At 42.3% G+C, this 72,089-nt stretch overlaps 1 protein-coding gene across 5 annotated transcripts; it reads left to right on the forward strand.

Annotated features, from left to right (window-relative positions):
- Nucleotides 1-408: 408 nt before the first annotated feature.
- TMEM63A (transmembrane protein 63A) lies at nucleotides 409-56,933 on the forward strand. Of its 5 annotated transcripts, none has more exons than XM_054979593.1 (24): nucleotides 409-583; nucleotides 1,001-1,245; nucleotides 3,747-3,945; nucleotides 4,350-4,429; nucleotides 5,448-5,511; nucleotides 6,750-6,787; nucleotides 7,909-8,051; nucleotides 10,136-10,187; nucleotides 20,049-20,157; nucleotides 21,022-21,092; nucleotides 22,654-22,734; nucleotides 23,915-24,038; nucleotides 24,238-24,371; nucleotides 28,116-28,253; nucleotides 29,748-29,901; nucleotides 31,057-31,163; nucleotides 31,848-31,934; nucleotides 37,387-37,449; nucleotides 38,783-38,945; nucleotides 43,378-43,483; nucleotides 52,354-52,521; nucleotides 52,894-53,009; nucleotides 53,814-53,873; nucleotides 55,866-56,933. In XM_054979593.1, the coding sequence occupies exons 3-24, from the start codon at nucleotides 3,757-3,759 to the stop codon at nucleotides 56,079-56,081; spliced, it is 2,463 nt and encodes an 820-aa protein (XP_054835568.1). In that variant the 5' UTR covers nucleotides 409-583; nucleotides 1,001-1,245; nucleotides 3,747-3,756; the 3' UTR covers nucleotides 56,082-56,933. The 5 variants fall into 5 exon arrangements, with proteins under 5 accessions (XP_054835568.1, XP_054835559.1, XP_054835585.1 ...); XM_054979584.1 differs by having other exon boundaries at nucleotides 1,001-1,143; XM_054979610.1 differs by lacking the exon at nucleotides 52,354-52,521 and having other exon boundaries at nucleotides 1,001-1,143.
- Nucleotides 56,934-72,089: the final 15,156 nt, after the last annotated feature.

The raw sequence follows: 72,089 nt of genomic DNA on the forward strand, positions 1-72,089 counted from the left end.
AAAATGCCACAGAAGATATTTTCCCCTCATCTATGAGGAATGTATAGTATAATCCTAAATATGTTCTCGGAAGTAACTCTTTAAGATTAATAGGATTTACAACGTAGTCTGTTTAGATCTCTATTTTTATATCACAAATGTTTGTGGAGGGGGGGGATTGCTATTACTACATTCTGCCCCATCTTTCCTCCAAGAAGTTCAGGATGGCAAAACATGGGGGTTCTTCTCTCCTATTTTCGCCTCACAACTCTGGGAAGACCATCCTGTAAATTTCATACTGAGCGGCCCCTTGAACCCCAAACGGGCTTTCAATAGGCCAACGTCACGTGGGTTCCACGGTCACGGGGACACTCTCGGAGGCACCGGCCATCCTCATCCGCCCAGACACTGGTCATCGAGAGGAAGTACTGAGGACTGCTTTTACTTTGGGCGAGGGCCGCACAACTTGGACGCATGCGCGGCTCCAGGACCCACCTGTCCCGTGGACTGTAGGGATACGACTCAACCGGCGCCCTTTCTCCCCCGGTTTTTCGATACGACCCCGTGGGTCGGGGCCTTGAGCGAGCAGCTGCTGCTGTCTCAGGTAACGGAGCATTCCTGCCTAAAAGTGTGTGGCAGACAACAAAAGTCTGTCCGAAACCTCAGACCTTCCCTGCTGTTTTGCTTCTGGAGCACCTGGGTTCTCAGAAGTTTCTCCCAGAGCTGAGCGACGGAGAGTCAGGCAGAGTCTCCTTCCGTTTAGCCGGCCACGGTTTTTCTCTGGGTGGGAGGGGGGAAGGAAAGAGCTCCTCCCTGCCGGCCACCTTGTTGTGACGCCCGGTACGGTCCCAGCCGCGTCCTGTTCTCTTGTTTAGTGGGAGGCGTGGGCGGGAGTCTTGCTAGGAGCCTTTGGACTACGACCCCCTCCCTTTTTTTTAACCTCACGAGCTTTGTGGTTTCAGGCAAGTCCCCTTCCTCGTCTCTGAGTAGTTTCTAATGTTTTCTTTTGTATTGAGAAAAGGTCGGTTTCCTGGCAAGGACGTGGCATGGTCGTTCTCTGTGTTCACTTGTTGAGGGAAGAGTTGGCTCGCCTGTTTCACAACTTTTCCAGGGCTGCTGGTGTTTTTCCCAGATGCGTTAAGAGGTTCCCGACATAACTATCCGGTAACGAAGAAGGCTGCGCGTGTCAAAGCACAGAGTCTCTGTAAAGCACCCCCTCGACCCCAGATCTCGGAGACGGGCGGATTTAATAGTTTAATGTTTGCTGTAGGTTAGACGCCATATGTCTGCGTGTCATTGAATTTATTTCCTGCTTACACAAATTCTAGTGGGATCTAGTCCTTAACTCTTAAAGCAACAATAGTATAATATCTCTTTATTACGACCACTTAAAATTGCTCACAATAGTGAACCAGCTTTTGAGTTTTGTAGAACTCTTCACTGTACCAGATATTTACTGCACGGGGTTGGGTAGGGACTTTAGTTTTATTTTGTGCTGTGAATTTTAGCTTCTGATCCTCTTATAAGGCAGACATAAACATGAAAAATTTTAGTGATATATGTCATTTGTAAGTATATTTCATAAGTTCCTCATGATGCTTTTGTTTGAAGAAAGCTTGGGTAATGTTGGTAAAATACTTGTGATCTCGGCAAATAGCAGCAAGACTAAGGACAAATCTGACTCCCTTCTGCCCTCTGCAGGGGTTTAAAATTCTTTTAGATGACTTCTGGTGGCAAATCAGAATCCAGAAATGAAAGCCCCTTGCCATCCTCCTCTTATGTTGACTCCTTTGTGGAGCCAAGATGTAATGGTAGAAATAAACTGCACTTTATAGATTGTAGGCTTCCCCCCATTTCCTTGAAATAATTGACAACTTTTTAAAACAAAATCTCTGCTGTGGGAAAAAGTGGTTATAGAATAACCTTTGACATCAGTGGGATGGGTCTGTTAATGTAAAGAAATGGGAAAATTTTTCACTTAAACTGTAAAGAGTCCACTAGCACCTTTAAGACTAACCAATTTTACTGTAGCATAAGCTTTCGAGAACCACAGTTCTCTTCATCCAGGCATCTGACAAACAGAATTGTGGTTCTTGAAAGCTTATGCTACAGTAAAGTTATTTAATTTTTAAATTTTATTTACGTCATTTATAGTCTGCCTTTCTCACTGAGACTCGAGGTGGATTACACAGAATGAATACAATCAGTATCAAGTACATTTCAATACAATACCATAAGGTAAACAGATAAAAGTTTAAAAGACATAGCATTAGCAAGGATCCAAGACAGAGTAGAAAAAATACTGGAGCAAAACATAATCAATTCTAGGACTAACATTAGACAACATGGAGCGCTGGTTGTACATTGGAATACATATTTAAAGCAGCAGATAATATATAAGGCAAAAATATTGATGAAGTCTATGATCCCCAACTTATTAGTGAAGCATCTGAGACCCCATCCCTACAATACAGCCCTCCCATTTGAGTAAAAAGCCTTTTTGAATAGTTCAATTTTGCGTCATTTACGGAAATCCAGGAGAGTGGGGACTCTTCTGACTTCCTCAGGCAGGTCATTCCATAGGAAAGGGGCCACCACAGAGAGAGCCCTAGTACAGGCTACTGCTGACTTCACCTGTGTGCAGCCTGGCACCTGCAGGAGACCCTGTTCAGATGAGCGAAGCTGCCGTGGAGGAACATAGGGAGGGAGGTGGTTCCATAGGTATGCTGGACCAAAGCCATGAAGAACTTTGTATGTAATAACTAATACCTTGAACTGAGCATGGTAAATGATGGGTAGCCAGTGGAGCGACTGTAGGATGGGAGTGATGTTCATGCTCCTGCTACTACTATTTTGCTTCTACAGACAAACACGGCTAACTCCTCTGGATTTGTCACTTAAACAGATAACTCATCAATTTGTGGGCAAATGCTTGCCATGAAAACTGTCCCTTATTAAGAATAGTTTTTGGTGGGTAGCTGTGTGGTCTGCAGTAGAGCAGCAGGGTTTGAGTCCGATGGCACCTTAGAGACCAACAAGATTTTGGGGGTGTAAGCTTTTGAGAGTCAGAGCTCCCATAGAATCTTGTTGGTCTCTAAGGTGTCATTGGATTCAAGTGCTGCTTTCCCATACTAGGAACCCAGCCTAATCCTATAGCATCTCATTATTGTTGTATTTGAATGATGTATATTACAACTGGAATCTATAGCAGGCAGAAATTGCTGCAGAAGCTGAGGCAAAGTACTGAGTTGAAATTACTGCTGTGAAAACTCTTTATTGTACTAAGAATACTTGAATAATGCCTTTAGACAATTTCAAATGGTTATGTTGGACAGTCACTTTAGATTAACTTTTTTGTTTAACACTTTCCATTTGCAAGCATTTTAGGTGATTGAACCTGTACATGATTGATTTCACCCTGATTTTTTTTACAGACTGTTTTTATGGGGCTGGAAATAAAAATCACTGACTTCAAAATGTTATATATACCACCTGGCTTGTTAGCATGTTGATATTAGGGGGAAATTACACTATTATATTTACATTAGATGCTATTAAAATCAGGGTGAAATCAATCATGTACAGGTCCAATCACACAGAATGCTTGAAATGGAGACTGTTAATTTAAAAATGCTCAGATAAAGTCTGACTAACATAATCATTTGAAATTGTCGGAAAGTTCTCACTCTCCTGGCTTTCTGAATAAAATGCTTCTCTTCCTGATCCTTTTGCAAAGTATTGTAACTTTCCTATCCTATTCCTTTTAGGAGAGACAGCATGATTCCGTTCCTGTTTCTGGATGTCGGACATTCGCGTCTAGTTTATTTCTTAAATAGGAATAACGGCACCATTGGCTCACCAAATGAGACATACTGTTACGGCACTGCACGTGAAAGTACTGTACTTCAAGGTGTAACTTTTGGTGGTGTGCCTACTGTCCTGCTGCTTGATGTAACTTGCTTTTTGGTATGTTTATGCAAATGCTCACTGATACTAGATTTCTCTGTTACTCAGAATCTATTAGTTGCTCGGTGAAGAACAGTTGAGTCAGCATGCACTTTTCTGTACTGAAACACCGAACTGGAAAAATGGGCACCAACATCAGTAATTCTATTCCTAGTAGATTGGTAATGCTACAATGTCTAGTATAGAATCATAGAAATATAGAGCTGTATGGTACCCCAAGGGTCATCTAGTCCAACCCCATGCAGAGTGCAGAAAATTCATAGATCAAGTAGAAGTTTGTTCCTGGATCCTTTATTTGCTACTGTCAAGACTGAAGAACTAGAAACCAGTTTAACTTGAAACCAATATTTGTGATGTAATGTCATTGTGGAATTGATTGTTCTTTTTAAAAATTTCTTTTCTAGATTTTAATCTTGGTGTTCTCTATTGTAAGGAAAAGATTCTGGGATTATGGTCGTATTGCACTTGTGTCGGAAAAAGAGAGGTAAAGATGTACAAAAGAGGAGTTAAATTTCAATGTTCAAAGCCATAAGAGGCTCCTTACAACAGAGACAGGTACAAAGGTGATAATGCCATGCTGTGTAGTAGCCATGCAATATTTTGATATGATTGGATATTGCCTCAGGCCACTAATATCAATATGTCTGTAAACCCCAAGGGAAAAGAGATAAGAAGATGAAACAGAAAGCGCATCAGAGAAAGAATTTGTACAGCAAATATGTCAGTTAAGATGGGAGGCCTTCTAGCTCTAATTGCTTTATGTAGGATGTCACTACTTGGTTGTACCACAGCAACTCTGTTCAAGCATCCACAGTATAATTGCTCATGTAATTTATTTAGGGATATGTTTTTAGGTTACCCAAAGTCAGGGAAATATGATATAAATTATGCGATTATTTTTAAAGAAATAAAAAACTCAATAAAATTTGACAGTAGAAGGTAGGGCATGTTTACCAGAACTGCTCCAGTAAAATTTATTTCTATATATGCATAATTGTGGTAGGCTAGGAATTTGGGAACCTACAAAAATCATCCAGATATATTGAGGAAAAAGTGATAGGAAATTTTACACAAAATCACCATTTTTAACTGGTAAAATTTCCTTAAGTTATGCTGGTTTTGGAGAGGAAAAAGAGAATACTGTCATTAGTGCTGATTACAGCAACCCCTTATAATATTTGGAAGTTAAAACTTGTATCTTTGAAATCATGAGCAGGCTTTAAAATTAAGAGATCTAGGTAAATAACACTTTGAGACTTTCTAGTCAGTTCCGAACCTAATTTTTATCTGTGTAAAATTTCACTTTTTTAATACTCTAGCATGCTTAAATGCTAATTAGCTGCTTTCCCTCCCTTCTGAACTGTAAAACAAGCTCTTATTACATTGTTTATTATGTGTGTTACTTTATGGGAAATCACTGTCTTCCAAGACTTCTAGTCATTTTTGTAGCACCTATTGTTTGTAGAGAAATGCTGATTCTGAATCCTGCTTTTGTATTCTAGTGAAACAAGATTTCACAAATTATCTTCTTCCTCATCACTGTCTGATGACTTGGACCCTGACACGGTCAGTATTTTTGGATAGGTTATGATGTATTTTAATGCTTATATGTAAAATGTGCCATGAATGCTTAGCTATAGGAGAGCAGCTCCAATGTTTGAAGGATTAGGATGTTGTCATAAGGGCCCTCATATGGAATCCTTTTGCTTAAACACATTTCTTTAAGGAACTGTTTCATTTGAAACAGCTTCAGTATTGATTATCCAATCTTTGAAATGTTTTTTAGATTATCTGATTCTTACATAATATTACTGAGAATTCTAAAAGCAAACTATGATGACAAAGTAGACTTCTTCTATACATATTGGTTATTCAGGTTCATAGTTGCCTATGGCTCTCATCACTTTTGTCTGTTTTTTAAATAGTGTCTTTGTTAATCCTATTAACCTTTGTTAATTCAAGGTTCTAGTCTCATCTAACAGTTGCTTCCTTAAAGAGGTCAACCCTATTTTGAGAATTAGGTATTTACAGATACATGGAATTAACCATAATGTCATTTAGTTTTTACCTTGCTGCATAATCAGTCTGTTTCAGCTGTGGTGATTAGAATTAGGATAATTTTTTTTACCTCCTTCCACTCCCCCACCCCAATTCTAGGGAACTGAAATGCTGGTGGAGTTTCAGTTTCACATATTTCTGAGTGGAAATCTATACATTTTTAAAACTCACTCTTCCTTGAGAGAGCTCAAGATAACTTCCCTCCCCATTTTGTGTTCATAACCCTGTGAGGTATCGAGAGGAGAGCACCTGGTCTGACAATGTAATCACGACTTCACATTGGCTGTCTCCATAAGTTAGTGGGAGGTCTGATAGATCCTGGAATATCATAGGCTTGTGCACTTGGGTGACTGCAGAGGACTGAAACTGTTCACAAGGCTTACCCTCAATAACTCTTCATCACTCATGTTTCGATTCAGTTTGTCAGTTTACCTGAAGACTGTGGGATTGAAATGAGCCATCTGCCATCAGAACAAGTCGTAAATGTGACTCAGTCTCATTTAATGTTTCTTGTAACATTTAAAACTGGCAAGTTTCCTTTATCCGCCTCTTTAAAAAAAACTTTAACCTACATTAAATATTCTCTGCGGTTGTCTGAAACATGATGTCCTGATAGCATTAAAAACTTAAATAAAAGCCTTGTTTCTTGAATAATCCTCTTTTAAAATATTAATTGAAATTATTATATTATTCTGTTCAAGGGAGGGCTACTGTTTAGATAACAGGGTTTTCCCCCTATTTTTTAGGGGTTTTGTTCTTGGATGACAGCTGCCTTTCGAATGCAGTGAGTATACAGATAAATAATGATTAAAGTGCTATCTACCCCAGATATTTCCTGCAACATTTTGTTTCATAGCAGTTTTGAAAATGGAAAACAGTAAATGAAATGTAACACCATTAGTTGTTCTTTTTAATGGGCTTTACTGCATTTTAATGGGCTTTACCGCATATGTGCATAGGTATACATGTCCCAGTTTTTTGGTTTAAACCCTCCAATTTTAAATGTATAATTGTAGAATGCATTTTTAGTTAGCCTCTTACATTGCAATCCTCAACAGAGTTACTCTAGTCTAAGTGTGTTGATTTCAGTGAGTTTAGAATGGAGTAACTCTGCTTAGGATTGCACTCTTAATTCTGTTATTTGCAAGTTACTTAGTTCTGTGGTTACTATTTGTTGGATGAATAGACTTGCTGTGGTGAGACCAGCACCCCAAATAAAGACGCATTGTGGCAGGATCATTAGAAATAAGATTTTGGTTCATTATGAGTTTGTGAGAGAAAATGGTTCTAAAAAAGAGTTTGTAGATGTTGTCAAAATAGGAGCATTGCAGGGACTGTGCTCTTTCTCTTCCACATCTCCTCAGTTATTCTCACATCAAGAATTGTTTTCTGGATATATAATAAGAAGGATGCCTTAATGGCAGATAGCACATCATTTCTGTGCAGGTTTTTTGTCTCATATTCTGAAGCACTGAAAGACAAGCACCTCATTGCCTGTTTTTCAAAACAGTCTCCCTTTTTTCTTTTGGGAACACAACAATTTTGATGAGCTCGTTTTTGCACATTGATGGCAGAGGGTGCCTCTAGTATAACAATTTTGTTTATTTTTATTTTCATTTCCTACAGAATCATCAGATTTTAGAAATGAGTGTGCAGCCAAATGGTGGATTCAAGAGAAGGGAAAACTGTAATTCCACCTTTCAAAGTGGCTGCCCTTTTTTTCTTCTACTTATGGTTTTCCTACTATGCCTTATATCCAACTGGTATTTTATGAAAACTCTTAGATAATATTCCATCTAGCATAATACATTCTAACTGCTACTGTGCAACAAAACCCATACTGAACAAAATGCCTTCTGATGAACCTGAGTTACTGATTTGTTACCATTCTTGTTTGTGGTGCAGTGATGAAGAGATTCATGAAAAATGTGGGGATGATGCCATTCATTATCTCACCTTTCAGCGCCACCTCATCTGCCTGTTGATTGTTGTCACCATATTGTCTTTGTGCATCATACTTCCTGTTAATCTGTCAGGTGACTTACTTGGTAAGCAAAGTAGTGAGGATCAAGACTTAACTGACATTGCATGTGCACTGTTATTCAAAACTACTTTGCGGTGTGATTTTTAGATTCTTATTATTGCTAGCTTCAATACAGACTTTCCCTCACACACAGGCCTTGGGTCTTGCTGCCAATTCTCCTGCAGGGCTACATTTCCTAGGTGCCATCTAAGTCTCAGAACTGGTCCAGGGAAAATGGAGGGAAAAACAGGAGCCTATTGCTATGAGGAGGCAGAACTTTCAGGGAGAGTGCATTAGACCATGTATAGAAAGGGGGAGGGTGTTCACTTCCTAAAGCCATGCTGCAGTGAGGCTGCTGTTGGAATGAGCTGATCCCTCACTCAGAAGTGGGAGTGAGTCTAACCTGAAGGGGATCAGGTACTGAAATAGTGGTAGGAATCCAGTCACTTGCATTAGGGAACCTTGATGTTTTCTAGCTGCCTTTTTTCCCTGGAAATTTTGCCCTTTATTAATGAGTTCTATCTGCACAAGTGCTTTTTTATTTTATTTATATTTACAGTATTTGTTTAATAAATAAAATATTTTCTATTCACTCTGCCTGGGTCCTTCATGCCTCATAGTCAGCCATATAGCTGAAGAGGGTGCTCCTGAGGAGCAGGAAGGGTACTCCAGGTACTCCCTATTCAAGCCTAGAACAAGAGTGGTGACAGCCTGTTAAGGCTGTTGCCTGCTCCGGAGGCTGAAGGAGGCAAGGAGAAGGTGTGTGAGGCTAGAGGACTTCTAAGGTAATCTGTATCCGCAGGAAAAACCCCACAGGCCATACCACTTTCCATGGCAGCTGCAAAGATTGTTATTTCTAAAACAGTTCAAAAAGCAAGTCATGGACCTCATATTATTTAAAGTCTCATCTTTCACTGAAATCCTATTAACCTGTGTTCAGACCTATGATCATAAAATAAGATTGGATAGTTAAAGTTAAGGGAATGTTAAATTTAGTAAATGTGATAATCTTGTATCAAAAGATAGCTTACATACTTAACATATCCTAAAAAAATAATGTCTCTTTCCCTTGCACTGCTTGAGATGCTGGAACTGTTAGGTAAGAGTTAAAAATATTAAAAGGCAATCTTGTTAAATAATATGCCGTTATCCAAAGGATTTTTTTGAAGAACCTAAAAGGTCTTGCTTCTGTGATTGTGTTTTCATTTAGTAGGATAACAAAATCGTAGCTGGCAGGATATATCATCTTTTATAAGCACAGTACTTAAGTAGTGTTAAATGCTTTACAGAATATTAATGTAATAGTATCCAGGAGAAAGGCCTATGGTAATTCACAATGAGTGAAGGACACTCCCCCACCCCCCAACACCTTTATCCTTGATCATTTCAAAGGGTAGTAAAGGGAATAATAGAAAATAACTTCTCCTGCTCCTTCCCCACTATATTTCTCAGAATGTGGCTAGAGAAAGGGAAGAAGAATCCTCCCCCGTCCATGTTTCCTCTACATCTCCTAAATGGCTGTATATCTGTTGCTAGCCAATTCAGTTTAAGAACTCATGATAGGTTCCTCTGCCAGTTGAAGTCATTTGACTGAGGAACCAAGCTGGTGGAAACTCTATTTTCTGGAGTAGGAAGAAAAGTACTAGGAATAGTAGCATTTTCATGTGTTTGCCTCTTCCAGAAAGGAGTGTGCACAGAGACAGACAGATGAAAGTATTAACATTGTTCAGGTGGTTGGTGGTGATGGGAAGCACTAGACTAAGGAGAGAAAAAGCAGGCAGCATAATTCATCCACACACACCCTTACTCACTGTATCCAATATGTGTACTTGAGCCTCCTTATCAGCCTGGCTTTTCCTACAGAGCTGTTGAGGTGGAATGAATGCGGCTCTTTGCTACAAGAAGGACCTGAGCCTGCCTTTTTTGCCCCGGCTGCAAAGAGTTTTGTTTCTAAGCCTGGATAGCTGTGTTCATTAATAAGCAATAATTAGTTTAAGACAAAGCAATGGTAGTAAAAGGGTATAGATCACTTCCTTTGTAGAAGTGTTTTATTCTGTTCAAATTAACAAGTTCAAAGTACAAATGCTGAGCTGTGTTCCTATTCTTCAGAGAAAGATCCTTATAGCTTTGGGAGGACTACTATAGCCAACTTAAAAACTGAGTAAGTAATCATTTAAAGTTGTTTTTATTATATATAGTATTCCTGTGTTCCTCAATGAATTTTACAATTGTGAATTGGGTTTTTTTGGCCTTGATAAAGTAAATTAAAACATACCATGGTAGGCAGACATAGGAAAATAAGAGGGGCTACACAGCAATGTTAGGGGACCCCCCCATCAGCTAAATTTGGAATGGGTTCAAGTAAAATGAGCCAGCCCCATTGTTTGGCCTTGTTGGACTTCAGATTATGATGGTGGAAGTATGACAGGACCCGATTCTAACCCTCTTCCCTTTTCTCAAAACTTAATTAGCAGTGGCAACCAAAAGACCTCACAATGACTACCACTATGCCCTAGAGCAATGTTGTAGCAGTGTCCCTGGAAACTTGAGGATAATTTCAGGTGGGTGGTCTTCAGTAGAAGAGCAAGATTCGAGTCCAGTGGCAACTTTAAAGGCCAAAAAGATTTCCCAGGGTATTAGCTTTTGAGAGTCAAAGCTCTCTTTGTCAGATACAAGTAGGAAACTTGAGAAATTTAGTTCATTGTCATGTCTTCTTGCAGTCCCACATGAGAACTACGCATGTGCAGGCCAGCCACGGACATTTCAAAGCTCCTAAAGGTGTTGGACACTCACCTGGCCTTTATGCGCGCTTTTTTGCCTGGCCTTTTTGCGCGCTCCTCGAATCTGAGCAAGAAGAAAGTGAGAAGATGACTTGGAAGGCACTCTTCAAGAAGTGCCTAGGGTACAATTCCAGGATGGTGCAATCCAATGGGCACAACAAATGCCCGGCAGAAGTGGGTGTTGCACCCAAAAGCGGCTCTTCAGGAGTCAACCTTCAAGGGTGTCTCCGATTCTGAAGTGCTTAAAGCCACTAAGAAAGGACTGCATCGCCCAGAATAGGCCTCTTCGGTACCTCTTACTTTGGCTACAGGTGCCAATAATATGAACCAGTTGGTTCCCTACTTCAGTTCCAAGTGCCGGTAATATGAACCGTTGGTTCCTCCTGCTTCAGCTACAAGTGCTGATAGTACGAACCAGTCGGTTCCTCCTATTTCAGCTCCAAGTGCCAATAATACAAACCATCAGTTCCTCCTACTTTGGCCCTAAGTGCCAATAATACTAACCAGTCAGTTCCTACTACTTTGGTTCCAAGTGCTGTTAATACGAACCACTTGGTTCCTACTACTTCAGCTTCAAGTGCTGATAACATGAGCCAGTCGGTTCCTATTAAAGATTCTGGGCCACCTTGGTCGTCTTCTGAGCCGCCGTGGGAAAAAGCCAAGTTGAGGAATGCTGATAAATGCCCAGTTCCAAGACCACAAAAGAAGAAACGATCCTCACCTTCAACTCCATCCGCCTCGGTGATGCTTAGAGAGCCTAAGGGCTGTTCCTCAGTTCCATCTGAGAATGACAATCGCTTGGAACTGGCTCCTCGCCCTAGACACCATCAGTTCCATTATTCTCTATATGGCTCCCCATACCATTACTATGTTTATGTGTTTGAAGGTTCGCCAGGCATGTACTCGCCCCCTAATTACTTCTGTCATGACGAAGACCCTTTATGTTTCAGTTCACTCGGAACCAAGAGATAAAACTAAACCTTAATCAGTTCTGGCCACGGTTCCAGAAGACAATGCTGTTCTATCCCTAACTGATGCACACATTGCCTAGAGGCTCTTCCTCTGCCTCTGTTCAACCTTGGAGGAGATACTTCTGACTCAAATTGAAGAACTGTTCCTGTTCCCCTGTCAGGTGCTCAGAAGCACCTGTAATATTCAATGTCCCCCTGTGGCTGAAGCTGATGCTGTTGGGGTGTTTCTGTTATTTGAACCCGGGGTGAGAAACTGAGAATGGAAGGTGTTTTTTCCTGTTGTAATCTCTCTCAAGCCTGGGAGCCTGCTTGACCTTGAGTAGTCCATGAATCTCACAGCCTGTTTTCCTGAAAGCAAAGTTAGAGAACCATTAGGAGGAAGGGGGGAGGAATTAGGAGTAGCCTTGGGGGACCTATATTTGCGTGATACTTGTCTGTAGTCACCAGTCCTAGCAAAGATGGTGTAACTGTATGATAGTGGCATCTTATCAATAAAGAACTTTTACTCATGAAGTCTCCTGAGAGTTGCCTGGCATCGAGATCAGCAGGGCTTCCCCAACGTGGTGGCTTACTGAGTGACTCATTTTTATGAGCTTTCATGCTAGTTTCTGCTTTAAGGGCTATCATAGCCAGGGAGGACTAGAGAAATCAGTCTGAAAGCTGTCTCTTACTGAGAAGCACCCAGCATGCGATACCAGATTGATCAGGGAACTGTTTGGCTCTCTTTAATTAGATAGTTAGATACTCCCCGACTCCTGAAGACACAAGACCGTCCGCAAAGCAGAACTGAGGCAACCAAAAGCCAGATAAGCCAGCCTGGGATTTCTGTAAATATAACTTAACTATCTAACTTTGCTAGGACCTCCTCTCTTTTTTCTCCTATTTCAAGAGGAAGGAAATTGTCAACTGTGCTTTATATTTCGTGCCTTATTTCTGATCTCTGGACACAAGATGAAAGATGTGCAAGCCCAGCACTGATTCAACCAAGTAAGAGGTAATTAATCTTGTTGAGTTTTTGAGATGTAAAAATAACCGGGACATTGTTTCATCTTGTCATGTTTACAGACAATTATGGAACTTTCTTAATTGCATCTGAGAATTCAGCTAGTTTGGGACGTAATCTTTGCTTTCATTTTCCTTGGCTGCTTTATTTTACTCTTTTCTTAAGAAGAAATAAAATAACTGATTCCAAATAGATCTGAATATTGGGTCAGTTTTTGATTATAAACTACCTAAAAGGCAGGATCTAAAGGATTTAAAGTTAGATGCTTTATAACTTTATTTTGAGATGGAAAAAACATGGCTGAACACTAACTGTTTTCCAATTGCATAGTCTGGACTTGGGTGTTACAGTCTGATTTTTTTAAAAAAATTATGCTACACTATCACTACCTACTGACCTGAAGAAGGAAGAACTAAACTGAAGAAAAATGGTTGTAGTTATGAAAAAAGTCAAAGCTGAACTGGTTACAGAGGATTTTACAGTTACAATATCTCAAAAAATTGCTTCTCAAGTAAAATTGGGCGTTTGTTCAGAGAATTAAAGCAAGACTGGAAATACTTTAACCCATATGCGCCAAGTGGATCAAGAGACCCAAGAACCAGACCTGGAAGATAAGGAATCATCGTATTTTCTACATAGCGACCAGACCATGAATAGATTTTCCAGTTCAGGAGTCCAGATCTGAACCATGTTTTGGACTGCAAAAAACAAATCAGGGGAACTCAAGGAACCAATCAAGTTATTCAAGAACATAAAGAACTTAAGAAACAGCTGAAGAAATCTAGGGAGCCTCAAAGGGAAACTGAATCATCACAAGCATTACAAGCAGACCCTATATCAAGAGCAGATGGGGAAAAACGAATCTTGGAAATGGAACTTAGAAGCAACAGTTTGGACTTCCATGAAGACTACATGAAGGTTCAAGGAGACTTTGATCCAGGAGGCCCTCTTTATTAAGATTTTAAGGATTATTGAAGCAAATATATACTTTGAGTGTATATGCTCTGTTACCCACAATTATGCCCAATTCTGTTAACTATACTATGAATTTCTTTCATGATTAGGTCCTGTCTAAAACAGAAACAGGATGCTAAAATTCAGACCAAAGAAAGAGAATTCTCTCTTTTAATTTTTTCTTTTTCCTTTTTAAAAAAATTTACATAATCAGCCTACAGAAATTATCAACTATCTTTTCTATGTACTATTTTTCTTATATGCCTTATTATGCTTTTATTATTCCTTTGTTCCATTTGTATGATTAGCCTATGTATAGTAGGCTAATCTCACAAATTTAGAATATGTAATATTAAAATAGATCACAAAATATTTAAAGTTCCATGCATGTATTCTCTTGAGTTTACATACCCTCTTACTTATAATTGTTGTTGTTCTAAATGATTATGTTATAGAATTCTCAACGTCATTCTTACTTTTGTGGATTGCTTGTTTAATTCTTTTTTCTTTTTCTATGTTGGAAGAACTATTTAAGTAGATAGTAGGTAACTCATAAGATTTGGTATATACAACTAATATTAAAATAGACTAAAAGGTAAAAAAAATAATTTAACAATTTAAGATACTAAATTTTATCAGGCTGAGTAAAATCTTGAAAGCAAAATGTTTGGAGTTTTACCTTCAGAAACTTCAGAGATATTTTTCAATAGTTTATTTAGATGTAACTCAACGATGATGGAGGGGGAAATTCTTTTTGAAGCCCATATATTCTCTTATTTATAATTAACGTGATTTATATATCAAGGTTATAGAAATTGTCAAATGTTTTTTCCTAAATATTATTTTTCATATTATGTTCCTATTATCTCTCTATCTCTGTGCTTTCTCTCTCTGATTGAATTAATTCAGTATACATACAATAGGTTAGCCTATCAAATTTAGAATAGACAACTAACACTAAAACAGACTAACAGTTAAGCTAAATAGTGAAACTAATAACTAAATATACTAAATATTGGGTGATAGAATATAATGTAGAATGCAAAAATGTTTAAAGTTTTACCTATGTTGAATTCCCCTAAAAATAGGTTGTCAAATATATTTAGAAACATTATAGCTCATTCCTTTTCTCTTTTTCTTTAATTTTTTTTATAATGGAGGTGAGGGAGAAGAATACAAGTATTTTACATATTTTGACTATATCTTTCATGCAGTCCAGATTTCTTATTATATATTATACATACTTTCTGTGAAGTAGTCTAATGTACTTTGTATAAGGTTCTATGCACTTTCAATTGTTATTTCTGTCTTTTTATTAAATAAATAAATAAATATGTGGGTAGAGAGAGAGAGAGAGAGAGAGAGAGATTGCTAGGACTGAGGGAAGCCTTAAAGACCCCGCCAAGGAGCATGGGCCCAATGCAGGAGCATTGGCTGGAGCCGGAGCTGGTGCAAGACTCTACGCAGGTAATCTGTTGATTACGGAGCTTGGATGGAGGGGACCCTGGTGGAGGGGACCCTGTGAGTGGCATTGGCCAGGAGGGAGCTGAACCTGAGATACTGTTGGAGGGCTCAGCTCTATAGACCGTCCCTGATCCAATGGGACGATTTCCCTGAAAAAGAAGGGGAAGGTAATGAGGAATCAGGAGGATGGGGAATCCTCCTTTTTAGCGCCCTCCGCTAAAAAAGTGCAAGGGATCCAAGCTGAGTTGGGGAAGATGAGGTGTGAATTATATGCTTTCGTGGAGAATATCCAACAGATGATGCAGATGGCCTTTCAACTCGGTCCGCTGGGAGGCCAAGGCAGCCAGCTGGATCAAGTCACCCAAGTGCCACTCATCTCTCCCCCAGACGGGCAAGGAGCACTGGTGCCACAAGGCCAGGATGGGCAAGGCACCCTAGACAGGCAAGGAGCCCCAGTGCTGGCTGGCTTACCCATCCAACCCATATGCCTGGACCTCTGCTGCAGTCACCGTGCGGGCTAAAGAAACTAGAAGCCCACTTTGAGGGGAACCCAGAGGACTTGGGGTACTTCCTAGTGCAAGCAGCAGAATTCTTGAGAGAATGGGGCCGCACCTTCCCTGACAAAGCCAGCCGAGTGAGCTACTTGGGCTCCCGCTTAGAGGAAGAAACAGCTAAATGGTATGTAACTCTCTACACTGCTTGAACTCCGGAGCTTCAGAATGTGGGAGCCTTCATGCGTGCAATGGGGGCACAATACGAAGATTCCCTCGATGGAGAGAGAGCAAGAACTAAACTGAAGTGCATGCGGTAGGGGAAGTGCCCAGGGTGCGAGTTTGCAGCCGAGTTCAGAGCGTATGCTGCCAAAGTTCAGGAGTTTTTCCGTGCTGGCTTAAATCCAGACTTAGTGGCCAAAGCCATGGTGCAAGATGATCCACATACCCTGCTGGGGTGGATACAGCTGGCGTGTGAGATTGAAAATAGAGAGGAGGTTGTAAAGCTAATTTGCTTATAACACCAAGACAGCCAACAGCAGGGAGCTGTCAAGAGCAGAAGGGGAGACAAGCTTTGTGTGAGAGGACTGATCCTGTTGGGCAAGATGGAAAGGAGGAGGAAGGCTCTCACACTTTGAAGCTTCAGGGCCCAAGCGGTGTAGAGAGGTGGCACCACCTGTGAAGAGGAATATATAATAAACATTTACGAAGTGAAACCAATACTTGTATTTACCTTTTCTTTGGAGACCCATCTTTGGATGAATGTCCATTTCATTTGTCTGCACCTGTTGGATCGTTATACTAATTTGGACTTTTTAAATTGACTAGATATGTATTAATTCGAGAACTTTGGCGGCTTGTATTGATATGTATACATTTATTCATTAGTGTATACATTTTGCACAGAGCACTTTTTCATTAAACATCCAAGTAGACCTTACTTGATACTGTTTCTTTACTTGTTTAATTTTCTTCCCTCCATGTGTGGAATTCCACATATCTAGTTAGTTCACATTTATCAAGCATTATGCCATTGTCGTAGACTCCAGAAGGGACGTAGCTGTGGACAAGGCTGTCCTGAAGAGTCTCTTCCATTAAAGAGCTCCTGGGTAAATTAGCTTGCTAATCTTCCATGTGTGACTGCACAGAAGGCATGATGAAAACAGGGTTGCACTTACCTGTAATTGTTGTTCATTGAATGGTCTTCTGTGCAGGCACCCATCTCTCCCTCCTTCCCTGCCATGTGCTCTTTTTCTTACCTTCTTTCTACACTGGCAGCTTAGAGAACTGAGGGAGGGAGCTGCTCGCCCCACCATTTATAGCTGTGCCTTGGGGGAAAGCACATGAAAAGGCTAGGCAAGCATCTCGTGCCTCTAGTAGCTTTGGAACATCCGTGGCTGGCCTGCCCATGTGCAGTTTCCAAGTGTGCCTGCATAGAAGACCACTCAATGAACAACAGTTACAAGTAAGTGCAACCCTGTTTTACTGTGTTACTTCTTTGTTTCTTGCCCTTCTCCAAGGCTACTCTGTTCTGGGTCTCTGAACTCCCTTTTTGACATGTTTAGCTGCCTCTGTCTCTAGGGTGCAGAATTATCCTTCCTAATTTTTTGGGCCAAGTCCAGCAACTGTTTGCCTGTATTCCTGGCCATATCCATACCAATGTGTAGGTTTCCCCTCAAATTTCTGTTTTATCCCAAAAACCTAAGTTCACCCTCATGGTTTCAGAATTTCAGCAAGCAAGAAACAGGCAATGGAAGTCTGCCTTGTTTTGTGTTTTAATTCTGGGCTGTTTTAAATTAGAAATAGATTTCCTGTCCAATTAAATACCCATCCAGTTAACGTTCAAGGATTTGCTCCCTACTAGTATAAATACTACCATACAGATAAAGTAGGTGCAATTATTTTATTTATTTATTTCCATTTATAAACCGCCCATCCTCAGGGGATGTGGGCGGTAAACAACAGTTAAAATCAATAAAAACAAGAAAACAATAATTCTAAAATCAACATACAATAAGCAATAATAAATTAACCAAGTACATTAAAGTGCAATGGTGGGGAGAACCCCCCCACCCAAAAGGTGGAAGGCCGACATGGAACTGCCCCCTTCAACCACCAAACGCCTGGCACAACAGCTCTGTCTTACAGGCCCGGCGGAACGATAATATGCCCCGCTGGGCCTGGGTCTCCATTGACAGAGTGTTCCACCAGGCTGGGGCCAGGACCTAAAAGGCCCTGGCCCTGGTTGAAGTGAGACGGGCTTCCTTAGGGCCGGGGACCACCAGTAAACATTTATCCACTGATCAAAGTAGTCTCTGGGGAACGTACAGGGAGAGGCGGTCCCGAAGATATGCCAGTCCCAACCTGCTCAGGGCTTTAAAGGTAAGAACCAGCACCTTGAACCTGATTTGGAATTCAACCAGAAGCCAGTGCAGCTGGCACAGGACAGGTGTGATACGTGACTGGTAGGATATACCGGTCAGGACCTGCGCTGCCGTATTTTGGACCAGTTGTAGTTTCCTGATCAGGTCCAGGGGTAGCCCAGCGTAGAGTGAGTTACAGTAATCTAGCCTGGAGGTGACTGTTGCATAGGTCACTGTAGCCAGGTCCTGGGGTGTCAGGTAAGGGGCAAGTTGCCTGATCTGACGGAGATGGAAAAATGCAGAGTTGGCAACCACCGTGACCTGGGCCTCCATCGACAGGGAGGCATCCAGGAGCACGCTCAGACTCTTCACCACTGGCAGAGTTGCCAGTGGTGTCCCATCCAGGGTAGGGAGCTGGATCCCAACATCTGGTAGCCCCTGTCCCAGCTGCAGGACCTCCATCTTCACCGGGTTCAGTTTCAGCCTGCTCTGTTTCAACCATGCCGTCACAGCCTCCAGAGCTCTGGCCAGATTGTCCAGGGCCGTGTCTGGCTGGCAGTCCATCAACAGAAAAAGCTGGGTGTCATCCGCATATTGATGACAACCCAGCCCAAACCTCCGCACCAACTGGGCGAGGGGGCACATGTAGATGTTAAATAACATCGTGGAGAGTATTGCCCCTTGCCGAACCCTGCACACCAAAGGGTGACAGGGCGATAGATCTCCCCTGAGCGCCACCCTCTGTCCCCGACCCTGGAGAAAGGAGACCAGCCACTGTAAGGCTGTCCCCCTAATCCCTATGCTGGCAAGGTGGCTGGCCAACAAGTCATAGTTGACCGTGTCAAACTGCTGTGAGCTCAAGTAACACAAGCAGCGTCGACCCACCTTGATCCAGATGCCTGCAAAGGTCATCTGTGAGGGCAACCAAGGCTGTCTCCATCCCATGGCCAAGACAGAAGCCTGACTGGAATGGGTCCAGGACTACAGCATCATTCAGGAATTCCTGCAATTGTACCGCCACTGCCCACTCAATCATCTTGTCCAGGAACGGGAGGTTTGACACTAAGTGGTAACTGGGCGGGTCGGTGAGGTCCAAAGATGTTTTTTTCAGGAGGGGCTGCACCACCGCCTCCTTTAACGCTCCAGGAAAAAACCCAGAGCTCAGGGAGATGTTAACAATGGCTTCCAAATGGTCCCATAGCCCGTCCAAGCTGGACTTCACCAGCCAGGATGGGCAGGCGTCCAGAGGACAGGTGGTTGGCCTCATCCCCTGCAGGATCCTGTCAACTTCGTCCCGGGAGAGCAGCCTGAAATGATCTAATACAGACCCAGAAGACGGCCAAGGGGTCTCCAGTTCCCTTACTGTATCAACAGTGGGCAGCAGGCCACGGCGAAGGGACAAGATTTTGCCCGCAAAATAGCTTGCAAAAGCCTCGCAGCCAATAGTCGAATTAAGAATTTGGCAAAACCAAGCTACAACAGCTGTTGTAGAATAATGCAAAACATTATTATGTTATAAATGATTCTTGTGATCTGATGAAGTCTTAGATCAGCAGAAGACTCGGAAATGAACTTGAACTTTAAAGATTGTTTGGAAACTACTGATCAAGAAAAATAAGTCCAATGTCCACATTGGCTTCTGAAACCAGATTCCAGGTCCTTTAGATTCTCACCTTTGTAAGTAACATGAAATATCCATAGCAAATGTGCCTGAAGAAAAAAGATTATATTATAAAGATGGCACAAATCTGTTGGCTACTCAAAACCTATGAGACCATACTAACTCTGGAATGCAAATACATGCCTTAAGATTAATGATGGCTTGGTTGTTTTTGACTTCCAGATTCTCTTTTGCAGTGTTGTTAAAATGGAAGCTATAAAGGGAGACACATCCAGTTTGATGTTTGCTTTTCTGCTTGTTCATTGAATAGACATGATTTTAATAGTAGACGAGGCAGGAGTTATTTCACTCATGCTGAAACATTACATCCCACAGCACCAGTCTTCTCTGGCTTCACACAATGTTTGCTGTTATCTACCTGATTTTGACAGTCCTCTTCATGAAACATCACAGAAAATCTATCACATATAAAGAAGAAGACCTAGTATGTTCCTCATTTTTTTTCTAAAGTATGTCAGTTTGCTCTCTATAAGGCTGCTGGGGTGGGGGTCAAATACTTGTTTCATTGGCTTTTCAGGGAAGTCAGTAAAATGGTAAAAATGTTCTCCCACTCAGAATGCAGTCAGAAAGTATTAGTCCTTATAATTACATTGCATAGTCAAATCTAGTAGTATGGCATCATCCATAAGCCTATTCAGTGTGAGGGTAGTGATGATCAGTGTGCAACAAATATTAAGTGTGAATATGTAAAATATCTTCCCTCTACTGACCAAAAAAACCCTCCCTCTTTTCACCCTGGCATTTTTCTTGGATGAAATTCAGTGTCGCCCCAATCCTATGTTATTGAGTAGGAAAAAGAATTTTTAAAAACTCTTAAAGTTACTAACAGCGTGATGATGAAACAACTGAGACTTTGGTCACTTAGACATGGGCTGTTTGCCCAAACTTGGGTGCTTTTGGGAAGTAGGGTTTTTTCTGTTGCCCCACATGATTGTGCGTTTTCCTCAGCTTTTCTCTGATCTTTCCCAAACTTGCTTTGCTGTGATACGGTGATGTCAGTTGCTGATGGCAGGGGGGAAAATAGCTGCCAGGGAGGGACTGAGGCACAGACCTGCCATGTGGAAACCACAGTGCCTCTGCTTTGTATCAGCAGCTGCAGTACCAGCAAGGAGAAAACACAAGCCCGTTTGTGCATGGGAAAACACCTTTAACTAACCAGGTTTTAATGTACTTTTTTCATTGTGTATTTCATAGACAAAAAGTCTAAGTGGAAGCATCCAGATTGCTTTTCTTTATGTGTTTCTTCTCTGGTTCTTTTCTTTGATAAACTGCTACTTTTGTTTTGTAGGTAAAGCACACACTGTTCATAACTGGCCTTCCAAAAAGTGCCAAGAAAACAAACCTAGAAAATCACTTCAGGTAAATTTAAATAAAAAACCTTTGCCAAATCTATTAATGTTAATAAATAGCCCTATTTGCTTAGGACATGTGTATGCTGCCTTTCCACCCAGTTTATAGTTCTCAAGGGGGCAAACAATAAAAAACCCATTAAAACAAGCTTTTAAAAAGACATTAATATAAAACCAGTCAAAACACATAAATAATTAAAACATGTTAACAGGAAGGAGGATAAGTGAGGGAACTCCAAATAAAATGGATACATCTTCATCTGCTGGTGGAAGACAGAGACTGGGAGGAAAGAAGAATCTTCTGGGAGAGGAATTCCCTCATTTTAGTGCCAAAACTGAACATGCCGTTTTCAGGTTGCCATCTACCTAGCTGAGGGCGTCCAATTAATAGTTGAACATCCGTCTATAGGTTGGATACTTGCACTTCTAAATTTTTGAAGGGGAATTCAGTTTTCCCCACACAGAAACAGCTTTTCTGGTGGTGTGGTATGGTAGGCTGCAGAAGCAGCAGGGACGACTATAAGAATCCATTCTAAGAGCTCCACTCTTTCCACAGTTCATTGGATCCATCCCAGTGTCTATTAATAGGTGAGCCCTTCACTTCGTTCAGTCCAGCATGGGCTCTGCTGTACTATTTTACAAAAAGATTGAAAAATCATTTTGTTTCTATTCATTATACTTGCATGGTGATAAGATCTTCGAATGTGATCTCCATTGGGCTTTCACAGCATCCAGATACCCAGGGCCAGCGCGCCCATTGAGGCCAGGTAGGCAGTGGCCTCAGGGTGCGGGGTGCCGGAGGGGGCGCCGGAGGAGGCGTGGGGGGCGGGAGCATGCGCCACGGAGCTGCAGCTTCCTAGCCCTCCTGCCCTGCACCCCTGCTGCCGCCGCCAGCACACACCCCCGGCCAGGCTCAGTAGCCGCGGGCAGGCATCTGCGGCAGTGCAGGGCAACCGAGCAGGAGAGCTCGGAGGCCACCCACACACCGTCCCAGCTGCCCACCACAGCAATCAGGCTAGTGGTGCGCGTGCATGCCCGTGATGATGTAACACGTGACGTCATCACGCAGGCTGGTGCGTGTGTGCGCGGGCATGGGTGCCTGGCCAGCCGTAGCCACCGAAAACCCTGGCGCCACTGCTGCAGATACCAGGTTCCCTTGCTAACAGTTTTCATAACATTTACTGAACATTTGAGAGCCCTGGAAACTGCATTTTCAATGATCCTTGGCACTGGAAGCTGTTGTGGCAACATTCTGTGGTACTGTGGAGGCCTCATTGCCAGCCCTTTCCAATGTTGCAATTAGCAGGTAAATTTGTGTGGAATGTGGAGGTCAGGCAACATGGTAAGCCATGTTGCACAGTGTGCAAATTCATGTTCTGACCCCCCTAACTCCCAATTCTTTGTCCTCACTAATCTCTTATGACGTTCTCTTCTTTTAAAATACTTTTTATTTAGTTTTCCAAATATTTATAAGAACAACAATTTGAACAACTTACTAACAATACAATAATCAGCCATAATAAATTCAATATGACATTCTCTTCTAACATACCTGTTTCATCATTTTTCAGTGAAGCGTATCCAACCTGCAGTGTGCAAGAGGTCAACTTATGTTATGATGTATCGAGACTTACCTATCTGTACACAGAGAGGTACCTGTATGAATAAAATCCTGGTGAAAACACATTAACTTCATATAAAATGTTAACAGAAAAAGATTTCTAATGCTAGAGAGTAATTTGATGGTAATATTACGAGTGTTAAAGTAATTTCCAGTATCATTCAAGAAATGCTAGCACGTTTTGTGTATGGAAATATAGACTGAGTAGGGAAAATTACAATGAAAAACAGATGCTTAATTTTTTTTTCAGTATGGAACTCACATTATTTGTTACATGCCTGTATGCTGTTGACACCCATAAAGTCCTCATAATGGGAGTGGTGTAACAGCTGTCTTGTTGACCACAATTTAGCTGTTGATCCCTGAAAGATATCACCTGTGCGGTGTATGTTGGATATAGTGGACAGGGATGGGGAGACCCTGGTTCAAATTTACACTCAGTCATTAAGCCTACAGGTGTTGTTGCTATCTTTTCTGAGGGTAAGTAAGTTCGCGTTAATTGATTTGCTTGTAGGAAGTGCAAGAAATGTTATGAATTTATTTTAAGAATTATCTTGTTTTTCAGTGTAGATTGCTTATGAGGTGGCTTTAATTAATAAGAGAGAATGAATCTTAACACATTATAAGGAAGCCCCCTGCATTATGGGGAGACCACACATACATTGTACAGATGGGCCCCTATTTTTGTAACATACTGTGACCCTTTCTTGAATTTTGTGTGTGTGTTTCATATAATATAAATACCATTCTGTCCAAAAACATCAAAAGCTTACTTCAGAGGAATTTTCCTTACCAATTTCTTATATGTGTATTAGTAAAAGAGTTTCAAAGTGAAATTTATTTTATTTCATTTATAGCCTGCCTTGGGGACCCAAAGCAGTTTACATCATTTTTCTTTCATTTTATCCTCAGAACCACCCTGTGAGGTAGGTTAAGCTGAGAATGTGTGACTGGGCCAAGGTCACCCAACAAGCTTCCATGACAGAGTGGGGATTTTTAGCTGGGTCTCCTATATCCTAGTTCAGCACTCTAACCACTGCACAACACAGTGCATGTACACAAATGTAGGTAGATTTCATCTGCATGATGCAGATGTGTTTAATACATATGGTTTTATATTAGGTTATATGCATGGGGGGAAATGAATTTATAAGGTACGCTCAGTTTTGGATACATCTACTTTTGTAAAGTTTTTTACTTTTTATGCCCAGAAAAAAGGCAGAGAAAAGTGCAGCATATTATACACACTTACATCAGAGATATGGAAAACGGTTTCTCATAAACCCCAAACCACTTGGCCAGTTGTGCTGTTGTGAAGTCAGAGGCTGTGAAAAGGTAAGAAATTACTATTTCATAATCAGCTAAAATTGTGGAAGATTGCAACTGAAAATATCAAACTTCTAATGCTTTACTGGTTACATAGAAAAATCATAATACATGAAAAGTGATAATTCAGGTACTGTTTCCATCTTGTGAGTTTATGTAACTGTGTGAGCAATTCAATACTGATTTGTAACAAGCATGCTTTCCATAGGACGATGCTATAGATTACTACACCAGAGTTTCTAACAAATGTTTGGAAGAATATTTGAAAGAGGAGCAGGTAGTTTATGATAAGCCACTGGGAATGGCTTTCGTAACATTCCAGGAGAAATCCATGGCAACATAGTGAGTATATTATTTAATCCAATATTCTGTCTAAAGTTGAATTACTTATGAGAACTAAAAAAGACTTATCACAGTTTGAGCTTCAAAAAAGTTCATGAGTAAGATTAGATCTAGGAGAGTATTCATTAAATGCCATAACAAGCCACACAAGCTGTTCGGCACAAGCAAGTAAACTTAGCCATTGTGCTCCGGGCTTCAAAGATTGATGATGAATTAACATTGGATTAAGCTTGTTCCTCCCATAATGAAGCGAACAACACGCTCCTGATGAAGGTGCTACGAAATCTGCAGCGTTTAGCTGGCCCCAGATTGGGCGTGGTTTGAGAGTTTGTTCCTCATTTCAAACGGTGACGCTCCCTTTTCATCTGGGAGGTTCCAGGAATTTGCTTGTTCGACACAAGATTTTGCATAGGAATCTACAATAGACTCTGTTTGTGTTTATGCCCGATTGTTGGATGTACAATTGTGAAGGTTTTCCCTGTACAGTTTGTTATGGATATGGAATGAGATAATGTGAATGAAATTGATATATGTATGAATTACCACTATTTATAGCACTTGCACTTTGAATACAATTTTGTAAATTCTTTGATTAGTTTTATGTGTGCTTCCCGTGGGCTTGTTCCCTCTCTGTCCACTTGTACATACGGGGGCAGCCAGCTGCTTTTTTCAGTAACAAGCCACAGAGCACAACTCAGAATCCATTAGTTTTGCTGGTTTTGCCTATCTCAAGGTTTCTAAAATAACTTTCTACATTGAACCATAATTTTAATCAGTCATTTATTGATTTATCTTAAAGAGATCCTTCTGCCTGAACTACGTTTATCAGTAATATAATTCAATAATTGGGTTTCGTTCCCTTCCCCCACAGTCAGCATGATCCTCTATAAACAACTGTCTCATTTCTTAAGTTTGTCTCAAGTTCAGGGCTCATTTCGAGGGGGAACGCACCGGAATGGTGTTCCAGCAGTTCCCCCAAGTCAAGTGGCCCCGCCCACCTGACTTTAGGGCCATTTAGGCCTTGATTGGGGCCAAAATGGCCCGAATCTGGGCCAAAACAGCCAGGATCGAGTCGATGCCAGGCGTGGACCAACCCAATCCCAGCTGTTTCTTCCCTGATCCGGGCCAAAATGGGCCCAAAATGGCCATTTTGGGCCATTTTGAGCCCGTTTCGGCCTGGATCAGGGCCAAATGGGCCTGGGTTGCGTTGGTGTTGGGTGGGGTAAGGCTTCCCTGCCCAGCACCAACCTGATCCCGGCTGTTTTGGCCTGGATTTGGGCCACTTTGGCCCCAATCAAGGCCTAAACGGCCCTAAAGTCAGGTGGGCGGGCCAAAATAGGTCTAAAATGGCCATTTTTGGCCTCACTCCTGCTGGGATCAGGGCCAGAAAAGCCAGGATCAGGTAGGTGCCAGGTGGGGGAACCGTCCCCTGCCAGGCACTGACCTGGTCCTGGCTGTTTCGGCCCTGATCCAGGCCCTGGTCCGGGATGTTTTGGCCCAAATAGCCATTTGGGGCCCGTTTCGGCCGGGATCAGGACCAAAACCGCCAGGACTGGGTTGGTGCTTGGTGGGGGACCCCTCCTCTGCCCAGCACTGACCCTATCTGGGCTGTTTTGGGCCCAATCCAGGCCAAAACGTGCCCAAAATGACCATTTTGAACCATTTGGGGCCTTGTCGAAGGCTTTCACGGCCGGAGAACGATGGTTGTTGTGGGTTTTCCGGGCTGTATTGCCGTGGTCTTGGCATTGTAGTTCCTGACGTTTCGCCAGCAGCTGTGGCTGGCATCTTCAGAGGTGTAGCACCAAAAGACAGATGTCTGTGACACTGAGAGATCTCTGTCTTTTGGTGCTACACCTCTGAAGATGCCAGCCACAGCTGCTGGCGAAACGTCAGGAACTACAATGCCAAGACCACGGCAATACAGCCCGGAAAACCCACAACAACCAATTTGGGGCCTGTTTCAGCCTGGTTTGGGACCAAAAGGGCACTGATCGGGCCACTGCCAGATGGGGGAACACTCCCCCGTCTGGCAGCAGCCAAATCCTGGCCATTTCGGCCCGATCGAGGGGTGTGGCATATGCTAATGAGTTCCTGCAGCTCTTTTTCTACAAAATGACCGCTGCTCAATTTTAATTCTATGAACATCTTAGGTGGCGTAGTGTAATCTGTTTACATACCACCACAAATTTTAAAATATTTCATGTCCATAATTGAGCACTATATATGCAGCATGATTAGGGTTTTTTTCTTCTCATCTGCCCATTCGTTGTGGTGGAGGATACACACTGATTTATATTCTGACCCAGAACTATGTGTAAAATTGTGAAGTTGTAGCAATCTAGCTTAGTTTCATTTATAAATCTCAATATTAGAAGTACAATGATAGCATTTTCTCAGGTCCTGAGTACACATATTTGATGGGTCTGTCCTGGGTCCTGTTGATCAGACTACACTGGGAAATGTACGTGTACTGATGGGCTACATAGATATTGATAAGCTACATGTAAGCTTCCCCAGTGGGACAGATAATGGCTCTCTGGGGCCTTTTCAGGTCAGGAAAACAGCACTGGATGGAAGGCTTGCCGCTTTCCCAATGTGATACAGTCCTGAGTGGAATTGGACTACTATCTGCTTGGTAATTAAGTTTCAACACAAAACTCTCAGCATAGAACCCAGCACACACTTGTAAATGGTGTAACATGTAGCTTGGCCCTCAAAAGCAGATATGGCAAACCACCAGTTTAACTTATTACTGACTACTAGAGTTACTGCTGTTATGGAGTGAACCAGGGTGAAACACTGGGGGATCTGAGGATGGATTCCATGCAGTTCTGTAGAGTAAATATTAGCTGTGGGTGAGTGGGGTCTTTCCTATTCCTTTTATGCATGGGGGCGAACGTATAGGCATTCTTCCAAATGGGGCAAATAGCAGCTCTGGAGGATCCAACTGAAGTCAGGAAAATGGGACAAGGGAAAGTGCTAAATCCCATATGCTACAGTCCTTATTGAATTGGGTCAGGGCAGCTATGCCTGCTCTTTCTTTAAGAAGGCCCACAAATATGTTGATGTCACAAACAGTTTTATTCTCAGATATTGAAAATGGTTTGGAAAATTTTGTTTACTTCCTCCCCTTTTGATACTGTCTCCAAATTAGAAGTAAGGTAGATTTGGCTTGACTTGGAAACTTTTGGATAAATCTGTACAATCTCTGTCAGATCCATATTACAGAGAGTCTATATTTACTGATCCAGAGGAGTTAGCCGTGTTAGTCTGTAGTAGCAAAATCAAAAAGAGTCCAGTAGCACCTTTAAGACTAACCAATTTTATTGTAGCATAAGCTTTCGAGAATCAAGTTCTCTTCGTCAGATGCATGGTACAGAAACTGGTCAAATATAGAAGTCATATATATATATTTGACCAGTTTCTGTACCATGCATCTGACGAAGAGATTCGTTTTATGAGATTCGAAGAGATTCGTTTTATGCTACAATAAAATTGGTTAGTCTTAAAGGTGCTACTGGACTCTTTTTGATTATATTTACTGAATTGATGTCAGCACAGGTTCATGTATAATGTTTGTGTGTAGTTTTTGTTGGTAGTATAAAAAGAAATAGTAACTGTTAGACTCTGACCAAGGGATGTTCAGTTACTTCTTTGTCTGTAGTTGTCTTTTCTGAACAGTCTTTCTGTATGTACTTTGGTCATTTCCAAGCATAAAAGCTAAACTGTTTTCTTTTGCTGCAGTATTTTAAAAGATTTCAATGCCTGTAAATGTAAAGGTTTTAAATGTAAAGAACCGCCCCAGCCATCATCCTTCAGCAAAGAACTATGCGTTTCGAAGTGGCATGTTGCCTATGCTACCTATCCACAGAATATTTGCTGGTAACTTTTCTGCCTTTCTCCATTTGTTTATATATGGAAATATTTAATTTGGAAGGAATGTGGGAGGTAAGGTTATTTAGATAGGATCCAACTGTAAGCTGAGTTCTGTTAATAGAATGGGCCCCTCCTCTGCCCTTCCTGCTTCCTCCCCCCCCCCCCCGCCCTGCAACCCTCTCCTTGTGGCAGGGATGAGAATAGTGTGAGATGTGACACAAGTGATTGCAGTTGGGAGGAGGAGGGAAACTGGGAGAAATTGTGGATTCTCCTTGTACAAGAAAAATGCCACATTCTCACACAGAAAGGTGTTTTGAATCAGCTGCCTTCCTTTCTGGAACACTATTCATTTTGTGTTATATTGTATATATTGTAATATAAGACTGAAGGTCATTAAGCCTCCATCCATACTATCCCCAGTCCACCACCTGAGATCCTTTTCACAAGCTCTGATTTTTTTGCTGCTGCGGGAAGAAGTGAGGCAGGTGGCTACCAGAGATGGGACTTTTTCCAGTGGTGACATCTGCCTTTCTCCTTAAGGCTTGGCTGGCGCCTGCTGTACGCCTATTTTAGATACTTGGCCAAAGTATTTCTTTTTAACCAGACTTTTAACTATGTGTCTAATCTCTTTAATTATTTTTACAGACTGCTTTTAGCCTGAGGATTTTTAGGTTGTAAGATGTTCTGTGCTTTTGGATTTTTATTGGCTGTGCTTTTCATGTTTTTTATATTATGTTTTAATAGTTTTATTTAGTGAGCGGCCTTGAGCAGGAACATGAAGAGGTGGAATTTAGATGAATAAACCTCAGATCTTCTGGCAGCACAATAACAGTTTTAAGTCATGGTGATACTTAAAATATAAATTGGTTTCAAGCCATTTTAACTAGCATGGCTTTCTCCAGGGAGTCCTGTGGCTTCAGTCCAATGATATATGTTCTCAGTAGCCAAGGTTGCATAGGCGAAACCCTCTTCAAATAGTAGTAAGTGGACTGATGGCTGTCCAGGGTTGAGTGGGAAGTAGTGTACATCCAGTCCAATGACAAAGAAAAATCCAAAATACCACAAGATTGTAGTGTGGATCCAACCTCCCTCCAACTTCTTTTCCCACACAATTAATAGGGAATCCCAACATGTTTTAAATACATTGTCTAAGGGTGTAACATTAACCAAGAAATAACCTTGCTCTTCAGGCATGTAAATCCTGATGAGGGTATCCTTGTTTCTTGATTTAAAAGTACTCTGCTAAATAAGAGCTAATTACTTGAAATGTATCAAGAGTCGCTAATGTTGCTTCTCCCATCCAGGGTTCTGTATGTATGTTTGCTATGATGCTGGGAGGGATGGGATCCAGGAGAAACATTCAGCATTCTCCTGCCTGCTGCATTCCTGTTACTTTTTTACATCAATGTTTCAACTTCTAGTTTTGTTTAATATGTCACTTAGACAGTCTAGACTATACAATAATAATACTAATGAACTGACGTATTGTTGTCTTGGCAGGACTAACCTCTCAGTTCAAGGCCTGAATTGGTGGTTTCGGTGGATTTGTATAAATTTGCTGCTTTTTCTTGTGCTCTTTTTCCTGACCACACCTTCCATCATTATTTCAACTATGGATAAGTTCAATGTAACCAAGCCTATTCATTATCTTAATGTGAGTAGAGCATTATGTCCAGATTTTAGAATCTGTTGTTTCTGTATGTGTAGATTGAAAAACTATACCTGCAGTCTTGTTTGTCATTATGCTGTCTCCTGACATTCTTTGCACTTAGTTTTTATATGTTTTTTATCCAAATTGGAAAGGTCTAAGAGCTAAAAGTGATACAATTACATGTAAAAAAAATTGCTGCCTGACTTTGGGCCAGTTACACTCTCATCCTAATATAATTCAGAGGGTTATGGTAAGGATAAAATGGAGGAGAGGAGAACAATGTAAGCTGCTTTGGGTTCCCGTTGGGGAGAAAAGCAGGCTGTAAATGAAATAAATAAAACTAGTATGATGTAATTATTATAATGTTGCACTAGGGTTTGGGAGATCTGTGGTCAAGTCTATACTTAGCTATAATAAGTGGATGACCTTGGACCAGTCATTCTCTTTCAGCTTTGTCTACTTAACAGTGGTGTCATGAAAGGAAAATGGATAAATACTATCCTCAGTTGCATGGGAGGGATAAAATTATGATAGTGTAGATCACACCAATAAATAATAATTAATAATGCCATTTATTATTGAACTTAATCTCTGGCTTTGACTTGCAGTGCATACTTTGATCTCTGGTCAAAGCCTCGCCATTATATTAAAATTGCTTCATAATTCAAGCTGTGTTTCAGTGCGTTGCATACTTTTACAAGCTAATGTACCATTTATTTATTTTTATTTATTTATTTTCAATTTTTATTCCGCCCTCCCCTCATTTCCAGCAGGCTCAGGGCAGATTACAAAATACATAAAGGTTAAAATATATTAAACAGTTGTTATAATTAACAATTCTAAAAACATCCAATTTATACAGTTAAAATACAATTATATATATCAACATAGCGGCGCAGAATTTCACTGATCAAATTTAAAACAACTTCAGAGCATCTCTGCATTCAAGAAGTTTTTTTTTTAAAAAAATGGGGGTATTGGTGGTGGGGAGGGCCCAATCCCTCATCAGCTGGCCAGGGGGGCTCCGCCTAGCACTGCCCATATGCCTGGCAGAACAGCTCTGTCTTGCAGGCCCAGCGAAAGGATAAAAAATCTTGCATTCAAGGTAGTTGTGCAGTGCTGGTCTACTCACATTCTTCACAATTTCCTTTCTTCCAGAATCCTGTTGTTAGCCAGTTCTTCCCTACAGTCCTTCTGTGGTCCTTTTCAGCTTTGCTGCCAACACTTGTCTATTTCTCAACCCTGTTGGAATCGCACTGGACAAAGTAAATAGCACATTTTCTGCCTTTTTAGTTGGTTAAAGGTTTCAAAACTGTTGGAGGGTAAGGACGGGACAAAGGGAACGCTATATAGACGCTATAGAAAATATCTGGCAAATCCTAGGTCCCATTCCTCCGAGTTCATTTTGTGCTTATTAGTAGCAGAGAGACTTTAAATGTGCCAAAAATTATTACATTACTTAAGAAATTACTCTCTTTTTCTAATGAACACATCTTTCTGTTTTTAGTGTTATTGTTTCCTACGTGGTCCAATGAATAATGCCTAGTCTGTGGTATTCATTTGGGAAAGATTTTGGTCAAGTTTTGTTTGACTTACAGAAGCGTGTACTCAAAGACAACTTATTTTTCATGAGGACCTGCTGTAATTGTGACCTGGATTGCTTATGTTATAGGTTTTGGAAGCTATATGACATGCTTAATGTAGATTGGATCAGTTGTATAAATTGTAGTTCCAGTATTGATTTTGAGTATTTTTAAGTAATGTAGTTAAAGTAATGTAGTTAAAGCCAGAAAGAATATGTAGGAAAAACAGAAGTAATAGTTTTTCAAATCTGTGCTGGCTGAAACAGCACTTCAGAAAGAAGAATAAGGGCGGTCTATATATATATCAATTGATGTGTAGCATTGGCTGTTTAATCATGTTTTGTGGTTTTTTGTTTTTTTTGGTAGGTCTGGTAAAAACAGAATAATGATGCATAAAATCTACATTTTTTTGATTTTCATGGTGTTAATCCTGCCTTCACTTGGTTTAACCAGGTAAAGACCATACTATATTTTCATTGCCTTCTATGTACAGTTGCAGAAATCTCTTAGAGTATATGATGCTGGAACTTCAGATGTAGCCATATTTTAAACAAGCAGGTCACTTCCTCATGTATTAAAAAGCTCTACTTCTCCCGCTGAAATAAATAGGATAAAAGTGCTTTCTCCCTCTGAGGCGGAGGACATCTTGGGTGATTCCCACCGTCCAATCAGGGAGGCAGGAACTAATTTTCTTTCTCTTCCTGTCTAGCATGTGGGACACCCTCTCTCTTCAGTTCTGTTCCTGCCTCCAGGGAGAGCAGTTCTTCAGCAGACTAGCTCTGCTACTTTCTTATTAAGACTTCAGTTTCACTTTGACTTTCCCATTCCTACTCCTTTGCTCTTGTCTTCCTCTAATCTTTCCTTTGTCTTTCAAACTCTGTTGACTTAAACTTTCATAGTTCCTATCTTCTTGCTGTACTCTCCTGTCTCTTACTACTCTCCCTGGCTGACTGAGAGGATCACAGCAGCCATTTGGGGCAGCCGCCTACAAGATGGATGCCAAGGATTCTGAGGACAGCTTCCTAGACGACAGAGAGCCACAGAAGAACTTCAAACAGCTCATCCAACTGAGTAGGAGCTGGAAGCATCTGTGTGCTCCTGCTCTTCAGCTGGAGTTGGCGTGTTACCTCAGCCCAGGCTTTTGGCGGGAAAAGACACCAGGAATCTCCTCAGCTCCAGCGCCACAGTGAACGTGCCTATGGCAACTTCCTGGCTGGAGATTCAACAGCAGGCTTTTCTCCTTCAGATCTAGCCCTCTCTTTACAACAGGACTCTCCCCATCGGATGGGTAACGTATGAAGGGTACAAATTTTCCTGTGTCTTTGAACATTTTAACTTCCTAAGATTTCCTCCACGAGGAGGAAATATATAATCTCTGCTGGGCTGAAACCTCTGTTAATAGTGGTATGGTACCTACCTCCTCCTCCTTCCTCCACAGGTGAGGCTGTGGCTCAGTGGAAGAGCTTCTGCTTTGCATGCAGACGGATCCAGGTTCATTCCCCGTTCACTCCAGTTTAAAAAATCAGGTAGATGATGGAGGGACGGGAAACCTCTTCCTGAGATCCTGGAGACCTGCTGCCATTCTGAGTAGACAACACTGACCTTGATGGTCTGAGTCAGAATAAGGCAGCTTGTAATGTTTAATAGACACAGATCCGTACTGAGCAGGGGGATTGCCCTCAGAGAGTGTCTATAATGACAAGGAGAAGGAAGAATTCCTTCAGATGTGGAGGAGGAGGAAATATGCCTACCAGAACAGTCAGCCCAGCTGTCTGAATCTGAGGTCTACCAATATTTACTACCTAAGACATTCTCAGCCTTAGGACTGCAGGAATTACCCTTGTGGGAGGAGGACCCTTAGACAGAGAATACCAAATCCAGACCCAGGGAAACAAGAGTCTCTTCCTAGGGAAGATTCCTCAGAAAATGTCCTCCCATTTCCAGAATATTTTGGGAGACAGCTCAAGGCTGAGTGGTCTAAGCGATCAGCCAATAAGCAATCCTCGAACGTGGTTTTAAAAAAAACTGTACTCCCTACCTTTCTTTGCTATGAGATGTTGCAGGTACCTGCGATCGATGCTCTAGTGGCTACACTTCAGTCATTTGGGCTCCTGTCAGAGGATGGGAAAGGATCAGTTAGAGACATCTTAGACAAGGAGAGGCCACGATGAAGAGAGCCCACGAGGCCATGGCCATGACTATTGCTACAGCCATTACCTCCATTGCCTCCAGAGCATCAGGAGTATGGATCAGAAAACTGATCCCACTTCTCCCATACAACAATCGATGCCCCCCTTGAAGGGGCAAACAGAATTTTAAAGGCCAGTACCTTCAATGCAGACACCATCCTGGATGCAGTTACCTTTTCTTCCAGGACTATGGTCTCGGCAGCAGTAACAAGTAGTCACCCTTGACTAAGAGCATGGCCACCAGATTTACACTCTAAAAATATCATCCTGGCTTACCACTTTCAGAGGGGCAAGCTATTTGGGGATGCCGTGGGACAGATCTGGGTTGAGACCCAGGACAAAAGAAAGTGTTGCCAAAAACACTCAAACAATCTGAGAGGTGATCCCTTAGCCCTCAGCCGTTTTATTCACAACACACACTACTAAGGTCCAGACAGGATTCCAAGCGACCACTCTGGGGTTAATCTAGACAGCCCTTTATAAGGGGGGGGGGGGTCCTTTCAAGAACTCACTTGTAGTATAGTGGTTAAGTAACTGAACTGTGATGCAGTACTCTGCTGGTTCAAATCCCACTACTGCCATGAACTTACCACATGGCCTTGGGTAAACCATTCCTCTCAGTTCCAGCTCCCCAGCTGTATTGTGGGGATAATGCTTGTTGTCCCAAGATCAAACAGACAGTTCTTCACATGAGGCAAGAGATCCAACCTTGATACCAAGCTATCTAAGACAGGACTTGCAAGCCGTCCCTATGAGAGGCCAACTACTCCTTACCATCAAGCCTGAGTTGACACGCAGGCGGATACCTGGACCTTAGAAATAGTCTCACAAGGCTATTCCATACAATTCAAAAGCTACTCACCAGAACATTTTGTCATCTCTCTCCTACTCAAAATCTCAACTCAAACTGTAATCCAGCACTTTCTGGGCATTCAAGCTGTGGGACATGTTCCCCATAACGAAAGAGGACAGGGGAGTCTACTCAATCTTCTTCACAGTTCCTAAAAAGAATGGGGACTGGAAGGCATTATTAGACCTCAACTTTTTGAACAAGTTTATCAAATTGCATCACTTCTGAATGGAGACTCTGTGCTCAGTCGCAGAGGCCATTCAACCAGAAGAATACATGACATCTACAGATCTCACAGAAGCATACCTCCGTGTACTGATTTTGATAGCCCATCAACAATACCTAAATTTTTGCATTATGGGGTGGGAAAGAAAAAAAATCAATTGGTAGTTCTGAGTCATCCCTTTTGGCCTGTCCACCGCGCCAAGAGTGTTCACAAAGCTCCTGATCAACCTCACCATATGTCACATAGAGAGAGGTATTCATGTTCACTTGTACCCAGACGATCTCCTGATCAGATCACGTTCAAAAGAAAGATCTCACCATGACACTCAGTTCAGTATTCAGTTCCTACAAACACCTAGGTATAGTCATCAAAAGAGTGTTGTCTAGCCCTCACCAAGGGAAAGGTCAGGAAGACCAAACAGCTGGCTGAGACTGTCATCAGAGTGCAAAATCACTTCTCACGACACTACCCAAACTGATGAGTTTGCTAATGGCTAACAACAATGCGATACCTTGGGGTCGTCTACATGCAAGACTGCTTCAGATCTTTCTCAGATCTTATTAACAACAGATCATGGAGAAGACAGATCTTCCCATTCAGGTACCACTTCAGATCAAAAGATTCATGACTCCTTGAGAACAACAAATATTTACAGATGCAAGCATCACAGGTTAGGCACGTCTTCCTATCAATGTCTTGGAACTGTGAGCGATTTGTCTGGCCCTGTTCCAGTTCAGAAATCAGATAGTGAACACAGACATCCTGATCTGTATGGACAAGGTCTCAGACAAGACATATGTAAACAAGCAGTGGGAATTCAAGACCTCAAGGCGGCACAAGGATCCAACAAGGATACTTACCTGGGAGGAAGGTCACCTAGCCTTGATCAGAACTGAACACATCAAAGGCATATCCAATGTCCAGGCAGACTGGCTGAGTAGGTAGACCATTCAACAAGGGGAATAGTCCCTTAAGAAAGATCTCATCTATTGGATAACATTGCACTTCACAGTCCCTCTCATGGACCTGTTTGCATCTCAACACAATCATCAACTACCAAGGTACAGGACAAGGTTTGTTCCACCCACAAGCAGATGTCTTGACATCGCAGTGGCCATTAGGCCTCCTCTACATATTACCACCTTTACCAGTAATACCCAGACTCCTGAGAAGGATCAAGGAACAGGGAGCGAAGTGCTAGTGATTGCCTTTTGGTGGCCCTGCAGACTATGCTTTTCCACACTCCAACAGATGGTGAAATCTCCACCCCTCATCCTACCGACCTCTCTGGTCATGTCACAGCAGGGAATGATTTGGTACTTTCATTTAGACTTACTCTGCTTAACTGTGTGGAGATAGAAAGGAAAACCTTCCTAAGATGGGGATATTCTGGAGAGGTGGCCGACACTCTCCAAGCATCCAGAAAACAGTTCATGGTCAGAATTTACAATTCTTCTTGGAAATCCCTCACTCAGTGGGACAGGAGGAAAGCACTGGACATTTTACACAACCTTGACCAAACATCCATTTGAACTGGTCAAGGACATTCCCCTGAGAAGGCTGAGAATGAAGACCATCTTCATTGTGATTGCATCTGCCAGAAGAATCTCAGACCTAAGCACACTGTCAGTCAGACCTGAACTCTGTATCTTTCACAATGATAAGGTGATACTTCTTACTGTCCCTATGGTTGCAAGACATAAGGCTAACATATTTCTACCTGTACCCTAAATATCCTAGGGAGAGGCTCTGACACAACCTAGACGTTAGAAGGACGCTCAAGGCCTATCTGCCCCAAACAGTGCAAATCAGAAAGTCAGACTTACTGTTCATCAATATATCTCCCCTCAATTTGGGGAAGAAAATTCCTTCAGCTGCCGTAGGTGCCAATAGCAAAACATACTCTATCGAAGCTCACAACGCTCTCATTGTAGAGGATCTGCACTACACAGGAACACTTCTGTAAAGGAGGTCTGCAAGCCAGCAACATGGCCGTCAATCTCGACCTTGGCGAGACACTACAAATTAAATCTATATGATTCATGGACACCACCTTTGGTAGAAAAGTACTGCAGTGCATGATATCGGATGAAGACCACATCCCACCCAGAAAGTGGAAACTGCTTTGGGAGCACCCAAGATGTCCTCCGCCTCAGAGGGAGAACGGACCTTTGGACACTTACTGTGAAGGGTCCTTGTCCTCTGAAGAAAGAACATCTTGCCCTCCCTGGGTCTTTGTTCTCCTCTACCCTGCTGCCTCATTCTTCTACCTCCTCCGGGTTATACTTTATTTACAATACATGTTAACGCAACAGGTGCTTTTTCTCTCAGTACTGACAGTTGCTGAATGATAAATTCAATGTTATTGCTTTGTGGAGTCATCTGAACTGAGGAGAGGGTGTCCCACATGCCAGACAGGAAGAGGAAGAAAATTAGTTTCCTGATTGGATGGTGGGAATCACCCCAGATGTCCTCCTTTCCTCAAAGGAGAAGGACCCTTCACGGTAAGTGTCCAAAGGTCCGTTTCCTATCTTGAAGATCAAATTTTCAAAACAGTGGAATGGATGCTAGCATTTTGCAATTAAAGTTTTTACCCTGTACTGAGTTAACAAAACTGATATCAAGCATGTCTTTTTCCAGTCTGGATTTCTTCTTTCGTTGGTTGTTTGACAGAGCATCTACTGATTCTACAGTCAGACTAGAGTAAGTTTTTAAAATATATATATATATATATCTGTTGGTCTTATGATAGCAGGATACATTAATATCTGGAGTTGCTAGACCAGATTTATTTATTTATTAGATATATATCCTGTCCTCCCCACAAGCAGACTCAGGGCAAGTCACACAGTATCATAAATATCAAAAAATATAATAATCCATAAATCAATATTAAAATATTATAAAATACAGTATAAACCAATAAACTCAGGGATCAGGCATATGAGGGAGTCCCATGTATGGGTCCAGGTATTGCCTGAACAATACAGACAAATGGACAACTTAAGTGTGAGTAGCTCTTAACCGCCTGATCTCATCAGAGTTTGGAAGCTAAACAGGGTCAGCTAGACTGGGGTTGCTTTGCAGAGGAAGGAAATGGTAAACCACGCCTGCCTATATCTTGCCTTGAAAACCCATGGTCCTGTGGTCACCATGAGTCAATTGCATCACCAACTCTCTCTTGAGCTGTCTCCCCTTTATGTAGAATTCTGGAAGAAATCAGAGGGCTTTCTCTGCCTCATTCTAGCTTTCTGCAGCTTTCCACAAACGCCCAGCATGGGGGTGGGATGGGAAGCATCCCTTTCCTCCTCAGAGATCTCTTTGCAAATAGAATTGAGGTGGAGAAAGTGTATTTGGGGAAATGGGTCTTCACATTGCTGAAGGAACCAGAAGCTCAGGGAGCAAGTTCCCCATTCCCTCAAAAGTGGGAGTGGGGGTATGGAGGAAAATCAAACTTGGCATTGCTGCATGCTCTCCCCTTCACCCCCCCCCCATTATTCTTATAGTCTATTGGCTATCTTTTTTGACCAATATTCCCTGCAGACCAAGAATGATATTGAGGGCATATGAGCATACAGATGCAATAACCTTCCATTGAATAAACCATAACCAGTTGACAGTAAAAAGTTCTGCCATAAATAAAATACAAAATCCATTTCAGGCAGTTCCTTTTTCAGATATAATCATACAAACCATTGTAGATCTCAGTTCTTAACTACTAGCTGAGAGATATGCTGTGCCAACTTTGGTGAATAGGTGCCAAAAAGATATCAACATTGTTTCCAAAACAAACCAGGAGGCTTTTAGCATGCTCATAACTGAGACACATGCACAGAAAATTTGCTCAAAAGAATATACAGCATGCAGGACAGAGGATAAGTGTCATTAAAGAGTAGCCAGGTAAGTGGAATTATGAAACTCTGCACAGTGTGGGAAGTTTGGTGCATGGCAGGATAGGGCAGAGATATGAATAGGCTTCTTTGTGTTTGTCATCACTGACTAGCCTGCTTATTTTTTAAAAAAAATCTGCTTGCAGGTGTGTATTCCTACCGGATCAAGGAGCCTTCTTTGTGAATTATGTGATTGCATCAGCTTTCATTGGTAATGGAATGGAGCTGCTGCGTTTGCCAGGCCTTATCCTTTATAGCTTTCGCATGATGTTGGCCAAATCTGCTGCTGAAAGAAAAAATATTAAGCAGGTATGAAAGCTTTCTGTAGTGCAAGAACATGTTATATCTCAGCCAGTCTTAAGTATTAGCAATTTGCATCTTTGCTCACGTTGGCTTATTTATTTATTTAATGTATTTATTTTATTTATGTCATTTATAGTCCACCTTTCTCACTGAGACTCAAGGCGGATTACACAGTTTGAGATTAGTACAGTCAATTTCAAGGACATTTCCGTAAACAATGCCATAGGGTAAATGAACACACGTTTACAAAGACATAGCATTAGTAAGATTTAGAGATGGTCACAGACCGAGATACGAACCAAAGTTTGTTACGAATCGAGCTGGTTTGTGGTTCATGAACCAGCAGTTTGTCAGAGTACATTTCTGACAAATCTCTATGATTTTTAGGGCGGTTCGTTTGGTTCGTTTTTCAGTTTGTCACTGCAGACAGCCTGGAGCCGATCAATCTATTCTCTAGGCAAATGGAGGGTATGGACTTCTGCAGACCTTCTGCAGGCCTGGGAACACCAATGTCAGCTCTCCAAAGCTTGATAGGCAGCTCTGACTGCCAACCAGAGAGCTCCTATTCTGCTCTATGAGAGCAGAAGAAGTATAACCTCCAGCTCTCAGGTGAGTGGTTTCAATTTCCAGCAGACAGTTAGACAGGGAGGAACTGCTGTTGGATTTTCAGTCACAGAGGAGGAGCTATTTGAAACTTGTGGTTGACATTCTGGTACACCTGCTTCTGTTCCACAGCCAGGCTCAGGGGCTAAGCCTAGTGGGTTACTCATCCAAGGTGTCTTTTGTTATTATTTTAAGCACCTCTCCCGTGGGGTTGCCAGCTCCAGGTTAGAGATGTGGGAGGGAGCCTGGAGAGGGTAAGGTTTGGGGAAGAGAGGGACTTCAGCAAGGTATAATGCCATAGAGTTAAGGTTGCTAGCTCCAGGTTGGGAAATTTCAGGAGATGTGGGGCGGGGGGGGGGGGCGGGAAGGAGCCTAGAGAGGGTGGTGTTTGGGGAGGAGAGGGACTTCAGCAAGGTATAATGCCATGGAGTCCACCCTCCAAAGCAGCCATTTTCTCCAGTGGAACTGATCTCTATGGCCTGGAGATCAGTTGTAATTTCAGGAGATATCCAGCTACTACCGGGAGGCTGATAACCCTACATAGAGTCCACTTTCCAAAGCAGCCATTTTCTCCAGGGGAACTGATCTCCATCACTTGGAGAACAGCTGTAATTCCAGGGGATCTCCAGCCACCATCTGGAGGCTGGTAACCGTACTAGGGTTCCCAGGTTCAGGTTGAGAAATTCCTGGAGTACAGCCTGGAAAGAGTGGAGTTGTGGGGGGAGGGGCCTCAATGGGGTATAATGCCATAGAGTCTACCCTCCAAAGCAGCCATTATCTCCAAGGGAATTGATCTATGTGGCCTAGAGATCAGTTGTAATTCTGGGAGATCTCCAGCCACCACCTGGATGCTGGTAACCCTACCTTCCCCCAGGATTGACCTTCCCTCATGGATTGCCTCTGTCCTTTCCTCTACAAGAATATTCCTGTCTCCCCAAAGAACATCTACTCCTTCCCCCCAAGATTAACCTCCTCTCATAGATTGCCTTTGTCCTCCTGTTCTTTCAAAGAATATTCCTGTCTCCCCAAGAACATCTCCTTGATTGTCCCCTCAAAGAGTACTTCTGTCCCCATTACAGTCCCAGAGCAGTTTTTCTGCTCCCAGAAACCATCATTACACTCTGGGGACCTTCATTCCCAGCCCAGAGCAGTTAAGCTGGTCCCAGGGACCGTCATTCCACTCTGGGGACTGTCATTCTGTTTTCAGAGGAAGATTCTCTAACTCCATCCCACGTTTTCATTGCAACTTTTAGGTGCTGCAATGTATTTCAATGGAGCCAATGCAAATCAGTTGGCATTTGTGGCTCTCATTATAGCTAATGGAACTTTCCTGGGGCACCTGCTTTGGTCTATAACTTGTACATATGAAATCCAATCTTCACCAAACTTGGAGAGTGGCTGGAGGAGAGCCTGCTGAAGACTCTCTGTGAGTTTGGCATCTCTAACTATCAAGGGGGCATTCTATAGCCTCCGGAAGTGACATGACAAACTGAACAAACCAAACAAACCAGTTTGTGAACTGGCAACTTAATGTAGGTTCGTGGTTCGTGAAATGCAATGAATCATGAACCGCCATTTTATGGTTCATGCACATCTCTAGTAAGAATCCAATACAGAGTTGAAGAAATGCTGAAGCAGGACATAAGCAATTTCAGGGCTGACTTTAGATGACATGAAGCACAGGTAGCTCATAGGGGCATATATTTAAAACAATACATAGTACATAAGGCAACATAGTGTTTATGGTCCTTAACTCATTAGTGAAGCATCTGAGACCCCTTCCCTACAATACAGAAGCCTTTATGAATAATTTGGTTTTGTATTGTTTGCAGAAAGCTAAGAGAGGGGGGGCTCTCCTGACCTCCTCAGGCAGGCGGTTAGGGGCCACCACAGAGAGCGCCTGTGTATGGGCTGCTGTTGATTTCGCCCATGTGCAGCGTGGCACCTTCAACAGAGACCCTGTTCAGATGAGCAAAGCTGCCATGAAGGGAGGTGCTCCCGTAGGTGTGCTGGACCGTAGATATGGCTTTCGTCCCAGAATTCTTTAAGCTATTCAATTTTCATCTTGGTAGTGGATCCCAAATTTTCTGTTGGCCGTCTAATATCACACCATTACCTCTGCATCCCAAAATGGCGTCAGTGCAGCTATTCATCATTCTGTGCCTCCTCTGCAGAGCAGGTATAAGTAAATAAGATATCATACCAAGGTGTAGAGACAATAGCAATTGCACAAAAATCCAAAGCAATTCTGTCACAGCTCACCAGACTTGGCACAGTGTGTCAGTGATGCCCCCATAAAAAGCACACATGGAAGCAGCCCAGTAGTATGTGCTGGCATGGCCATGCCCCTGATGTCAACCTGCTGCCACCCCCCACACAGAACTCAACAAGGGAAGGAACAAAGGGAACACAGCCCCCTCCCCATTGTGAGAAGGATTATGGTGTAATCAGTACTAAGAACTCTGCAACAAACAAACATTGGGGAAGCCCCAGAGAAGTAGGTGTCCCCCTTGCATGGATGAAGATAGAGCCACTTGCTAGCCACAGTGTGACCCTCGCAGCAATTGGGCACAAGTTCTGAGTGTCTAATAAATGGCCTTTAAACAATGTTACTGTTGGCCAGATACTAATGGTACCAGTTGCTTTGGAGAAACAGAGCTCCATAGAACGAGCTGAGCAGTATTAGGCATATGCTACAGCAGTATTTATTCTCTCCTGTAACCAGGGCTTTTTTTCAGCTGGAACGCAGTGGAACGGGGTTCTGGAACCTCTTGAAAATGGTCACATGGCTGGTGGCCCCGCCCCCTGATCTCCAGACAGAGGGGAGTTTAGATTGCCCTCCGCGCTGCTCCAGCGCGGAGGGCAATCTAAACTCCCCTCTGTCTGGAGATCAGGGGGCGGGGCCACCAGCCATATGACCATTTTCGCCAAGGGCGATTTACACTTTTAAAAACTCCCCCCTTGTTCCAGCTGACCCAAAGTGACGTAATTGGCCCTGGGAGCATGCGTGCACTTTGCGTGCGCACATGTGGTACCAGGGGCACCACCTCCCGCCAAGAGTTGCCCCCTGTGCTGGCAACCCACTGAGTTCCACCACCTCTTTTCCCAGAAAAAAAGCCCTGCCTGTAACTCTTCATGCATGGTGTTCTTGTTATGCAAAATACTGTTTCTCTAGATTTTCCACTAAGAATAAACTCCTATGTGTGTTGTAAGTGTATGTAATTTGAAGACAGATGCTGAATTCCTTATTTGAGCTAGGGATGACCTGGCGGGCATTTATACAGTGCTATGGAAAGCTATATTTGGCTGCAGACTGCTTTGGTATGTTGCAGCTTGCCAAGGCATGGAGACAGGGTGGGAGACAGAACTTATATTTTTGTTCTGTGTGTGTTGTATGGCAGTTTTAAAAATATAGCAGGATTATTGCTGGCATAACTTCAGGCTGAGCAGGCTTAAGGGATGCCAATTAAGCCCTGCTCCACTCCATAAGCATTCCTGACACTTTCCATATCTATGCCAATATTGGGGGTACACTGGCACTGGTGTCTCCCCAGAGGTAGAGCTTGGGAGTGAGCTTTTATATTGTTAATTAACACTAATATAGGTACACAGAAGCCTACAGTATCACTCGATTGCAAAAAAAGTATACTAAATGCAGCCAGCTGATTGAGGGTCTGGTTAGCAGGAGGGAAAGGCAAATGAAGAAAGAGTGGGGACTAGGTTTTCCCTTCCACCTCCAGTTTCTGATGGCTCCTACTTTCATAGAAATAATCAGTGAAGCAGTTGGTTCCATGATTCTTTCCCCTCTGCAGTCTAATGTTTTGTTTCTTTGTAGCATCAAGCATACGAGTATGAGTTTGGAGCAATGTATGCCTGGATGTTATGTGTGTTCACAGTCATCATGGCCTACAGCATCACATGTCCCATTATTGTACCATTTGGTAAGTTGGTTGATAAGTTGGGATTGTAGTGGAACAAACAGAAGAACATAATGGAAGGTTTGTCTGAGTATAGTGCTAAGATCTTGGAATCATGAGGGCTTACTTTGACATAACTAAAGTTCCTACTCCATAACTATTTAATAATAATTCTCCAAATTATCTGGGAGAAATGTAACATTATAAATGTTTTAAATAAATAAATGTAAAAGTATGTAGAATAAGGGCCAAACTAGACATCACCAGGAAGATCCAAAATAAGGCTGTTCTGCAATCTTTTAGAGGGCTAAAAGCAGCTGCAGGAATGATTTTTATAGGTGCTAATATTAGAGGAGATTTTACCCTTCCACATGGTTCTGCCAGTGCAAGAAGTCATGCCCCTCCCATGCCCTCTAGAGCAGACAATTGCCTCACAGATGAAAACATATATACCATAAGGGCTCCTGCTTATGTTCTCCAATGAGTCAAATAGTGGGCCCATCCTCCCCCTCCTCCCAACGTAACTGAGATTACAAAAAGAACATAGAGGCGGGGGTTAATACCTACCTCCCTTTCTTGGGAGGCTTCAGCAAATACTAAAAACCTTGGAAAGTCCATTCATGGATCTCCTATTGTTTTCAAAGGCTGTCTCCCTATTCTTCTAGTGTTGTCAGGGGAGCTCTGTGCTATAGGAAGTGTGATGTTAACAGCCAACCATTTACAGCAACATTGAAAAGCAACCTAGTTCAGTCCTTTTGTTACCAGACTCTGTTGATTTGAGGCAGTCTTGAGTGTAGAGACGCAGAGGTTGTTGTTCTCACAAGAAATAACATGATAAAATAAATGGTCTACAGCACCATGGTGAAAGGAATAAAAATGTAAGGGAATAAACTTATCTGACTATAAATTGTTCCTCCCATAGTATTATGTTCCTACACAGCAACGGTGGCCACCTTTTTGATAAGTATGCTGTAAATAAAGACCAGGATATAAGATAGTGACACTTCAGTGCCCACTGTAATGCATATGTACACACCCTAGTGTATATATATTCCATAGTCAAGCCAACAGGCCTTTCTGATTCTGTTCAGGATTGTCACATGCTCCTCCTGCTTGTGGCACTTTGTCCATATGGTAATGTGGAAATAAGGCCATCATTAAAAGTACAGTATTTTTAGGCACTTTACAAATAAAATCATGATAAATCATCAGTATGAAAACAAAACAAGTTATTTAAAAATAACCTAGTAAAAGCTTTGTGCTATGGCACCCATCAAAAATGACAAAACTGCGACTTCCTGAATTCCAGTTGCTGTGGGGAGCCAAGGAAGTTCGTAGCCAGACTTGTAGGTTAGATTTTCGTAGGGCCAATTTCGATGAACTCAGAGGCTTGATGAGAGTCATTCCGTGGGGGAGTGTGCTGGAAGGAAAAGGAGCGAGTGAAGGGTGGGCCATTCTCAAACACGAGCTTTTGCAAGCTCAAGCCCTCACTATCCAAGCAAGACGGAAACATGGTAAGGGCTCCAAGAAACCTATGTGGATGCACAGAGAGCTCCAGAATAAGCTAAGGGAGAAAAAGGAAATGTTCAGGAAATGGAGAGAAGGACAGACCTCTAAAGAGGAAAATATGAGGGTTACTACGTACTGCAGATCAGCCATCAGAGAAGCCAGAGCTCAGTACGAGCTGGGTCTGGCCAGGAGGGCTCGCTACAATAAGAAAAACTTCTACAGATATGTGAGAAGCAAACGCAAGGTAAAAGAGGCAATTGGACCGCTGTTGGGAGTAGATGGAGAAACTCTGATGCAGGACAGAGAAAAAGCAGACAGGCTTAATGACTTTTTTGCCTCTATTTTCTCCCTGAAGAACTCAGGCACATCTAGAGATAGTAGAAAATGTGGCAGGACACCTGAGTGGCTAATTGACATTGACAGAGAGGTAATGGAGAGGCATCTGGCTGCACTGGATGAATACAAATCACCTGGGCCGGATGGGGTGCACCCAAGAGTGCTGAAAGAACTTTCCAGAGAACTTGCAGAACCCCTGTCCATCATCTTCAAGGCCTCCTGGAGGACTGGGGATGTGCCACAAGATTGGAGAAGAGCGAATGTTATCCCAGTCTTTAAGAAAGGGAGGAAGGATGACCCGGGAAACTACAGGCTGGTCAGTCTGACTTCTGTTGCTGGGAAGATATTAGAACAGATTTTAAAGGGATCAATCTGTAAGCATCTGAAGGACCACTCAGTGATCCGGGGAAGTCAGCATGGTTTTGTTCCTAACAGATCTTGCCAGACCAACCTGGTTTCCTTCTTTGATCAAGTGACCAGCTTACTGGATCGGGGGAACTCTGTTGACGTGATTTATCTGGATTTCAGTAAAGCTTTTGATAAGGTCCCCCATGACATTCTGATGGACAAACTGGAAGACTGTGAAGTAGACTATAGGACAATTCGGTGGATATGGAACTGGTTGGAGGACCGCACTCAAAGAGTGGTGGTCAACAGCGTTTCATCAGATTGGAGGGAGGTGTCCAGTGGGGTGCCACAGGGCTCGGTTTTGGGCCCGGTACTTTTCAATATTTTTATCAATGATCTGGATGAAGGAGTGGAAGGGCTGCTCATTACCTTTGCTGATGATACCAAATTGGGAGGGGTAGCAAACACCCAAGAAGATAGAATTAAAATTCAACAAGACCTGAATACTGTGGAGAAGTGGGCAGCTGTGAATAGGATGCAATTCAACAAAGACAAGTGTACAGTATTACATCTGGGCCACAAAAATGAGAAGCACAAATACTGGATGGGGGATACACTTCTGGGCAGTAGTATATGTGAAAGGGATCTTGGAGTAAGAGTGGACTGTAAACTGAATATGAGCAGTCAGTGTGATGCGGTGGCAAAAAAGGCTAATTCAATCCTGGGTTGTATCAAAGGGGCCATAGCATCAAAATCGCAGGAGGTCATAGCCCCTCTCTATACTGCCTTGGTCAGGCCACACCTGGAGTATTGTGTGCAGTTCTGGAGGCCTCACTTCAAAAAGGATGTGGACAAAATCGAGAGGGTGCAGAGGAGAGCGACAAGAATGATCAGGGGTCTGGAGACTGAGCCCTACGAGGAAAGGCTGAGGGCCTTGGGAATGTTTAGTTTGGAGAAGAGGAGGTTGAGGGGGGACATGATTGCTCTCTTTAAATATTTGAAAGGCTGTCATTTGGAGGAGGGCAAAGAGCTGTTCCAGTTGGCAGCAGAGGGTAGGATGCGAAGCAATGGGCTAAAACTACATGCACAAAGGTACCGGCTGGATATTAGGAAAAACTTTTTCACCATCAGAGTAGTTCAAAAGTGGAATCAGCTGCCTAGGGAGGTGGTGAGCTCCCCTTCACTGGCAGTTTTCAAGAAGAGGCTGGATGAATACTTGTCAGAGATGCTTTAGGCTGATCCTGCACTGGGCAGGGGGTTGGACTAGATGGTCTGTATGGCCCCTTCCAACTCTATGATTCTATGACTATCATACTTTGGTCACATCATAAGAAGACAAGATTCTCTGGAAAAGTCAATAATGCCAGAAAAAGTGAAAGGCAGTAGGAAAAGAAGAAGAGCTAAAATGAGATGGCTTGACTAAATAAAAGAAGCCACATCATCCAGTTTGCAGGATCTGAGCAAGCCTGTTAACGATAGTATGTTTTGGAGGTCTTTCATTCATAGGGTCGCTATAGGTTGGAGGTGACTTGATGGCACATAGCACACATGTTCATCTTTGTTCTTCTGTGCAGTCCCACATTGGGACAGGGCACACATATGCCTGTGAACTGGAGAAGTTTTTATTGCTTCCATAAAGCTCCAAAAGGGGGCCGCTTCTCCCAGTCGTGTCTCAACCTGTTTTCCCGCCTAAACAGTCACGTGACTAGTGGGAGGAGCAACTCCCTTCTCCTCAGTTCTCTCTTAGCTGCCATGATGAGAAGAACCTCGCTTGTGAGCTCCATTAATTTTTATAATAATAACAACAACAACAACATTTGATTTATATACTGCCCTTTAGGACGACTTAACATCTACTCAGAGCAGTTTACAAAGTATGCTGTTATTATCCCCACAAAAAAACACCCTGTGAGGTGGGTGGGGCTGAGAGAGCTAGAAGCTGTGACTGACCCAAGGTCACCCAGCTGGCTTCAAGTGGAGGAGTGAGGAATCAAACCCAGTTCTTCAGATTAGAGTTCCGCATTCTTAACCACTACACCAAACTGTCTTTTAACATTGAACGTTTCATTTGAAGAGAAAGTTAATAAATTTTGGAATATCTTCACTCCTTTTTATGTCTTGTGTGTTTTGAGGAGGTTTTGAACCGGCTAGTTTGACTTTGCTTGTCGTAACTGCCGCCTCTCAGATTACCTCAGAGAGTGTGGTTTCATAAGTTACACTGAATATGGTACTAAGACGGCCACAGTGGAGCATCTGCTGAGATCTGAGTCACAATTAATCCAGGCAGCAAAATAATCTGCCACTAATGGGCGTCCAACAAGCTCTGACCCCCAGGCACTTGAGTCATCTGCCGCTGATGGGCGTTTAGGAAGCTCTGTCTTCAGGCAGCTAAGTCACTTGCTGCAAGGAGGCATTCAACGAGCTATGACCCCAGACAGTTAAGTTGTCTGCCACTAAAGAGTGTCCACTGAGCTCTAATCCTTCGGCAGATAAGTCATCTGCCATGAAGGAGCACCCATCTTGGGCTGGATCAGTGAGATTGGATCCGATGGGTCAAAAGAACCGTACTCTGAAGCCTCCTTTAGATCCAAGACCTTCCTCTGAACAGACTGCTTCAGATCTGAGACCTTTCTTGGAACCAAGACCTCCTGGGATCCAAGAACTTCCTCAGAATCAAGAACTTCAGATCCGAGAACTCCATCAGAACCAAGACCTCCCTTGATCTGAGACTTCCCTCGGAACCGAAACTTCCTTGGAACCGAAAACAGACACTTGCCCTGATATAGGGCTCACCGGGGCCAATGATCATCTGCATTCACTGAGGTTGAGGGGGTTTGTCTTTAGTCAACCCGACAGGGAGAGCTGCAGACATCAGAACTGGTATCTGATGCATGACCCTCATGGATTCCCATATCCATCACTGAATCTGAGAACTTTTTACATTGGATCCAAGAGATCAGAGTCACCATCTGTCAGATCCCTGCCCCACTATTGGAACTGACATGAAGCCTTTCAATTCAAGTAAGGCGTTGGTTAGCATAGCTACCTTCCAAGCAAGTGACCCGGTTCCCAGCTAATGCAAACAACCAACCAATCAACCAACCAAAAACCCTCTTAGGTCCCATGGCATGCTGTTGTGATCAGATCCAAGATGGTCACCTGACAGCAATATGAACAGAGCTTGGTTTCCCTTTAGGGGGACCTTTAAATTTTCTCTGAGCAAGTATGCAGTATGTCTAAGACACAAGTCTTAGACTTGCTTTTCGTTGGATCCAAAGGTGAGTAACAAGCCTCTACTTGGATTCAATTTCTGTCAAAGCCTTCCTAGCCTCAAAAACCTGCTGAACTACCAGTGACATCTAGATGGCTTGAACTCATGTATAGGGTCAAAAATAATGCTTGGTCATCTTGGGTGGAACACCCGCACCATCTACACTGGTTATAGACGTAACACATCAAATTTACTGTCTGGTTCTATATCTGCGTGTCACTAAATATTAAACCATTATAGATGGCTACTGTCAGAGTGTCAGTTTGCTTGTCAGTTCTCTAGCCAGAGTTACGCCATTTTAATTTTCTATAATCTGTATTTGTTTAGTTTTCCTCCCCTTCTAGGCCCAGGTGGTGCCCAGGCCGCATATATCCATGGGAGCGAAGCGTTCTTATCAGCCCGTTCCAGCCGAAGACCTTGACGTCCTTGTCTTCCCATTCCTTCGCAGACAGGACTAAGGGGGGAGGCTGGGAACGGGTGTTTGAAGTGTTGTTACTTTCATTTCGTGTGTCATTCTCAACAAAGCTTTCGTTCAGCCAAGGGCCTCAAGCCTTTGGATTGTGGACACCTGTATCCTGAGCATACTCTTCCAAGAAACCTTTTGAAACCAAGAAACCTTGTGCTTCTTGCAGAAGTGGGGGAGACGAACTCTAGATAACTGGGATTCCATAGTCTGACAGCTACCTTCCATATCAGGGAGAAGCTGTCATATTGCTGACCTCCCAGTGTGAAATTCTATGGTCACTCTGTTACTAACAGAAATTATAACGTCTACACAACAGATGAATGCAGGTAGACGTGTCTCATCAAGGTTATTGCAGAAGTGGCGCTTTTAGGGTGTTACCCCTGACTTAGATTCTCAGATCCTGCCCTCCCCCCCCCCAAGACTAAGTCTGGAATAGGTGACTCTAAGGTAGCTCCTTGGTCATCATCGAGTGCCTTCATTGAGCATTACACCTTAGATAGCAATTTCACACAGTATGTGATAGTTTTACACTCCTTGTTTTAAAAAAAAAAGAATCTTTTTTTTTGCAAGATAGCTACTGGTTGTCAGATGCCTTTGTTTGACATTATTGTAGATATTCATGTCACATGACGTGATAGCTAGAACAGTATTGCAGTATGATTTTTAAAAAGATAGAAAATAAGAAAAAGGGGAGAGTGAGCACTATGCAATTTTAAATCATTGCAAGTTTTTATGTCTTTGTTGGGATTTCTCCCATTTTTATGTATATTTGCAAACTTTTTAAATACAAGTTTATTATGTGTTATGACTGAGTTTTAATATTAGTGAGTTATGACTTAGAGAGATTCTCCCCACCTCCTTATGAGTGTGTAGCTTGGTAATCTCCTGGTGTGGGACTGCACAGAAGACTGAATATGAAAACAGGGTTGTACATACCTGTAACTGTTGTTCATCAAGTTCTGTGCAGGCACACATCCCTCCCTCCTGCTCCGCTGTGAACTCTCTGGCAAGGTCCAGTATGAGATCGTGGCAACCCAGGAGAACTGAGGGGAAGAGGTCTCGCCTCCCACACAGTCACATGACCGTTTAGGTGGGAAAACAGGTTGCGATGTGACTGGGAGAAGCAGCCCCCTAGTGGAGCTTTATGGAAGCGATAAAAACTTCTCTAGTCGGCAGGCCTGCATGTACGCAGTCCCAATGTGTGTCTACACAGAAGAACTTGATGAACAATAGTTACGGGTATGTACAACCCTGTTGCACTAATGCTGAATGGATGTTTACAGTTAATCAGATGGAGGTTTACAATTTCAGGCCACTCCCTAACTAATGGAATTCGTAACAACCAAATCCTCACCCATTGTGGCCACCATGGTGACAGCTCCCATGCTTGGTGGGACTTCTCTGGTAGAACTCTGGCAGCTTAAAACAGGCTGAGGGGTACGAAGGCACCCAAGGATGGTATCAGCTGGCTGCACGGGCTGTCAAGAAGTCCAGCAACAGTCAGAGGTATCAAGCTAACCATCAGGAGAGGTGGGAATAGGGTGTCTGTGCACCCCAAAGTGCAGGGGCATGGTGGCTAATGGGGAGGAGCTCACCCTCTGGGCGATGCTGATTAGCTGAATGTTCTGGTTACGTGAGTGCTGGATAACAAATCTATTACTGTACTTAAGAGGAGAACAAGTCATTAAGTTTATTGGGAAAGAACATTGAGAAATTTTAGCATGCAAATATGCAGGGTGCTGTCTAGAGAGTCAGTTTACCTTAGCAGTGATAATCCTTAGAAAACATGTATATTCCAACATATCCTATTGAAAATAGTAAAAATAGGGTGTGCACTTCTGAACGTAACTTTTCATGCTTGAGATCAAAAGCATTAGAAAAGTGATCTGATTTGTGTGTCTGTTATACTGTTCTTCTCTTCCTATTCTAATTTGAAGCTGCAGAGTAGTTATTATACTTAACTTAATTTCCATATTGGAATTTGAGTCAAACTGCTAAGTGAATATGCTTTTTCTTGTGACATTTTGTTTTCCAGAAATAGTCCATTTATCTGTGGCTGGTTATAAATACACTTTAAGTATTACATATTCGTTGATCTAATGCTCCACTTTCCTATAAATAAAATGTGCTCCCATGTGTTATGACTAGTCCTATTATTTTTGATAGAATGCTGATTTATGTGAAAAACTCTCCCAGATAATCCTGTGTTTATCTAACAATGATATCAGGCATTGGCTATCAGAAAAGAATGGTCCCAGTGAAACATGATGTTTTTCCTGTGGACCGATTCAAATTAATCATTATCAGTACCAAAGATATAGCTGTTTAATATTTGGAAAATAATAGTTGAAAACTCCATGAAATTCTGAAGCAGTCACAGGAACAGAATGCTTATAGGGACAGAACTGATTCACTGATGAACATAGATGTCATTACAAAAAAATCTAAAAATAAACTTTTAGGGGACAGTAGCATGTAAGAAAAATGTGCTGCCTCATATCTGTTAAACAAAGGAAAACTTGGTGAAAAGAGCACACATTGGTATGAGTCCGGTGTCAGAATTCCCTTTAGATATCTGAAGAAAGAAGCTCTGACACTTGAAAGTGTAGTAAGGGGCCACTAGACTCGAATGTTGCTGTTCTACTGCAAGGCAACATGGCTACCCATCTAAAACAGTTCTTGTCTTCATACCTTGCCATACCATGAACAGAAAGGAAGCCCTAAACCTTGCAAAACCAGAGTGTATCCTTCAATCAGAGTCAGTGGTGGGAATGTAAAATGGAATCATTTTCTGGTTTATGCATGTTACATTCTTTGCTGGTGTAAAATACCTGGTTGCTCAGAATTACAAACAAACAAACAAACTAGGTTTTAGTGGTTCTGATTTTGAGCTAGGAAATGGGGCAAATGTGTATGTTACTGACAAAAGTTTTTAACAACTTGGATGTTGTTTGCTGTTTTCAGGATTAATCTATATGTTGATGAAGCATACAGTTGACCGCCACAATCTGTACTATGCATATCTCCCTGCTAAGCTAGAGAGGCAGATTCACTTTGCAGCCGTGACTCAGGCCCATGCAGCTCCAATTCTTTGCCTGTTTTGGCTGCATTTTTTCTCTTTTTTGAGATTAGGTAAGTAATGGATGGTCTTATGAGTGAACACACTGAGGAGGGTAAAAACATTTAATGTAGTGCAGTGACTTTGATCATTTGCAGTGGGTATCTCTAAATTACAATAAATTTCAGTAACAGAAGTATAGACTAGAAGTTATGGCTTAAGTATAGGGTCTTCTGAGGTTAGGAATAGTTAATGGGTCAGTCTCAAATATTGAGACCCAGGATGTAGGCAACTCACTTTCATGTGAATGGTAGAAGAGGAGGAGTAATTTCCCCCAAGACTCACCTGCTTTGTTCTGTACATTTTGTAATCAGTATAATTCCAACCTGTCCACCCCATATACTATTTTATGTTTTATTTATAGATCTCTTCTGTATTTTTTAAAGGTTTTAGAGCACCTACAACAGTATTTACATTCCTGGTTGTCAGTATAGCTATTGTTATTTGCGTAGTTTCCACTTGTTATGCCTGCCTGAAATACCTGAGCCCCCTCAATTACAAGGTAAATTCACATTGATTTTATCTGGGAGTTGCTAGATTGTAATCTGTACTTTATTATAAGTCAAGTTTGTTTCTTCACTTAGTGTTGAGTGGTCAAGCAACTTTTTTTCTTCAGTAGAGACAAGTTCTAACTACGATAGCTCAGTTCAGAACTGATGTGTTATAGTCGTTAGTGTGTTGGACTAGGACTTGGGAGACAGAACACACACACACACAGAGCCTAATCTACCTCATAGGGGTGTTATAAGGATAAAATGGGGAAGGAAGAGCGGTGTATGTTGCTCTGAACTCTTTGGAAAAGTAGGATAAGGGTTTGTGATTGTCTGGAAAACCAGCCGTAGACAGTAGAGTTCAAAGTTAATGTGCAAACTAGACAATAGACACAGCTATTGCACTGTCTCCTATTGAGAAATTTATGATGTTGAGTGCTAAGAAGGTGGAAGAGAAAAGGAGACATGTTGTTTTAAAGTTTGTTAATTGTACATTTGGAAGTTCAAATAGGAGTTTAGGATCTCAGCTATGGTTAATACAGATCATGGTGTGGTGTGATGTCTAAACCGAACATAATTTCAGTTCCAAGTATTTAACTGTATTTAAACAATACCTTTAAATATGGAGGAAGCTCCTTGTATTAACGAACTGTTTGAATAACAAAAACATAATGCAAAACTAAATTGGGAGATTTGGGAGTCCTGGGAGACCATAGATGAGAGCTGTGTATTTCAAATATTGCCTTTTATGTAATATGTATAGTATTTTTGAAGTTTGCTTTGTTGGTTTATCTCTTCTCCATTGATACCTGTAGCTAGAAGACTCGCCCACTGAAAAAGGAAGTGAAACGGATTTAGTAGCTCGAAAAATTTCTGTAAGCATTTATAAAAAATACTATTTAACATCCTTTATGTGAAACAAATGATTAGCATGCATTAGCAAGTCCTGTCATAGTGACAGAACTCATGCATTAGCTGACTTACTGGCCAACTGACCTGAATTACTTGTCTGAGGGAAAAATACAGAGGAAAAACAAGTACACCAGGGAACCTCTTATACAAATATTGTATATTCTGTATACCATATGAAAGTGCAAAAGTGCAATAGTGCAAAGTGTCCAATTATATAGTTAATAAATTCACAATACAAAAATACACAGTATAATCATATCCAGTACACATATCATTAGAGAGTCTTTGTAGTCCGTACAGTTCATTCCATTCATTTAAAGTGCAAAGTGTCTATTTTAATAAAAAGCCGTAGGTGGAGAGTCGTAGAGAGGTGTTGTATCATTCACAGTCCAATAATTTAAATTAATTCAAAAAATGCCGACGGGGATGTGCAGGCAAATGTCATTAACCTGTTTCGTGAGTGGGAAACTCGCTTCATCTTGGGCATGAAAAAATTCGGACTGCGGTGAAAGAGTATTAAGTTGAAAAATCCATTTAGATTCCAACTGCATGAGTGTTTTACCTATGTCCGAAGCATATGGACGATCTAGATGTTCAATGACAGAGACCTTAAAGTCGTGGTGTGAGTGTTTACACTGACGAAAATGGCCAACCAAAGGTGCTTCTAATACCCCGTTCTTGATCCTGGATATATGCTCTTGGATTCTTGTCCTGAGTGGACGAATGGTACTGCCTATGTATAACAAGGGGCACTGGCATTGGATAATATACACCACATTTTTCAACTTAATACTCTTTCACCGCATGGACTAAATTTAGAGATCGTCTGCTCTTGCTTCCTATGAGAACCGGAGGCTTTACTGTAAGTAGTGGGGGTCCCTCGGATCTTCCTCCAGCTGCAATTGGTTTAGATAGAACATTGATTGATTCGGCCCTAAATGACAGATATATACACAGTCATTATCTTGCCAATTACCTGTCCGTTAGCACCACCTTCTTCATAAGCCGTAGGAGAGCGCATCCGGAGTTTGTAACACACTGTAAGTGAATGTGTATTGAATTTTTTATATGCAATTTTTATATGTAATATCATGTGTGTACCTGCTGATTGTATTTTATGTTTACAGTGTGTCCAGTCCGAATTTTTTCATGCCCAAGATGAAGTGAGTTTCCCACTCACGAAATGGGTTAATGACATTTGCCTGCACATCCCCGTCGGCGTTTTTTGAATTAATTTAAATTATTGGACTGTGAATGATACAACACCTCTCCACGACTCTCCACCTACGGCTTTTTATTAAAATAGACACTTTGCACTTTAAATGAATGGAATGAACTGTACGGACTACAAAGACTCTCTAATGATATGTGTACTGGATATGATTATACTGTGTATTTTTGTATTGTGAATTTATTAACTATATAATTGGACACTTTGCACTATTGCACTTTTGCACTTTCATATGGTATACAGAATATACAATATTTGTATAAGTGGTTCCCTGGTGTACTTGTTTTTCCTCTGCATCTGTCGTTCCAGGGTTGCCCGTAGTTTTTCTCATGAGGGAAAAATACAGCAAAAGTTCAGGCTCAGCAGGATACATTTAGAATGTCTTTGGTTAACTGAAGAAAGTGTGAATTGATCCAGTTTAGCAACATCTTGAACAGTATAACATTTCAGATACTGTTTTTGAGCCCTCAAGATCATGAAATGTTGTATTATCAAGAGTAGTCACAGCAGTTACTTGCTTCTGGTCTTGAAAACCATATCATTTGGTATGGAGATTATTAGGTGGCATACCTGGAAGTTGGACACTCATTTCAGGCAAAGAATGAGTGTTAGGAAGAGAAGGAAGGGATACTGTGGAACAAATGTTTCAGGAGATATTTTGAAGCAGTTATGCAGTGTCTCCTTATTTTTCATGATTTGAGATGTTAACTGTCTGCCATTTCAGGAATATCTGCCCCATGTTTTGATTACCAGTTCTACGGAAAGGACAAATCTTTTGCTCCTGGGGATGCTGAACTATGGTGCTATGGGAAAGACCACCTCAGATATGAGGGAGGTCAAACTCTCTCTTTGTGAGGAAACAGTCATTGGAGAGTGCAGTGCAAAGACAGAAGACCACCACGCATCTTACTTTGAAGAAAGTGTCTTTGGGGAGACGTAAATGTGTGTGTTTCAGTGTCGAGGACTAACACAAGATGGCGCTCTTGGTCCTGATTCAGAAGAAAAGATTCCACTGAAACAAGTTTTCAAGTCTTGTCCCTCAGAAGTAGGTTTGATAAGACTATTCAAGAAGGGCTCAGTTGCAGTACAGAGTTGCCATCTGGGACTGTTCACTTTTTAAGTCTTTACAAAAATTGAAGCATAGGTATATTGAACAAAAGTGCCCAGAAAAGCTACTTTGGGTGTATTAATGTTAGATCACTGTAGCCAAAAGAGTCATCAAAACAAAGCATCTGTCTTTTTTTTAACTTATCCCCCCTGAATTTTAACCAGTGGTGGGTGTCTGTCAAACTCTTGATTAATCCCAGGCAACTTCTGCTTCTGTGTGAAAACAAGCATAGGAAAAGCTAAGAAAATATAGTCTGGAGAATATAGTACAATGTTCTGCCAGTACCTTATATTTCCAGAGTAGATAGGACCATTTCTCTTTCTTAAAAAAAAAAAGAGAGAGAGAGGATTTCCTGTGAGGATGTGCCAAAACTTGGGGACTTAGTGTGAGAAAGTATTTATCTGAAAACCTTTAAGTGTAGATTACATTTGTTTTCTGCTCACTGTTTGAAGGACCTCACACACAGGGAAGTTTACTTGACAAGCAATAAATGATGTAAATTTTTATCATTTTTAATCTCTCTGGTTATAAAAGGATAAATGTCTGCTTTAAGTGCCAAGAGTATCACAAATGTATGAAGTATTAAACTGTTTTTAAATTATGAAGTAGGTATAAATTTCTGCAAAAGACAAATTGAATCCAAGCATAAATTAAGTAAGCACATTCAATAAAACACTGAATTCAGATATGTCTCTGTGATGGACTTTCTTAACACCCTTTATAAAACTCAAACTTGGCAATATTGTGATATTCACACTCTAATGTAGAGCTGCAGAGGAGTAAGAAAATTATGCACCGAGGCACTCCATTTTTCTCCATGAAAAGATGTGAAGGCGAGTCAGTTGTTTCACCAGAAAGTGTAAATCTTGCACAACTTAGTCCAGTTGCACCAGACCAAGATGGCAATTCAAGCATGGTGTCAGAGAAAGTCAATAGCCAGTTGCAAAACCAGCATGTGTAAACCCACTGCCAAGAAACTTTGGCCTAGTTCTTAGCTGTATCACTTCAGATTGCATGTACAGATCGTATGAGAGCCTCTTTGTGACAGCTTGAATGGACTTAGCTACTGTTCCTCCTCTGTTGCAGGTGTTTAGCCTGGACATGGCTAGGGGCTTCTGACAAGGGATGAAAGTAAAGCGCCAAAATTGGGGGTCCCCAGCATGGTGTGCTTGCAAAGTGTTTTTAGAAAGTGGGTGGGGCCAGGTGAGGCTTTTGCCCAACAGGATTGGCCATTGGAGATTTGATTGGTCGTGCAGATTTTTAACAGCATTGGCTTAGAAGAAGCTGCTTCCACAGCACAAGAATCTTCAATGTGTGACTGGAGGTAAGCTGTAGCAGCCATTTTGTGGCTGATTCCATCTCCTGCAGCAGCCATTTTGTGGCACCCATTTTGTTGCTGCACCCACCATACTGTGTCAGAATTCCAAATGTGCCTACAGGTTCAAACAGGTTGGGGGCCCTTGGTCAGAAGGCTCCTGGTCTTTGGCTCTTAGTCTGTGGCACACAGCCTGTGGCCCTGAGTGAGCCACCCCATTAAATGGATCTAGAGACCAGGTAAAGAGCTAGAAATTGTGTTGTATGTCTGCTTGTGTAAATTTTATTTTTGTAGTTTCTTTAATCCACCTGGAGTCTCCAGTAGGATAGAATTGCCTAAATAAACAATAACTCCCTCCCCCACCCTGAATTACAGAAAATTAACATGCCAGGGAGTCTAACATGGAAAGATGGGGGGAGAGTGGAACCTAACTTAAACAATGAAAGAGGAGCTCAAAGGCAATTTAAGTCTCTTGTCAGTTACCTTTCTTGCAGTGAGCACAGATGCAAGCCAGGCCTCCTTGTTTGTTTGTGTGTTTGCTTGTTTGTTTTAGACTTTTATTCCACCCTCCCTTCAAGCAGGCCCAGGGCGGATTATGTCAGATAAAAACATTCATAAACTGGCCATTTCCACACATCCAAATATTCTGCTAATTTTGTGCTATGATTCCGTTAGCTGCAATCCCGCTATCATGATGCATTGCCTTGACTTGTTCCACTTGATTGCACTTTGTCGTGCTTCCAAAAGTTCACATTCCACAGAAAAAGTGCAACAGTAAGCGGTGGATTTGCTTGAGTCACAGTTGAGGAAAGCACATTCCCGCCCATTTCCCCCCCTTAAAAAAAAAAAAAACAGGAGCCAAGATTTGCGGTATTGTGCTCACTCTAAGAATGTTTTTTTAAATGGGGGTGTTCAGTCATTTGCAAAGTGCATCTTTAATAGTACAAATTGAACTTGGGGTGTGTGCAGGGCATTTGAAGCAGCCACACGGCTAGCTGCTCTTTCCAGCCATAGTCTCTCTTCCCCCCTCCCATGACTGGAAAGAGCGGCGCAGGGCATTTTGACAACAGCGATGCTTCTTTTAATAGTAGGCAGTGGATTTGCACATTCCCACCCATTTCCCCCTTTTTAAAAAAACAGGCACCAAGATTTGCGCTATTGCGCTCTCTAAGAATTTTTTTTAATAAAATGGTGTTCAGTCATTTGCAAAGTGCATCTTTAACTATACACATTAAACTTGGGGTGTGTGCAGGGCATTTGAAAGCAGTGGTGCTGCTTTTAAACGCCACGCATGGCTGGCCACTCTTTCCAGCCATAGGATGGGGAGGAGGGGGTCCATCCTCCTCTCATGTCTGGAAAGAGGGGTGTGAGGAATTTGACAGCAGCGATGCTGCTTTTAAATGCCCCATGTGGCTTTCCACTCTTTCCAGCCATGGGAGGGGGAGGAGGGACCCCCTCCTCCCCCTCCCATGGCTGGAAAGTGGCACAGGGTGTCCATTTAAAAAAAAAAGTTGAGCATCACTGTTGCAAGGAGCCCACAAAGGCTTGCAGGATTCCTGGTCTTGGGCGAGAAAATCTTTTCCTAGGGTTCAGAAAATGAACGAGGAGGGGTTGAGTGGGCGGTTTCTGGAGAAGCGTTAACAAGCATTACCCAGCGTTCTCATGCAGGCAAAACAAGTGGTAAAGAAGCATCATAAAGTTGAATAAACAGAAAATCGCTTGTTAGAGGAAAACGCAATGATTATGGGAGGATATCAGGTATCCACGGGTAGATGTGAAAGTATAGTGGAAGAACTGCGATACGATGCGTTAGTATGATGCTACAATTGGACGTGTGGAAATGGCCACTTTTATCATAAAAGCAATAAAACAGTATAAAAATCCAGACATTCAAACAACATCACAACGGTGCACTATAAAAGCTAATATACAAGACAGCAGCAATCAGTTCGCTGAAAGCTAGATGGTGGACGACTCTGAAGGGAGGGCATAGGTCTTCTCTGTCTAGGCCGGCGGAGACCTATCCCAGCCTCAGCGAAAGGTCTGGTGGAACATCTGTCTTACAGGCCTGACAGAAAGATACTAAGTCCTGCTGGGCCCTGGTCTCACTCGACAGAGAGTTCCCCCAGGTTGGAGCCCGGACTGAAAAAGCCCTGGCTCTGGTCGAGGTCAGGAGGGCCTCCCTGGGGTCAGTGACCAGCAATAGTTGTTTATCTTCTGATCAAAGCATCCTCTGGACTTTATAGGTTATAGTAGGTTTGTGATTGAATTTGTAGTAGATCCGAAATTGGCGACTTTCACTTTAATTTACATGGAACTCTAACTAGCTACTGTATAAATCATGGGAGGGGCCTAGATCCCTTATCCCAATGATTCGTTATACTCATTCTAAGGATATGAATTTGAAAGTGTAGAGCGGTTCTTTGTAAGTAAGTCTCCTACCATGGAGAATATACTGTTTGGTGAGATGTTTGGGGAGGTGTGGAAAATTTCTTTTGTGATTTGTTCACAGAGATTTTGGCCTGAAGAAAGAAGAATAACTTCTGAAACGAGTAGTGAACAGGTCGACCCAGCTCGTTGTCCAGCTTTTTTCTGCACTTCAGTTTAGCAGATTCATTGCGTCGTCTGCCTTTCCCCCGGCTTAGCCGGCTGGACTCATTCACGAACTGCCGGCGTGTGTAGCCTTATTCAAGCCACTTCATGGATGGATTAATTTTGCCCAGTTTTGGCTAATTTTGTATTGTATCTAATTTGGTCTGCACTGTTGTACTGTATTGGCATTGGGCATTAATAATGATATTATTCAGACTGGTGCCCTTTGGTGTTCTTCCTCGAGCCCCGCGGCTCTTTAGTTTCGGTGGGCTTTATAGGTTAGTACCAGAACCTTGAATCTAATTGGGTACTCCACTGGCAGCCAATGCAGCTGGTGCAGTACAGGTGTTATATGTGTTCTACTCAACACTCCCACTTTCAGTGTCACATCAGCTTGCCAGCAGGACAGATATTTCTGCTGTTGAATGTTAGTGACTGGAAAAATTGTAATTCAAAATTTAATCCTGGATAAAAAGGGCTGACCTGGCATGCATTGATAGCATTTGATTGGCATTTATAGTGGAGTAGGTCTACCACAACTCTCTTTACCAGTGTTCTCTGTTCAATAGCAGGCTAGGTCCGGTGGCTGCGGGGTATGGGGGGCACAATCAAGTTGATCTATTACAATACCATCTGCCTTATCACACATTCTGTTCAACACTAATCCTAGTTTTGTGTGTCTGTATCTAGTATTAGGATCACTAGACAAGTTATTGTAGGTATTCCATCTACTCCACTGCCATCTGGTCTCCCTAGTTTATCCAAACTAGTGGCTAGGGACCCCCAAGTGGTAGTCCTGGAGGACTTTAACACCCATGCCCAAGACACCACTATTAGGTATAGTTCAAGATTTCATCGCCACCATGACAACCATGGGCTGTCTCAGGTAATATCTGGTCCCACACATAGATCTGGTCGTGCCTTGATCTGGTATTCTGTGCAAGGAGTGACTAATTTGATCCAGGAGCGGAGGAAATTTATATTACTGTTTGTCATGGACAATTAATTACAGCTGCAGGTTGAAGGACCCCCGCAGGAGTGAAGGACATGATATTTTCCCCCAGGAAAAATTGGTTCTCTGACAGCTCTTGGGGATTTTCATGCTGATATGGCTGAAAGATCTATTGGTTCTTTGGAACTGGGAGGTCTGTTGAACAGTTGGTGTGATTACTCTTGAGCATCCTCTCTTGAGCAAGAGGAGCACATTTGGAATCATTCTCAGCTGAGCTAGGGAAACTAAAACGACATGGGCACGAACAGCATTACGAACACAAAAAAGCCCATGAACAGCCTATTTCGCTGTTCGCGAACAGGCTGTTTGTGAGGGCCCATTCCAAACGAACAGGTGGCCGTTGCAAGCCTCATTCATTGCTGTTCGTCAAGCCAGACAGTCTGGCACCTGCAATCAATTCCCATGGCAATTCAGGCAGGGATTGTCTGAACTCCTGCTGTTGCCTTGGAAACCCAGAATCAAAGATTCCCAAAGCTATTTGTATAGCTCCGGGAAACTTTGGAGTTTAAATGCCGGTGCTGCGTGGCTTCTTCTGCCTGGTGCAAGAGAGACAGGGAGAATCTCCCCGCCCCGCTTGCACAGGGTAGAAGCAGCCCCTTGCCACTGGCTCTGCCAGGTGCGACCAGGACATGGAGAATGTCCCCACCCCGCTGGCACCAGGCAGAAGCAGCCCGGCAGCGGCAGTTCTGCCCAGTGCAAGAAGCACCAGGCAGCCTGGTGGCGCCAGCTCTGCCTGTTGCAAGATGGACAGGGAGAATCTCCCCGCCCCACTCGCACCAGGCAGAAGAAGCCCGGCAGCACTGGGGTGGGAAAGGGGGGGCTGGGGGTGTTTAAAGGGCCCTGCCACTTACAAGTGGCAGGACAGGGCCCTTTAAACTATCAAGTGGCAGGGGGGAATCCCCCTGGTAAGTGAATTCACCAGGTAAGTGAATTAGAGGGGAGGGGGGCTAAGTGGGGGTGGGGGGCTGCAGGCCCCCATGAACAATGAACATGTTCGTGACAGCATCATGTTCGTCAATGTTCATTGTTCGTTGTTCGTGGACTGCAATGAACCACGAACAGCATGTTCAGGGGTTTTTTTCGCGTTCGTGCGCATGTCTAACTAAAACATCAGGGACAATGATTAGACACGGTGGAGGAAAACTTTGAACCCACTCCAAGAAGACCATATAAGATAATTTATATCAACCAATGAACAGTCCTAGAATCTTTCTCAATGATTAAATTGCAGCACTAGACCAACAAAGCTGTTTAGGATGGTGATGACTTTTACAATCTGGCAACAAATGAGTGGAACCCTCTATAGCTGATTGTGACCAGTTTGCTCAGCACTTCACAGGTAAAGTTGCTCACATCCATTCCATATTGGGCTCCATATTCACAGTTGCACTGAATATGTTGAGGTTTCTTCTTGTCAGATTCACATGAATACCTTTCCATTCATCCTGAGGATGTGGACAGGATACTTGGTGATAAGAGACCAACCAGCTGTCCCTGTACCACTCATAGTGTGCAATATCTGTCGGGGTGGGCCTGAAGGGATAGGGTCTAAGCTTGTTCATTACAGGTGGGCAATAGGACCTTCATTGTTAAATAAGGCTATAGTTACCTTCTTCAAGAGCCTTCTTTAAATAACATGGATCTGTAGAACGGTGGACCAATATCTAATCTTCTTTGGGAGGAAGTCTTGAATAGTGGTGGTTAGAGAACTGTGAGCATTCCTGGATGAATCATAAATATCTACAGTCTTTTTAACTTGGATTCAGACATGGCTAAGGCACAGAAACTGTCTTAGTTACCCTATATTTTAATTTTTTAAAGCACATTTATAGTGATTTTTGCTTGCTAGTTTAATTTCCTATCTGAGCACATAAATGCATAACCACACATTTTGATCTCCTTAAGAGACAAATTGCTACAAATTGCAAACTTCTAATTCTCTGATATGTGTGTCTATGTACTTTTATCATGACATTTGTTCTTTTTCCTTGTACAGGCTGATGAAGAATGTCTTACATTTCAGTGCTGTTTACACTATTTACATCAATTGATCTTACCTATTTTAAACCCACAGTATAGCCTGCAACTGTTTCATTGGTTAGACTGAAATTGCTAAGCAAGAGTCTACATTTCATGTGTCTGTAACAGCTGCAGTTCATGGCCAGCTAGGCACGGTTTCAACCCAACTGCAGCTGTTCCAAAAAACAATGACAAGAAACAAATAGTGTCCAATCTTTACACTTTCTTTTTCTTTCAATAATTAATGTCTAAAGTTTTGTTCATTTTTACCTCTCCAATAATAATTGATTAATCAGTTCTCTATTACTTTCTTCATCCTATTCCTACTTGCTGTATGTATGTCTCCTAGCTATTGCAAAACATGATATCGTATGCAAAACCCTCAAATGCCGGCTGTAGTAAACGCAGCTCCAGTGCTGGGGTTCTGACACACTGGGCCAGTTTTCTCCCTGCCAGCATGTAAGTAGTCATCTCTTGGGAAGTGTGTGAATTTAAACCAGCTGTCTTTCGACTGCCTACACAAAGGATTACTTTCTAATCTTTATAAAGGAATGAGGCAGAGGGGGACTACAGCTGGCAAAATAATGTTGATTACTTTCCTATTCAGTACATCTCCATTACTAATCTGTTCTAATCCAGAACTGTGCCTGTTAACCCTGATCCAGAGAAACCTGATCTGCTCCTTTTAGGACTATTTGGTTCTTCATGCATCCATTGTGTCTTGCTAATGTTCTTCTTTTATGTATGCCTCCTCTTACATTTTGAAAGTGGTGAGGAACTCTAAGCCAACCTTTCCCTCCCCCCTCCAGGAAGTGGGGGTGGGTTGTACATGTAGCAATGAATGCACATACCAAGACACAGCTTTGAACACTCAAATCTGCCAGTGAGGGTCCTGCTTTCGTTTTCTAGCCTCTCACCTACCAAGCAGGATCTTTTTAATCAACATCTTGAAGGTTTGGAACTCACTCTACTCACTCTTAATCCTGCTTCTTCTCAGAAGTAGGATTAAGGGATGGAAGTGTTTCTACTGAGCTTTTATGAGATGAGGCTGTGAGGTCTAGGCTTCATTTTGCTACTGATTTTTCTGCTATTGACCATTGTGCTGGAGAAGATTTTATGGGTTTTTTTAAATTGAGTTTCTTAAAATTGCTATGAAAACATTGCAACAAAGCAGTCTCCATCTTATAAATAAAGAAAATAAATGTGAAAGATTTTTATGGTCAGGGTTGCTAGATAGTTCACCTAGAGTGTAGAATTTTCTGTGTAGGCAACATGGGAGGAGAAGGATCATGTCCAAAATGTATAGACTGGTGATCTTTGATAAATTAGGAGTAATCCTTTGAAAAGAAAATATTAGTTCAAACAATGCATGTATTGATTCTCATGGCCTTGCTGTTTGGGCAAAGTGCTGCATAGTCACCGAAATTGTCTTTGCTTGTAGGTAATTATTGCTGATTTGTACTTACAATGCTCCGGAAGATAGTAGGATCTCAAATGTTTCCAAAGATGGCATGTCAAGATGACAGTTGTCTTGTGCTCTCTGCCTCATAAGGGACTCTATATGCTGCTGATGGAAGAAAGGATACAGAAACTCTAGAAATGATTGCTGCAATTCAGAAAAGCAGGCGCAACCCTATACCTTGTGTTTTTCATAGTTATAGACTGGTTAGTTGTAACGGGTGGGTTAGGACTCTAATCTAGATTCTGTTCCAAAATATATACTTAGGCTAGATAACTTGCTTGAGTGCAGATAAAAGAAGAGTTCTATGCAAAGATTCTGTTCAATTTGAAAGCTTGAGCATTGCTGTCACATGATGGATCTCTACCATAACACATCTCCCTAACTTTGCCCTGATTAGTCAAGGAAAGATCTGTGTGCAAAAGCTGATTTTGTATACTGCACTACAAAGGTATACTGATTTAAAATTCCTTCTTCCCAGAAAATCCCAGGAGCTGCAGGTCTATGAATGGGGCTTTGGAGCTTTGACTAATTGGTATGCTCACCAAACTGTAAGTCCTAGGATATTTAAACCATGCTAGTAAAGCTGATACACATTTGAGGAGGGGGGGGGAGGAAAGATGCCCCTGGAATGGATGCACGTGAACATTAGAATGCCAACTTGAATATATATGATATGCCTGCCATTTGCATTGGATAAGTGCTTGTGTATTTGTCCTTATTGCCATATTAAGATGAAAATGCACAACCCCATCTATGGTCTTGTTTGATTACATGTAGTAATCTGAGCCAAATCTTACTCCCTCCTCTCAAATGCTTTCAGAAAAACTGAGCAAGTAGCCATATTTGGCCAACAGACCCTGTTCAGGTTCAACTATATGAATCCATTCAAATAGTTTAGTGGTATTAGTATGAACAGCCTGCTGGGCAGGGTCTGAGGGAGTGGGAGAATCAAAGAGCCAAGTTAAATATCCCTTAATTCACGTGAGTGCAAGGAGCTCAACAGAGATGTTACCGTGTGCATTTTTAGAGAATACAAACCCACCATGTGGGCCAGTTTGCAAATCCTTGTTGCATTAGCTCAGAGGAAAGAGAAGCCTATGGACCTCATCCATTAACTGGAAGGTGAAAGGTTAACATCCTCTGTATATGTGGCAGCTGCTGTCAAATGCCTTGCTTGGATCCAGCATAGCTGGGCCTAGTTGGACTGAAATTGACATAATTCAAAGATCGGTTCCCTGGCTTGAGTAGCCTCATAAAAAACAAAAGCTGTTGTATGGACTGTATTGCCTGTATGCTGAATCAGAAATTTCCATTGTAGTTCTTCTGTGCAAAGGACCTGGAGTTTGCTGTCAGGTTGCTTAGACCCCCTGCTGTTTGTCACACTGAACCTGACCAGTGAGACAAAGAACATGTTTTTGTGACTATGAATAGGAAAGGTACATGGTGTTCTTGAACTGTTCAAGTGGGAAAGTCAGGATTCTAAAACAGGGGAATCTCTCATCCTCTTTCCAGGGGCTCTTAAACAAGGATGAAATGTTAATGAGAAGTTAGCACAAAAGGTAAAGCATACAGACTGATGTCGCTCTCCAAAAGAGAGGTAGATAATTAAGTATGAAAGGGCTAGGGGGGAAACTTTGGAATTAATAGAGAGAAGCAGGAGATGGCAATCTTTGTTCTTCCAGATTTTTTCTTGTGTCCCAGTTTTTGGGACACTGAGAGGACACTTTAAAGGGAGTGTATTTTCAGAAGGTAACTGCTCAGGACCTTTCATAAAACTTGACTCCGTTTAAATTGGCTTATCAAATTGGGTGGCCCACATCACATCCCTCTTTCAAAACCTTGTCTTAAAAAAGCGAAGGTGGAATACCTGCCACTGCATTAGCTCAGAGGAAAGAGAAGCCTATCTCACGTGACCATGAGATTATGATTATAACAGGATCCTCATTTGCAGAATGGAATTCAACACAGCTGCCCTAGGTCAAGTTTTCATTTTTGGCAACTCTTACAGTACTGGCCTCTCTCCCTTTTGGTCTGTGAGTCATATGTTTTTTCCATCCAATTTTGCAAACAAACAAACAAAAAAGACACAGGGCATGACCCTAAAGGAGTTCTCTTGGTGCTTAAGCACTAAACCTGATGTGCCAAAACAGGACAGCTGAAAAAGGAGATGGCGATGAGAGTTGAGCAAAATCCTTTCTGTGGACTTTTAGCCTGCCATGGGGAACAACTGAGGTTACTGCACAGTTGCAGCATGCCTTGTCGGGCTCATGAGCATCCCAATCAGTGCACAGGAAAAGCCTGCCCTCAGGAAGCCAATGCGTGATTCCGTTTTCTAAGGAAGTCAGTGGGGCCTAATGTTTGTATGGTCCACTTGCACTGACTTTAGAGCTCTTACCCATCCTGTGAACTGCTACCTTGGGGCAGTCAGTGGGTCATAGGCTGATGGCATAAATTATTTGAAGCTAGAGCACATAAAAGGGTCATACAAAGGCCATTTCAGTGTCTCTGTAAGTCATACTTGGAATTACTGTCTTGTCTTCCCAATCAGGGCCACCAAGGTGGCTTAAATATATTGGAATGATATGGTTCCTACAACCCACTCCAGTCAAAATGTGGGCTGCAAAATTCAGTACCAATTGCAGTTTCCAAAACTCTTCAATGGCAGCCCCACATAGAGTGCATTGCAGTAATCTAATCTAGATGTCAACAGGGCATGCACCATAGCAGCCAGATCTTTTCTGTCCAGGAAAGGCAGAAAGGTACTTCTTCACAAAACATCTATTAACTTACAAAAACCACTATCAAAAGAAGTGATTGAAACAAATTAATTTAGGCTAGTTAGATATGATAGGTAAATGAAATATCTATGTTTAGCAAATATCAATACAAGTTGCTAGATTGCAACAAGAGTGACAGGCTGTTTGCAGGGATTCTAAGGATATCTGTTTAACCATTATGATAAATGGGATTTTGGACTAGATGGTCTGATCAAACTGACCTTTTCTTACATTAATGCAAAATGTACTAGACTCTGTTGCAGGGTATCCATCAAATAGTTAGTGCTATTGTAAATCACCTTTTGGCTATCACCAAAATTTGCAAAATCTTCAGCTGTCAAGCACTAATGTAAAGTATCTGCCCACCCAGAAAATATTTACAGTGGAGAACTCCAAGACAAATTCACCCCAACACTTCTATATGTTGACAGATTAATACAGAAATACTGGTATTTTGTCAGACAAAATTTGTCTGTCTCCTAAACTATGACAAATATGCAAGACAGTGAAATGTTCTTAAAATGATGTAGGAGAAACATAAATTCTTTGCTTGCCTGCATGATGAAATATAAATTCAGTTGTCACACTGACTTCTCTGTTTGCTACCTTTTTTCTTTGCTGTCTTTAGTTACACAACCTAACAGCTGCCAAATGGCCTGGAATGAAAAGGAGGCTTTCGCCAAGATAGCAGTAGTATTTCTCCTCTCTCCACCTCCTGCAGTCTCTTTCTTAACAAGAGATACAGCCTGGCAGAGTTTTATTTTATTAAAGAACTCAGCAAAGAGTGTGTAGTAGCTATTTCCCACCTTCCCAACATTCCTCCTTCCTGCAGTCTGGCCTCTGAAAGAGGAATGAAAATATTTCTGTACTTGCATCTGAAAACCAATCTGGCAAACATCACCTAATGAACTTTGTTCCCACTTATTTTGTCTGCATTGTGACAGATCAGTCTACAGGGGGACATGAATTTAAATTACAGGGCAGCTATGCTCCCTGGCTACAACTAATGGTTGTATGCACACATGAAACATTCTGTAGGATGACCTTGTGGCCTGAAACAGGAGACTGCACATAAGAGATGGAGGCAAAAGGTCAAATTTTACGTTGCCTGAGTTAAGGAAAGGAAGAAAGCTGTAAGGATATATAATACTGGGAGAGCAGCTAGTGAAAACTGGGGACTGTTGGTGCTGTCGCTTCAGTAATTCACAAATTGGTAAACATTAAAGAACAGTGGGTTACATAATAAATTAAACAATGAAAGTCTTGAAAGCCCAAAATACCCAGAAAGGAGACTGTCCTCTAAGTTTCTGCATGATTCTCTCTTCTGTCCTTGCAATCAGCTTCTGCTGGGAGTGATAGGTTTTGTGTGTGTCTGCACTGGGTGTTTGATAGAGGCATTTCATCATTCCCAGTCTAGCACTATAACAGAAGTGTCCACCCACAGAGAAGGGTGCCTGATGTTTCTCTTACCAGTACACTAGAGGCATGCCCTGACTAACACACTACCAAAGAAGCTATAAAGCATGAGAGTCGCTCTATATGAGACCTCTTACACACACAAGGACGCTCAAGTATAGGGAGACGCAATGTTAACAAGGAAGTGTAATTTAAGAAGACAGAGCCAGCGGATATCACTCCTCAGAGGGTTTGTTAATTTCATCTTCACCTCCCCTAAAGGTAGGTGAAATTGACAGAGCCTTCCAGGTGGCAAAGATGAAATTAACAAACCCTCTGAGGAGCAATCTCTGCCGCTTCTGTCTCTTAAAACTACCCTCCTGTATAGAGGTGAAATTTTAAAATACGCTTCCTGGCTAACATTGCGTCTCTCTACACTTGAATGTCCTTGTATAAGAGGTCTTGTGTAGAGAGACTCGAGACAGCTCATCATTCAGTCTTTTATAAGGCTAACTTAAGTTCAGCTCTGTAAGTCATATGTTAAACGTTGCCTCCATGGGAAATGTGGGAGGACAGCCTAATACTTACCGTAACAGTACAGTTGCTTCAAAATAATGTGTGCCTGGTTTATGGGAGACACACGCTGTGTTCTGAATACTGTAACGGGAATGATTCAGCAAACCTTGGAGGTACAGATTCCCATGGGCAGGCCGAGAAAGAGATGCCCAGACCTACAAGAGCAAGCCAATGTGATCCATTCCTCGCCTTGCCCTATTTTACTCCATTCCATCCATCCCAGCTGACTTATACTTAGTAAAAAGGAGTGCTGGGACACAGTGTAAGATACTTTTAGGTAGAAGCAATATTGGTCTGTAGTAAAACAGCAGGATTTGAGTCCAGGGGTACCTTAGAGACCAACAACATTTTGGGAGTATAAGCTTTTGAGAGTTAGAGCTCTCATTCATGCCCATGAGATGCAGGGTTGCACTGAACAATATGCTTGTCCATAAGGTGAGTTGGGGACTTGCTTTTCTTGCAAGCCCATGGCCATTTCAGCATGCACAAATGGCAGGAGGGGGTAGAAGACCCTCCTCCTCCTGGGCTGTAGTTTAAGCTCTGCTCCCACCTACTCTCAGCCACTGAGGGACAGCTTATCTTGCTGTAACCAAACACCATCTCTCCTCAAACAGCTTGGTTTTAAGTTTTTCCCATCTGTAACGCCTGTAATATTTCTCATTTCTTCTTGCCATTTTGCTTTGGAGCAGGGTGAGTGGTGAACAAGTTTTTTATTTAAAAAATAATAATTGTATGCTAACAATATATTGAAACAGTGATATACCACACATGTGCTAAACAAATTGGGATAACCAATCAGAACATTGGAAACAAGCAACCAATTCTTTCCTCGATGCCACTAGAAACATTCTTTGTAAAAGTACACCTGAGCACATTGCTTAAGTGCCATTTTCAAGCTCTATGTGCACTGCATGCTAGGTTCCTTTTCAACATGCAATCTAAAGAGAAAGGCAAACCTGTAGGAGTAAGTGGGGTCTGCTGAAGAAAAGGGGAACCATTGCCTTGCTATCAATCTGGCATGAGGAGAAACTTCAGGTCGCTTTTCATCACCTGTGCCACTCCCCCCCCCCCTAACTAGCATGCCATCTACACAAACCAATGAAAAGAATGTTGGAATAGGCGACTCAGCACACCTTGGAGGTTGAGGGACATTCCATGTCTCACTGTGTTTATGTTATTTTCCTGACTAGCAAGTTGCTTCTCTTTGTCTAAGTTGAGAACTAGAGGTGGGCCTGGACCAGAAAATAGACCAAAATTTTGCACGTACAGGGCCTGTTCAGCATTCGCAAACCAGCAGGTCATGGGATGCCCATTTTCGACAGACCCATGGACTTTTTGCTGGTCCATGGTTCATTAAAGCCTCCCGGCGCTGAAGGGAGAAGGAAGCTTGGACAGGTAGCTCCATCCCTCCCCACCCTAAAGCCTCAAAATAAAACATCATAACAGAACTCAAAAGTGAATAAAGAAAGAAATATGAGCAAACAAAACCTTGAGAAGGAAAAAATGAAGGCAAACACTTCAAAAAAGCTTCAGGAATTCTTCCCAGCCTTGCAGCAAGCAGCAGAGAAGAAAAGGGCAACATCCAAAATGGCTGCTGAAAACAGCAAGGGTAAGAATAAACTACCCAACTTATCTAGCTCAGCAGACCCAATACTAGCCAGAACGCTTGCTGAACTGGAGCAAACTATTATGAATAAAGTCTCAACTATTCTTCAACCGATGTATTGTCGAAGGCTTTCACAGCCGGAGAACGATGGTTGTTGTGGGTTTTCCGGGCTGTATTGCCGTGGTCTTGGCATTGTAGTTCCTGACGTTTCGCCAGCAGCTGTGGCTGGCATCTTCAGAGGTGTAGCACCAAAAGACAGGGATCTCTCAGTGTCACAGTGTGGAAAAGATGTAGGTCATTTATATCTACTCAGGAGGGGTGGGGTTGAGCTGAGTCATCCTGTAAGAGTTTCCCAGGGTGTGGAATGCTAATGGCGGGAGGCTTCACTGTATCCTGAGGAGGTTCTTTTGCATATGGATTGGTACTTGATGTGCAAATCTTCTCTGCAGGGCTATTGTCGGGGATAGAATGTTTTGTTAGCCTGGTGTTTTTCAGAACTGGAAACCATGCTCTGTTCATTCTTAAGGTTTCTTCTTTCCTGTTGAAGTTTTGCTTATGCTTGTGAATTTCAATGGCTTCCCTGTGCAGTCTGACAAAGTAGTTGGAAGTGTTGTCCAGTATTTTGGTGTCCTGGAATAAGATACTGTGCCCTGTTTGAGTTAGGCTATGTTCAGCCACTGCTGATTTTTCAGGTTGTCCAAGTCTGCAGTGTCTTTCATGTTCTTTTATTCTTGTCTGGATGCTACGCTTTGTGGTCCCGATGTAAACTTGTCCACAGCTGCAGGGTATACGCTATACTCCTGCAGAGGTGAGGGGGTCTCTACTGTCTTTTGCTGATCGTAGCATCTGTTGTATTTTTCGGGTGGGTCTGAATACTGCTTGAAGGTTATGCTTTTTCATAAGCTTTCCCATCTGATCGGTAATTCCTTTGATATATGGCAAAAACACTTTTCCTGTAGGAGACTGTTTTTCCTTGGTTGTTTGATTCATCCTGGGTTTGATTGCTCTTCGGATTTCATTTCTGGAGTAGCCATTTGCCTGAAGTGCGTGGTTTAGATGATTAATTTCCTCATTGAGAAAGTGCGG

The sequence above is a fragment of the Eublepharis macularius genome, chromosome 1 (assembly GCF_028583425.1).
Source record: "Eublepharis macularius isolate TG4126 chromosome 1, MPM_Emac_v1.0, whole genome shotgun sequence".
In the NCBI taxonomy this organism is placed as follows: domain Eukaryota; kingdom Metazoa; phylum Chordata; class Lepidosauria; order Squamata; family Eublepharidae; genus Eublepharis; species Eublepharis macularius.

Bases quoted from the DNA above. Each gene is read 5' to 3' on its own strand.
- TMEM63A (XM_054979593.1), top strand. From the start codon at position 3,757: ATGATTCCGTTCCTGTTTCTGGATGTCGGACATTCGCGTCTAGTTTAT. The intron at 5,512-6,749 runs GTCAGTATTTTT...CCTATTTTTTAG, and splicing joins ATGACTTGGACCCTGACACG to GGGTTTTGTTCTTGGATGAC. The intron at 53,874-55,865 runs GTAAGCATTTAT...CTGCCATTTCAG, and splicing joins TAGTAGCTCGAAAAATTTCT to GAATATCTGCCCCATGTTTT.